Here is a 72089-nt window from a genome sequence, read left to right on the forward strand (position 1 = left end):
CAAGTGTCCCACAGGGCACAACTCCGGAGCACGCGTGCAGAGTCCAGCGAAGCCACCTTCAAAGCGGCCGCAGCCCCCCATTCCAGCAATAGGAGGCGGAGGGGGAAGATGGGCAGGATGCTCTCGCCTCACCAGGGTGTCCTGCCCTCCATTCCGGCGCTGAGCCCGTCCTCCGCCCAGTCCACACTGGTAATGCTAGGGCCGGAGAAAAACCCTAGGACAAGCAGACCAAGTAGAACCCGATCTTCCACCAGAGGACGCCTGGGGGCGGGGCGAGATGTGGGGGCGGGGCCGAGGGACTGGAGCCCCGGAAGAGCCCCTTTCGCCTCTAGACTGGGCCTCTTGTCCTCTCTCTACACTTCCAGTCCCGTTTCGGATTACTACCAGTCGCAAGGCTCCTAGGCTGGCTTCCTGCGAAAACTCTAATAGCCTCCTGCCCCTCCGCAAGAATGCATTACCTAGTGCCACGGTCACGGTTGCCGTCATAGGCACCCTCAACCCCACCCCTGGCCTGCCCGCGGTCCCTCTCTCTCCCCATCCGCACCTGCCCGTAACCAGCAAACTCCCTGGGCCCGCAGGTGTGGACAACGGCGGGATTCCACGCCCCGCAGAGGCCCACCAGCTCTGGGGAGGGCAAGGGGAGACGTGATCCGGGGCCGCCCCCCAGGCTGATGTCCCAGGTGCGTCCGAACCCCTGAGTCAACGCTAGGCAGGACGCTAATGGCCTGGGAGGCCCGCGGTGCTAGCCGGGGCGCCTCCTTGGCTTCCCCGTCCAAGTCCGAGGGAAGGAGCGGGATTCTAACCCTTTGGGGTCCTGCTGCAACACTGCTTCTCCACCTCTCTGCAAAGCTCTTCCCTCATTCCGGATCCCTGAAACCTTTAGAAGCACAGCTGCTGATTCTGCTGTGTGATTCTGCCTGCTTTTAAGAAATATTATGGGGATGGGGTGGGGGGTCAGCTGAGTTTTCTTGAATAGTTATGGTAAACTTTGAGGCAAAAATTTAATCTCAGTCGATGTCCATGGAGGAGTGGCCTTGTATGGTTATGGACCTGTCGTTCAGTAGTGTTTAGATTGTCCTTAAGAACCTCTTCCACTTCCACTTTCAATTTCCCTTGAAATTCACTTCCATAGAATTTAAGTTACTATTTATTACTGATGTGATATATGAGGGTCCACAGATGGTTTCTTGGTGAGGAGGGTAACCCCTGATTTCTATGCAATGTTGAGTTGAACAACTTAGCAGTATAAAGTATGTTTCCTGCCTGCCCTGAGGGAGGGTCAGTGTGATAGTGACCAAGTCAGTTGACTATTGGAACCAACTGTGCCCTTCTTTTCTTTCCAGTCTGTGCCTTTCAAGAAATGGAGGTAATTCATGGCAGGCCCTACTGTTGCAGAGAGCTTGAAGGAGCTGACCTATTGTCAAACACCTTTTACTCTAATGAATTGCACACTCCATTACAAACAGCTACTCGCCCAACTGCCTCCGAGGACAGGTAAAACAAAAACTTTGTAAATAATTACAAAGGGCTTTAATATATTAGTTTATTTTTATATGTGAGAAAAAAAAAAACACTCAGAGGGCTCTTCTGTTTATCACACCTTAGGGATGGCATAACATGACAATTAACTAAACTGTAGTGTCCACATCTGTTAGGAACTTGATCAAAAGTTGGTGTGCAGGGCACCTGGGTGGCTCAGTCGGTTAAGCGTCCGACTTCGGCTCAGGTCACGATCTCACAGTCCGTGAGTTCGAGCCCCGCGTCGGGCTCTGGGCTGATGGCTCGGAGCCTGGAGCCTGCTTCTGATTCTGTGTCTCCCTCTCTCTCTGCCCCTCCCCCGTTCATGCTCTGTCTCTCTCTGTCTCAAAAATAATAAAATAAACATTAAAAAAAAAATTTTAAAGTTGGTGTGCATCTTTACAAGGCAGACATCAATTTCATTCACAACATTCTAAAATTCCAGAATGATCACTTCCTTCATTTGAAAATTAATCTGTTTTGATCAAACTTTTTATTTTACCAGGAGTAGTATAAGAGGTTCCCTATCATCCCCTGACACCATCTGTTCAAAAACACTCCCAGAATCCGTTGTTCAAGGTTGCCATTTAAATCTTTGCTTCACCAAATTTCCTGTAACACACTAATTACAAATTATTATTTAAATTGCATCTAACGTATGTTGATTGATTGCTGTTTATGGACATTGTACCAAATGCTTTGTATACAGCGATTCTTTTAATCCTCACAACAACCCTATGAGATAAGTACTATTATTTTCACCATTTTACATATGAAGCAACAGGTGCAAACAAGTAATTTTCTAAGATCTCAGTGCCAGCTCTCTGTATTGTATTTATTTGAATCATTTTGAGGAAAAAGAAAAAAATCTCAAAACACTTCGATGGTTAAAAAAAAAAAAAGCGCCTGTATGGTTATTTTGTTCAGTTTGGTTTGGTTTTATTTATAATTTCACTTGATCAAATCTCTCGTTTAAGAATTCCTTCTTTAAGAAATCATACAGAAAGCCACCCAGCCTCAGTTTACACTTCCAAAATGGGACATCACTACCACACAGGCAGTCCATCCCAATTTTGAATGCTATTGGTTATCAGATAATTTCTTTCTACTGAGGACATTTTTCCTCCTCATAATTTCTACCTGCTGACCCTGGTTCCTCTCTCCATGCAAAATAAGAATAATCTACCTATCATCTCCATGACAGCAGCCCTTCAAGAGTTCGAAGATCTTTTTGGCTCTGTAAGAGTTCTCTTTGCCAGGCTAAATACTGCTGCTCTGCAGACTTAACTCTTCCTTCTTGAATCTGGGCTTTCACCATCTTGATCAGACTTCCATGGATCTAGTCCAGTTTGTAAACATGCTCTTTATATGAAAAAAGGAGCTTTTCTTTTCCTAATTATAAAACTAACACATTCCTCATAAATAATTTAGAAATCCTGGAAATCCACAAAGAAAACAAGTTTTCCATTTTTCTAACAAAAGGAAAAGCTATGAAATTAAAACAAAAGGAAGAAAACCTCTGTACTTCCTTTATCCAGAATAACCACCGTTAACACCATGATATGTGTCTTCTCCATTTTTTTAACTTAAAGATCATATTTAACATATTTTGTAAACTGACATTTTCACTAAATGAAAAGGAATATTTTCGTATTTGTGGGAAAGAGGACTCAGCTCACTTCTACTAAGTCAGTCCTTGCTACACATGCTCTTCTGTTCCCTGATTCCCCAAAATGGCTGTCGGTCCTAAATTCCTACTCAGCTCCAAGAGTCATCAGAATCGGACGGGCTTCCCTTGAGTCAGAGGAAACTCTTAGCAGATTGTTCATGATCTGAGGATAGACAACTGTCCCTGGCTCAAAAACAGCAACATAAAATTTTATATTTGGTCAAAAGGAATCTGAGTAGGAATTTAAGGCTGTCATATCTGACTGAATTCACTAACAGCATGTATATAAGGCTTGTCACTGAAATTTTTATCTCTTCTACCTAAATGGTCCTATGGTTGGTTAGTAATTGGCCCCAAAACCTTTTCAATAGCATGAAATTTAAGAGAAGCATCTTCGAGGGGTGCCTGGATGGCTCAGCTAGTTAAGTATCCATCCGACTCTTAGTTTTTGCTCAGGTCCTAATGTCAGTGAGTCTGAGTTCTGAATTGCGATGACAGTGAAGAGTCTGCTTGGGATTCTCTTTCTCTCTTTCTCTGCCCCTCCCCTGCTCTCTCTCTCTTTCTCTCTCTCTCAAAATAAATAAACTTAAAAAAAAAAAAAAAAGGAGAGAAGCATCTCTGAGAAAATATTGCTTTTTATTAACTGCCTATAAAATTAAATACAATATATGTTCAGATACCTGCAAACTACAATAAGGTACTCCTTGAAGCAGTAGGTAGGTACAACCATGTTCCTGACTCCTAATAACTAAAATTTGCTTTCCCTTTTATTCCATATGAATTCTTTCCTATCATAGTCCCCAAATGGGAAAGCCAGGATGATCATGCATTCTCAGAACCCCCTTTTTTAACCCCCTCTTAAAAAGCAGCTGGTGGAAACCAATTTGACAATAAATTTCATAAAAAAAAAAAAAAAAAAGCAGCTGGGCAGCATACAGAAGTTCCCTTTTTCTTCTGAACTGCTCTGAAAAGTGTCATCATGGTAACATTGGAACTCTGTCAATGCTGTCATTGGAACTCTGTCAATGCTGAGGCTTACTTCTTCAGAGGAAGTTCAGGGTCTATGGCTCCCAACTCAAACCTCAAGGTATCTCAAAGCAAAACACAACAAAAAGCTCCTGGCCTTTAGGGTTTACCCTTCATAATGATAAGGATGAACATGAGTCCTATCATATGTTAGCTCTCAGCAGTTTAGTTTTCTAAACTTGGATGTACTTAAAGGGATGCCTTTTTAAAATATCATAGTGTATTCTGAACTCTGCAATTTTAACAGCAACACAAAATGACTTCCTCACATCAGTGTACTTTTTCTTTTCAGAATAGTCAGCCTAGCTCCAGTGTTATCCAGCACTGGTATGCAGACAGAACACATCAGAACTACCTGAGCAGCTTTCTAAAAATAGAGAGTCCTGGGCTCTGATGTGAGTCTAGGAAATCTGCATTTTTAGAAGTTTTTCAGCTTACTTGGAGAACCAGTGGGCTAGCAGAAAGCACTGAAAACAGTAAGAAAACCAGGACTATGGTTGTAACTTCCCCACTGACCAAAAGCGAGTTACTCTTCATACTTCAGTTACTTTCTTCACTGGTGTATTTTAGAACAAGCATAGTAGTCACTATTATATATACTCTGACTTGATCTCCTTTAAAAATATTAATAAACAGATGGTATTCTTTTGTATTTCTTCCACTGAAAATTTAAGAATGGCTGATACTGCTATTTAGAATCATGACAGAGGTCTGTCTCCTTTTTCCATTCAGTTGGCATCTCCTTATCTCTAGCAAGTTCTCTAGCTCATTAAGCAAACAAACATCAATTAGAGAAGTGCCTTGAGAATTGCTTAAGATTTCATCATTGGTTCTCATTTTGTTTCTGAATTCATTCCACTGCTTTTAGATTCTTTAACTTTTTTGTTATTGTTACTACTAGTTCTCTGCCAACTAAAAATGAGAAAATGTTTGTTCTGAGCTTCCTTTAATCATTCCTTCCAATAATTACTGGCTAAATTCAGCTCCCCCAAGTAGAATGTAATACTCAAAACTCCACAGTGACTCCAAAGCAAGATGCTAGTTCATCCTTAGGAAACACATCTTTCTCAAAAACAAGTAAACATTTAATTTTATGTGGTCACAGATTGCAGTACTAATCATTTATTATTATTTTCTTTGTTATGGAGACATGTATTATTTAAGTTTTCACATTACTTAATCCTAAAACTTCAATATTTATGTTCCTAGTTCCTTCTATACAATGCTGTCAATATTAAAGCTAAGGGGGGAAATGTGAGACCCTAAAATAAAGGAGAAACAGGACTTATTTTTGCATTTGCCTTCTATTTTAAATGGATTCCTACAACTTACTGGCTTTAGATGGATACCAACCCAAATGATTGATTAACATTTTCTACTGGCTCATCTTCCTAGGACAATGTAATATATGGAGGTCAGATATTGAGAAATTGACTCATCTAATTTAAATATAACTTTTAAAACTTAGATATTAAAGCTTAGGTTGTCATTAATCAAATGTATTTAAATATTTTTCACTTGTCATGTCCTCCAAACCGTGTCTACTGATCATAGCCATAAAGCTGGTGAAAGCCTCAGAGGTCTGAGAGCTGAATACAGCCATCCCTTCGACAGCACCCTAAATCAATGGTCACCTAGATTCTCCTTGACTAGCAAGTGCAGAGATGGGCAAACTTACTCTGTAAAGGGCCAGACAGGAAATACAGGTGGCCATTGAACAGCACAGATTTGAACTGCATGGATTCACTTATTTGCAGATGTTTTTCCAACAAATACAGTATGGTAATATAAATGTATTTTCTTTTCCTTATGATTTTCTTAACACTTTCTCTAGTTCACTTTATTGTAAGAATACAAGACATAATACATATAACATACAAAATATATGTGTCCACATGTGTGTACACTATTACAAAATAGTGTAATCAACTGTTTATGTTATCTGTAAGGTTTTTTGGTCAACAGTAGACTTAATAGTTAGGTTTGGGGGAGTCAAAAGTCATACGCTGATTTTCTTTTTTTTTTTTTTTTTTTAAATTTTTTTTCAACGTTTTTTATTTATTTTTGGGACAGAGAGAGACAGAGCATGAACGGGGGAGGGGCAGAGAGAGAGGGAGACACAGAATCGGAAACAGGCTCCAGGCTCCGAGCCATCAGCCCAGAGCCTGACGCGGGGCTCGAACTCACAGACCGCGAGATCGTGACCTGGCTGAAGTCGGACGCTTAACCGACTGCGCCACCCAGGCGCCCCATACGCTGATTTTCAACTGCATGAGGGGTCAGCACCCCTAATTCCCATGTTATTCAAGGGTCAACTGTACTTTAGGCTTTAAAGTCTCTGTCGAACTACTCAACTCTGCTATGGCCAAAAAAACAGCCATAGACAATAGACAATATATAATGAATGGTTGTGGCTGCATTCCAACAGAATTCTACTGACAAAAACAGGCAGCAGGTTGGATTTGGCCTATAAGCCATGGTTTGCCAACACCTATCTAGTGACTTTATGAGATAAAGCATTCCATTTATAAAAGACAGTGTTAGTTCTTCATTCCATTCAGCAGATATTTACAGGGGATTACATTAAGCCAAGTGCTATACAGGTACAAAGAAGTTCCACAGTCCATACCCCTCTCTCTGAGCCCCTCTCCCGTGTTTCTAATTGGATCCCGCTGCTCAGACAATACAGTCCAAAGGGCTTACAGGGCCCAGAGGCTCTGGTTCTTGTTTTCCTCTTTTGCTTTATCTCTTACCATAGCTCTTCTCTACTGTGCTTCAAATTCCTGAATTCTGTATTATCTCTACTGATTTGGCCCAAAATTCCACTCCCATTTGCTCAGCCCTTAAGATCTGGATAAGTTCCACTCAAATCTTTATACCTTCTGAAAGTCCAAAGCCTTCCTCAAAACTTTACAAATTCCCAGGGTGGGGTGGAGGTGATCATTACTGACTTTCTGACTTTGGTTTTTCCTTTGGTTCCACTTAATACTGCTTCTGTTCAACAACACTTTGACCCAGACGTGAAACACATTCTTCAGTTTCCTCCAAAGACCTCATCCACACAGAGCATTTGTGAGCCTGGTAAACTTCCCTGATCAGTTATAGGTCAAGAGGAAGAATCACATCACACCATACAACACATAACTTAAAGTCCCTTATTAGCTGTAACCTCTGTATTCTTAAAAGTCCCTGAACTCAGTTGTCACTAGGGTTCCTCACTGACTTTTCACCCAAGTGCAGTGTCCAGTCTCCTAATATCTTGATGGCTTCTCCCTTCATCTCCCTGTACTCCACTTACCTCTCATCTTCCTCTCACAAGAGCAAAACATCAAATCCCTCCCACAGCAGAGCAGCTTAGTCAGTCTTAGGTGGCTTGGTATCATACTGACACCCATACTCATAGAGTCCCTACCTCTGTATCAAGTGGCCTAACAAAATATTTTATCAAACAAAACAGATCCTTTCCTAAGAAGGGTTCTAGAGCCAAGGCTGTCAGAAATTTTCAATTCCATAATCTTTTTAAACTCTTAGCCTTTTGACATGTTATTCCCCCACCTAAATGTCTGACTCATTCTTTAGAACTCATTCCCCCAACAGTCTTTCCTCCAAAAAGGAATCTTGTTGGTCCTGCAAGGTACCTGGGGGTATGCTACCTATCCTGGACCACTGAAATCCAAGGTCAGGTGGTGGGCAGATGAAAATTTGGACAGAAGATAATAAGAGAGGTGGCTTACTTCTAATTTAGCTCTAATATGAGATAGTAATCTTTTGGAGCTTATTGTAGAGATGCTCTCCTTTAGATTTCTCACCTGACTGATTTCTGTACTGCTCACCCTACAGCATCCTTAAAACAAAAATGAAATTGGAAACAATTGGCACTGCCTTAAGGGCAAAAGTGGCTCCTGTGCTTTTTTACCTCTCTGTAGCCCTATTTTCCCTTTTTTTTCTTTTTAATTTTTTATTTAAATTCCAGATAGTTAACATATAGTGAGTATTGGTTTCAGGAGTAGAATTCAGTGATTCACCACTTACACACAACATCCAGTGCTCATCACAAGTGCCCTCCTTAGTACCCATCACCTCACCTGTCTAGCCCATCCCTCACCCACCTCCCTCCATCAACCCTCAGTTTGTTCGCTATCTTTAAGAGTCTCTCATGGTTTGTTTCCCTCTCTCTTTTCCCCCCTCCCATATGTTCATGTTTCTTAAATTCTACATGAGTGAAATCATATAGTATTTGTCTCTGACTGACTTATTTCACTTAGCATAATATACTCTAGCTCCATCCATATCATTGCAAATGGTAAGATTTCATTCTTTTTGATGGCTGGGTAATATTCCATCATGTGTGTATGTATGTATATGTATGTATATTTATATATGTATATATATATGTGTGTGTGTCTATATATGTGTGTACACACACACACACACACACACACACACACACACACATACCACATGTTCTTTATCCATTCATCAGTCAATGGACATTTGGGCTCTCTCCATAGTTTAGCTATTGTTGATAGTGCTACTATAAACATCAGGGTACACGTACCCCTTCAAATCTGTATTTTTGTATCCTCTGGGTAAATACATAGTAGTACAATTGCTGGATCATAGGGTAGTTCTGTTTTTGAGGGGCAGGGGCCTCCATACTGTTCTCCAGAATGGCTGCACCAGTTTGTATTCCCACCAACAGTGCAAAAGGGTTCCTCTTTTTCCACATCCTCGCCAACATTTGTTGTTTCCTGAGTTGTTAATTTTAGCTATTCTGACAGGTGTGAGGTGGTATCTCACTGTGGTTTTGATTTGTATTTCCTTGATGATGAGTAATGTTGAGCATCTTTTCATGTGTCTGTTAGCCATCTGGATGTCTTCTTTGGAAAAGTGTCTACTCATGTCTTCTGCCCATTTCTTAACTGAATTATATGTTTTTGGTGTTGCATTTCATAAATTCTTTATAGATTTTGTATACTAACCCTTTATTAGCTATGTCATTTGCAAATATCTTCTCTTGCTCTGCGGGCTGCCTTTTAGTTTTGTTGATTTCCTATTTTCCCTCTTATGGATCTCTGGTATTTCCTATCTTGTTAACAACTAGTCACTTTCAAAAAAGTATTTTTCTTCTTTTCTTTTCAGCATTTTGTTTTGTTTTAGTCTGTCTCCTCCAGGTAAATCAATAAGGTCAGACAGAAATAGATTTTAACTTCTCTAAGAAAATTTAACCCAAACGTGTAATTGATTCCCTTTTTAAGATCTTCATGTCATTGTCTGCTCTCCAGGAAAACCACCTAGACAATAAATATCTGTAGCCCATCATATATTTGCATTATATATTTGCAAGACACTACGCTTTATCTTGGGGATCTTGTGGTGAGTATGGCAGAGTCCTTGTCTACAGTGACTTGTCCTTTTTGCTGTGCTATGGAAACTGTGATGAATCAGTGTTCTTTGTTCTCTACAACATTATACTGTTCATCTCTTGGCAACAGATTACCAGCTTATTATAAAAGGATAAAGCTTTGAAACAGCTAGGTGAAATACATGCATAGGACAAGCTATGTGGAAAGGTACCCAGAACTTCCACGCTCTGTGAGTGCACTACTCTCCCCACATTGCCATGTATTCATCAACCCAGAAGCTCCCTTCTCAGTACTTTTGGTTGTTTTCAGTGGGAATATATTCCAAAAAATCTAGACAGCCATAACTGGAGACTTAAGTCATTAAATCCTTACTAATTAGGAAGCAGATTTTTTGTCACGTACTCTTAGGTGTTTGTGAGGCCTTCTTCTAGGCAGAAGCTTCCATTCTTGTGTCAATGGCTACAGTCCAGGAAACAAATCCATCTCTCTGGCTTCACTCATGCATGCACTCATTCAAAAGACATCCACTGGATATGTTCTATAAAGCATGGTTACAAGAGTGAACTGGTTAGAGTCCTTGCCCTCCACTTCCTTGTTAAGAACGAGCAGGAAGAGCCATGTGAATTACCAGTTTTTAAGGTCAGAAAACCCTACCAGCCAACTTATGAAATTTCCACATCTCCAGCCCACTGAATGGCACAGTTATAAGGGACGAGAAAACTTTAGCATGCATAACAATCATCTAGAGGGCTTATTAAAACAGATTACAGGGGCCCACCTCCAGAAATTGTGATTCCTAGGTCTGAAGCAGAGCCTGAGAATTTGTATTTCTAGCAAGCTTTTAGGGAGATGCTGATGTTTGGTCCATGGTCCACACTTTGAGAACCACTATGAAAGGAGCTCTAGATAAAGCTTAGGAGCAAATGCTTCTGCTCCTTTGCAGGACTCTCCATTTTTAAAAATCAAAAGATAATCCATAGCCAAAACCATTCAATGGGGAAACAATATTCTTTTCAACAAATGGTGCTGGGACAACTGGATAGCCACATGCAAAAAAAAAAAAAAAAAAAAATGAAGCTGTATCCTTATCTCACACCATGTATAAAAATTAACAACAAATCAACATGGATCAAAGACCTAAAGATAAGAGTTAAAACATAAAAACTATTAAAAGAAAATAGGGGTAAATCTTCATGATCCTGGATTTGGCAGCATATTCTTAGATATGACACAAAAGCACAAGAAATAAAAGAAAAATTGATAAGCTGGACTTTATGAATATTAAAAACTTTCGTGCCCCAAAGAACACTATCAAGAAAATAAAAAGACAACATATAGAATAGGAGAAAATACTTGTAAGTCATATATCTGAGAAGGGACTTTATCTACGAGTTTTATACCTCAGTAATAAAAAGAAAGCTCAGGGCCCCTGGGTGGCTCAGTCGGTTAAGCATCCAACTTCGGCTCAGGTCATGATCTTGAGGTTTGTGAGTTCGAGCCCCCATTGGGCTCTGTGCTGACCGCTCGGAGCCTGGAGCTGCTTCAGATTCTGTGTCCCCCTCTCTCTCTGCCCCTCCCCTGCTTGTGCTCTGTGTGTGTCTCTCTCAAAAATAAATAAACGTTAAAAAAAATTAAAAAAAAGAAAAAGAAAGCCCAATTTGAAAATGGCAAAGGACATGAATAATACACATTTCTCCAAAGAACATACATGAAATGGCCAATAAGCACATGAAAAGATGCTCAACATCATTAGTCATTAGGAAAATGCAAATCCAAACCATAAAGAGATACTACTTCACATGCCCTAGGAGGGCTATACAAGAACCTAGAGATGGACAGAAAGTAGATTAGTAGTTGCTTGGGGCTAGGGTGGGGATGGGCAAGTGTGGAAATAAACAATGGCTAAAGGGCACAAGGTTTCTTTTTGAGGTGATGAAAATGCTCTAAAATTACCGTATGATGGTTGTACATATTTGTGAATATACTAAAAACCATTTAATTGTATACTTTAAATGGATGAATTGTATGGTATGTATATTATATCTCAATAAAGATATTTAAAAGAAAGAAGTACATGGAGTACAACTACAAATCACCATCATCATCATCATCATCATCATCATCATCTGTAGGCCCTCAAAAATTTAACCTCATTCCTTCAGCAATTCAAGGATGCCCAAGTAACCAGTGTCTATCATAACGTACCCAACACTGTGAATTCTGTGTTTTAACAATGTAATCTAAAAATAATTTTAAAGCTATAGGAATTTTAGTTGTTTGTCTTAGTGTGTTCGGGCTGCTATAACAAAGTCCTCCCGACTGGGTGGCTTCTTAGAAGCAACATTGATTTCTCACAGTTCTGGTGGCTTGAAGTCCAGGATCACTGCGCCAGCATGGTTGCATTCTGGTAAAAGCCTTCTTCCTGGTTTGTAGCTGGCACCTTTTTGGTGTATCTTCACATGGAGGAAGGGGCTGGCAAGCTCTCTGAGGTCTCTCAAGAGCATGAGTCCCATTCATGAGGGCTCCGCTCTTGACCTAGTCACTGAGTAAAGAGCCCACTTTATACCGTCACACTGGGCATTGGGATTTCAACAGATGAATTTGGGGGACACAAACATTCCGACCATAGCATTCCATAGTATTCCATGCTGAAGTGATTTCAAAAGTATCTCTTTTTTCACAGATATCAGGAATTAAGGGAGTCATTCCAACAATGTAGACTTCCATGGGGTGCTGACAGAGAATATGGTGGGGTAATACCCATTTCACTCCCTGAGGAGCACAGGCCAAAATGTGAACCTCCTCATGTCATGGGCAAAGGACATCAGCATTATGGATTTGGTGGAGAAACCTGGCCAAGGTAAATAAACTTCCTGCTCTTTACATAGAGATCCTTATTTTGCATTTTTCTTTGCTCTTTGTTTCCATTGTGAGTCTTGTTAACTTAAATCTACCTCCAAATTTATTTCTTTTACTATTTATGAAAAGACACAGATGGAAAAACTAATTATATCATTTCTAATTGTGAAATCTGTTAAAAAAAAAAATCTGTTTATGGATGTCTTTGCTATCCTGAGAGATGTTCAATTATTGTGATCAGAAATTTTGATTAATTCCCTTGCTAATCACATTTTATCTAAACTATATGAGAATATTCCAGAGAGATATTAAATTTAAAATGTTTTTGCTTGAGCAAATAGCTGGCCTCATTTGTATACATGTTGTTGATTTTTGGAACTTTTGATTTCTAATTTGTTCATCAATCTGTAGTCATTAGAATCTACTGGGCATTGTTTTCAAGTAATAAAATATTTCAATAATCACTTGTAACTCTTAAAGTCACTCTTTCAGCGACTTTATTCAAAACATATTAAAACTGAAGAGAAAGCAAAAAAAAAATCTGAGCAGCAAATTAAATGTCACATTAACTATTTACTAAAAATATGAAATTTTAAAAAACTATGAAATTTACTCAAAGCACAATCTATCAAACCTTCCCACAGAGCCTACCTACTCCTGCTTTATCCAACAATCCTGCTTACCTGGCTTACTAACAATCTAGCTAACTAGTTTTTTGTTCTAAAGCAGTTTCAAAAAATACATTAGGAAAGACAAGCTGCAGGCAGAAAGAGAAACAATAATGACATGTGGCAGCTAACGACCTTACTGAATAAAAAGCAGACAAATGAAAAGGCCTGTCAGTCCAATGGGAAAGCTGCAAATACTGACATATTACAGATAGCAAGGACCTCAAGGTCATGAATTCATCCAACAGATTTCTTCAAGTCCCCACTCTCATGGAACTTACGTTCTAATATAATATAGAGAGATTTATAATATCGTTGTACAGTAGCCACATTGTTATCTTGGTTTTACAATACATGGAGACCCAGAAGATTCAGTACCTTTCCCTGGATCACACAACTGTGAAGTTGTGGGACAGGGACCGGAGTCCAGATTTACTTGACCCCAAAGACCAAGTTCTTTTCATCTGTCCATTCTGTTCATCATTCACTCCAGCTATTCATTTATTCAGCAGTTTTGAGTATGGCAAGCATTGTTCCAGACTAGGGTTGTATGTATCTCTTTATGGACTCTACGTCTATTGTCCTCAAAATTTACATATTAAAAAAACACACAACAGTCTAAAAGGATCAGAACTGTACTCACAGAATTCAAGAGTGTAAAAGAAGAGCCAAAGACAGGTTTCTTAAGGGAAATCCAGTTTGAAATGAGAGGTTTGTGTCTGGTGCCTCACTGAATGCAGCCCTAGGCCACTGGGAGATAAAGTACTTGTTCCAATTAGAATGCCCATCATCCCTGGCTCAGAAATGCAGGTTGCTGTACTGTATTCTCTTCACAACTATGTTATATGTTATCACTTTGGCGTATTTATCTCTTAAAAATATATTTAGGACAAAGTCCTATTTTCTGATACAATGCACATTACTTGGCAAACAACTACAGAATAGGTTTTACTTGTTTCCTAGTAGGTAATAACTTCTGTCACAATATTTTCTTTTCTCCCCAAAAAGGGCCTTTTGTTTAATAACAGAATATTTTCCAACTCTCTGAGGGGTCAAGCCTCATCCCGGTCCATATAAAATCTTGCTCTAACAATCACACCCTACCACCTTCCCTAATGGGGATTTTCAGTGGGGTGCTGTGGTGCCACACATTCACCCCATCCTCATGGGGAACAGGATCACCCCTTTGCCTCACCAACCCTCCACTCATATGACTTTATAAATTGAAAGTACCTGCTTCTTTTTTTTTTAAGTTTATTTATTTATTTTGAGAGAGAGAAAGAGAAAGGGAGGGAAAGGGAAGGGGCAGACAAAGAGGGAGACAGAGCCCCAAGCAGGCTCTGCACTGTCAGCACAGAGTCTGACATGGGGCTCAATCTCACTTTGTGAAATCATGACCAGAGCCAAAATCCAGAGTTGGACATACAACCCACTGAGCCACCCAGGCGCCAAGTACATACTGCTTAGGAAAATGTCCAGTGAGAGGTCCTATGGTATGTCGTCTGAGGTTAAGAAGTTAAAAGAACATGGCTTACTAATGGAAATATAATCATATGCATTTATATATGCATGTTCCAATGCAATGTCCCTGTCAACATCAGTATTCCTTCCGGCATTTCATGACATAACCTATATCTAATTAAAACACTTTTAAAGGAACTTAAACAGTATCTACTTAACCAAGGTCGGAAATTCAAAGTGAAATTGTCATCACCTAACTCAGCATCCACTCGCTTAGAAGAATGAAGTTACAAAGTAATAACAATTTATAGCTTTGTTTTCACTTCCATAAACACTTCTTCTTATAAGTTTGATAAAGTAGCAAAGTTTTTACTTTGTTTAAGAAAAAGGAAATGAATTTTCCTCTAACAACCTGGCAAATGTTAAAAACCTGTTCGATAGATATACAGTGCTCTGTGAACTAACGAATACTTTGAAACTCTTGCTAACCAGCACCCTTTAATGATGACACAAGTAGTAGTGGTGGTGATAATGCCTGGAGGTTAATGCTTATGAAACAAAATCACAGAATATCCCTCTCCTGTTACCTAACAGAGAAATAAACAGGAAATTCACCAGCAGCCCCCAAATAAGAAAAGAAGAACAACTTTATGCCATTAATTTTAATGTTATGTCAAGAAAAGAAAATTCCATGTCATTTATTACAGTTTGTAACTAAATGTTTCTCAAGAGGGCATCTGGAGCAGGACAGTTCTTTGTCCCGTATACTGCAAGATATATATCATCTCTGGCCCTCAACCTGTAAATACCAGTCTCATTCATTGTGACAACCAAAATAAAACCAGCCACACATATTTCCAGACCCCTGGAAGTGCTGCAGGTCCAGAGAGAAGACACACTATTGGTTGAGAGGCATTATACCTAACTCCATCCCTATATTCCAAATGCATACTGAGACGAGTCAACAAAATCCTGATAATTCTCCAATTTGAAGAGAAGATTAAAAGACTGAGCAATCCTAATAGGTAATCCTATTAGAACTGAAGAAAAGCCTCAAGAGCAGAAGCCTCTATTTTAAAAACAACATGATCTCAGGGCACCTGGGTGGCTCAGTTGGTTGAGCGTCCAACTTCGGCTCAGGTCATGATCTCACAGTTCATGAGTTTGAGCCCCGTGATGGGCTCTGTGCTGACAGCTCAGAGCCTGGAGCCTGCTTCAGATTCTGTGTCTCCCTCTCTCTCTGCCCCTTCCCCGCTCATACTCTGTCTCTGTCTCTCAAAAATAAATCAACGTTAAAAAAAAAATTTTTTTTAAATAAAAACAACAAGATCTCAAGAGAGATGAAGTTGTGCAGAATATGTGGTCTTCCAGAACACTGTGTTGACCTGAGGGAATGAGTAGAAGCCATGGGTATGGTTCCTTCCCTAAATGAAAGGAATGAGCCTTACAGAGGACATTTAATAGGACCTTAGACAGCAGTACCAAGAGACTCGGATTCCATCTGACACAATCTCAGCACTTAACTCTCTGTCCCCTCCATCCCATCAGGCTAAAGAAATATGGAGAGAATAATATTCAGTCATCAAGCTTGTAGCACAGACAGAAAGGCAAACTTATTTCAGATGACAGGATCAAGAATTCACCCACACTAGATCAGAGCAAATAGCTGCATTTAAACAGAGCTGCTCAATTAAATATATGTAATATGAGAAGAAATGATGAGGCACCAGGAATATAAAATTATATCTATATCTGTATCTATATCTATATCTATATAGCACATTAAGAAACTAGTCTGAGAAAAAACATAGCCCAGGAAACAAAAGTAGATTCTCTCTTTTTTTTTTAAACTACATTCTTTATAAAGGGACTAAATAAGTATGTGAATCTCATAAAAGACAGGATGATTAGAAAATAGAATATTATAAAAGGGAAGACCACAAGGCTTAGGGAAAAAATAAGAAAAACACACAAAAGCACTCACAAATCTAGTAAAAAAAAAAGAAGCAGCAAGAAACAGAATGGATGTGACTGAAAATTGATATAATGGCATAAAGACAATAAATCACAGAGAAAGCAGAGAGAAAAGATAAGGATATTAAAGCAATAAAGGAAAAAGTTATGGCTATTAAGAACAAGCATAATTATCATAAGGAAAACTGATGTCCCAAATGCAGAGGATCTAACAAGTAAAACAAATTATAAGTAAATCTAACAGAAAAAGGTACTCAGAGATACACAAGAAAATTCCCTTGAAATTAAGAACTGAATCTGAAAATCAAAAGCATATACCATATAATGGCAAAAATAGAGTGGAAGTACTGACATTGAGATACAACCTGGTTATTTTAGCGAGAGAGAGAGAGACGGAGAAAGAAAGGGAGAGAGAGAAAATGTGAGTGGGGGAAAAGAGCACAGAGAGAGAGAGAGAGAATCAGAGAGAGAGAGAATCCTAAGCAGGCTCCACGCTCAGCATGGAGCCCAATGTGGAGCTCCATCCACAACCCTGGGATCATGAGTTGGGCCAAAATCAAGAGTCGGACGCTCAACCACCTGAGTCACCAGGCGCCCCAATATTATTTTATTCATAAAGAAAGAGTTCTCTCAACATTCAAGCAGGAAAAGCAAGGCACCTACAAGAAGGAGAGGAGGCTGCCTCAAGCATCTACAGCAGCATTCAACTCCAGAAGACCTATCATCAAAGGTTTGAGTAAAAGTAAACATAACCCAAAGATACTGCATAACAATTGTCAATCAAGCATAAAGACTGCGATACAGGCAGAATTTAGAGTAATAGCACCCAATGAGCCCTTCTTAAAAAAAAAAATCTGAAAATGAAATTTAACAAACCAAAAAATAAGTCAAAATAAAGAACTCAAGAACAGAGATACTGTGATAAAAGGGTTGATGATGAACATTGAATCCATTCAAGCATGAGATGTCTGGACACTAAATGGTGAGCCCTGAATCCATTCACATGGTTGGGAAAATTATCATCATACAATTAGGTAAATGTTATAAACCTTGGCAAACTACAGATTAACTAAACAACCAAAATGGAGAGATCAGAGAGAGAAAGCAGAAGCGAGTGAAATGGTCTCACGCCTGAGAGTCAAAATTACCTAAGAAATAATAATGACTCCCAACATCCTAAATGTTTCAAAAACGTTTTCTTACTTTTACATGAATCTTTTAGAAATTTATGTCTATGTAGTGAAGAAATATACTTATGGTTCAGGAATTCCTACAGTTTTACACTGCCATCTATTAAGTGCTAATTAATTTTTTTAATTTTAATTTTCTTTTAGAAATTGAATGAACATTCATCCTATTCTTGAAACTATGATTCTGACTACAGCTGTCCATTCCCCCATTCTTATTTCCTTACATCTACTTTTTAAAGAGAGACAGATATCTAGAATCATGTTTTACATGGTAGTATTTATATGTACTTTTTTGTAATTACTTAAACCTTTAAAATGAGAATGATTCCATTTCCATAAAAACAGAAAACAATCTCTTTTTTAAACAACAGCATTAATCAAGTACTTGTACTTGATTAGCCACACATTGTGCTAACTGCTTTATAGACATTATCTCATTTAAATTAAATTACATTTGACTTTTTCACAGTAAAACCACTTTTGTTCTTTTTTAAATTAAATGTTAATTTCACAAGTTATCCATTTGTATGTGTTAGGAGTTTTAGTTGCAAAAACAGAATCTGTTCTGACTAGTTTAAGAAGAGGATCTACCAGAGGATATTAGGTTAACTCACAAAACTGTGGGAGGGCTAGAGAAATAGGCTAATTGCTAAGCTTCCAGGAATAATATCCAGACTCATTCTCGAGACTCGCCTCCTCAGGGAAGAGCTTCTGCTAAAACTGGGCGGCTCTGCTGCTACCTTATTAGCAATATGGATGCCCCTCTTGAAGCCTGTGTTTTTAGGCTACTCACATTCAAATCAAAGTCTGGTTGCAGATATGGATGACTGGCTCGCTGGTTGCTCAAGGGGCTGGAAAGTGGATTCTTCCTGGGCAAGTGGGATATTCAAAATGTGAAAACTAACAGAATACTGAGAGGGTACTGTAAAGATGTCAGCCACCTGTGCCAGTTGACTGTCACACTAAATAACAGCAGCAAAAACAGTATCATGCTTTCCTATTCAACATGTGGTCCATGCACCAGCAGCATTGAGTACCATCTAGAAAATGATAAATGCAAAATCTTGGACCCCACCCCAGACTGACTGAGACAGAATCTGCATTTTAATAAAATCCCTCAGGTAATTCTAACATGCAGTGAAGTTTGAGAACGGCTGCCAATGCAAGACGTTTTCATGAAAATGCACTCACCTCCAAGGGGGAAACCCAGAGTCTCATCAGTGCCTGCATCCAGCTCCAAGTCCAAGATCTCTGGGTGACGTTCTCCTCTAGTTCAGTCATAATCTTGCCCTGACAGTTCACAGCTACACACTTAATGAAGTAAACCGTCACCAACACCCTATATAGAATAATAAGGAAATAAGGGAAAAGGGTGAATGAAAAAATAAAATTAGTTAATATATAAATATATTATATATAAATATATTATAAACTTTGTAGTAATTATATATTATGATATATAAAACATATAGAAAAATATATTGTGTGTGTATATATATAGAATATATATAGAATATATATACTATATATATACAATATATATAGAATATATATAGAATATAGAATATATTCTATAGAATATATATAGAATATATAGAATATATATATAGAATATATATAGAGAGAATAACATAATTATATACATAGCCAAGTTCACTTGCCCTCAGCAAGCACCTGGGCTGGTACAAGTTCATTACAAGTGGGGTACCCCTCAATGTTGTTCCTGAGAGATCTAAGCAATTAGTGGTTTTACCTGTGTGAGGCTGCTCCAGTATTCCATTAAATTTATGCCACTAGAGGCAATACTAAGAGGTGTCCAAAAGATTCTTTAGGTTCTAAAAATACTTTTCCCCATGACTGCACAGCAACAGTCCTCTTGCCCCTGACATTCAGAATCAATCATCCCAATCTACTTCTTGCCTGTTTTCTCCGATCATAAGGAGCCTCCAATTACCACATCATCAATTCAACTTCCAATTCAGTGGGACCATTGTGTCTTCTCATGGTAGCATTTCTCCCTTGACCTCAAACCCAGCAAAACTCAAGGGAGTTGGGAAGGAAGTAACATTTTTCTCAAGTGTAACAGTAAGTATAATAGTGAGAGGTTCCACTCCGACCCTTTGCTTTTTAGACCATCCGTTCTGGCTATAAGAGACACCACTTCTTGGCCACTGGTTCAGAGCATGTGCCACACTCTTTAGGACAAGCTGCAGCCACAAATGAATCTTCAATAAGCTATTCTACATTCTGTAAATAGGAGACCAGTAAATCCTTTAAATGCAATCATTGCCTTATTTCTTTTGTGGTAAATTGAATTCCTTAATCAAAAGTAGTATTTTTTAAGATAGCATGCAGTGAATAAGGCATTCAGGAAGTCCACTGGTGATGTAACTGGCAGAAGTATATAGAGAAAGAAAGGGAAATCTGTCTTTAGAAGTGTCTACTCCTGTGGGGATAAATCATCTCTTTCACGATGTAATCAACCTCCCATCAGGTGGCTGACTAGTACACCCAGGGAGAGTTTTCTCTATGAAATACTTAGGGTTAGGGGCACCTGGGTAGATCAGTCAATTAAGTGTCTGACTCTTGATCTTGGCTCAGATCATGACCTCACCGTTCATGAGTTCAAGCCCTGCACTGGGCTCTGTGCTGGTAGCACAGAGCCTGCTTGGGATTTTCTCTCTCCCTCTCTCTCTGCCCCACCCCTACTTGTACTCTCTCACTTGCTCTCTCTCAAAACAAATAAATAAACATTTGAAATACTTGGGATTAGTAACTTCCACTGACAAACTCAAATGTTGCCAGGTCAGTTTGATGAGAAGTTCACGTTGTTTAATCTACCTATAACTTCTGTCCTGCCTCCATGGTAATTTAATTTATGAAGCCACCGAGCAAGCACTGTGATGACTGGAGAAAGCCTGACACTCACAGAGTTGGTCACTTTGTTTGCCTAATTACGAAGCACATCCTCAACTGTAAGACTCTCTTGGTTAGGACTCTCGTGGGGTACAAATAACCCTCACTACTCTAGGGCCATTCTCAAAGACTGAGAAAGCAAGCTTTTTAGAACTTTGGGTAGATGAGATAAAAGACGGGTGTTTAAAAGATACCTGGAGCCACAAGCGACAGTTGAGCACTACGATGTATATTAAAACACTATAAGCACCAAGAGCAAAGGCTAATGTAAACCATGAACTTTAGGTGATAATGATGTGTTGATGCAGGTTATCAATGGTAACAAATGTACCACTCTGGTGAGAAATAGTAAAATGGGGAGGCTAAGCCATGTGTGGGGATAAAGGGTATGTGGGAAATCTCTCTACCTTCTCTCAACCTTGCTGTGAACCTAAAACTGCTCTAAAAATACAAGTCTTTCTTAAAAAAAAAATTTAAAAAAAAAAGTCAAAGACAAGGTCCAGTCTCCTTTGACCACTGTCCCACCAATTCCAGTTTCCTTCCTAGAAGGAACCATTGCTGTCACTTTGATGTACCTTCTTTCACACCTTCTGCACATTTATATAATTATACATGTACCCCTTGAAAATATATGTATTATACAGTTTAAGTGTGGAATCGCTGGATGTATAGTATTAGGCAACTCGGTTCTTTTTTCGCTCTCTGCAATCTAAAGACTGTAAACACAGATTGATCTAATTCATTTTAATTTCTCATTGTGTCTACAATACAGACGCATCAGAGATTATTTAGCCATTTTCATATTGTTTCCCTTTTTTTGACATTAACTATATGTAACGAATATCCTTCTTGTACAGTTGTACAGGCCTCCGTGAGCTCATGCACAAATGTTTCTCTAGGGAAAATCCTAAGTGAAAGTTATGAGTCACAATATATGAATATTTTTAATTTTTTTAACGTTTATTTTTTTATTTTTTTATTTTTGAGACAGAGAGAGACAGAGCATGAACGGGGGAGGGGCAGAGAGAGAGGGAGACACAGAATCGGAAGCAGGCTCCAGGCTCTGAGCCATCAGCCCAGAGCCCGACACGGGGCTCGAACTCACGGACTACGAGATCCTGACCTGAGCTGAAGTCAGACGCTTAACCGACTGAGCCATCCAGGCGCCCTGAATATTTTTAATTTTAGAGATATGGCCCAAATGCTTTATATTTTCACGGTAGTGTGTAAAAGTATCTATTTACCCACACTCCTGGCCAACTGTGTCATATTATCAAACTACATAATTTTTGCCCATCTAGTAAGTATAAAGATTATCTGGTTATCAAAATTCATTTCTCTGGTTGAGTACTTATGTTCATGTTTTCTTATGTATGGTCATTTACATTCCCTTTTCTGTTCTTACTCTTTGCCCATTTGAACTGTCTTTTAGCTATAGGTTCTTACTAATTATATTCTAGATAGTAATCCTTTCTATATCTTTATTGCAAAAATTTCTTCCAACCTTTGTTTTATTTGAGGTTTTTTTTTTTTTTTTTTTTTTTTTTTTAAAGTAAGCTTCATGCCCAGCATTGAGCCCAATGTCGGGCTTGAACTCACAACCCTGAGAGCAAGACCTGAGCTGAAATCAAGAGTCGGACCCTTAACCAACTGAGCCACCCAGGCACCCCTATTTCAGTTTTATTCCATCCCGTATTCAAAGGTTTTCTTCTGATGTCATAAAATTTCCTTTTGGATTTTGAATTTAAAAGAAAAATCTCATTTAAAATGTTTTCCCCACCACAAAGAAAAAAATACATTCTTACATATTTTAATATTTGTATGTTTTCCCCCAAATATTTAGATTTTTAATCCATCTGAAATTATCTTTATGCATAATATGAAATGGAAATTTACTTTTTTCCAAATGGCTAGTGATTTTTCCTGCATTGTTTACTGAAAAGTAAATCCTTTGCCACTGACTTACAATGTCACCTTTTCATATACTGAATTTCCATAAATACATGGTTGTTAGTCTGTTCATCTTTTTACTATCTGATAATCACTGTATTAATTTAAAAAGATGTTCTATTTAATCTTTCTTTTCAGAAAACTTCCTATTGAACAATTCTATTATTTGACACAGAACAAAAAAAGTGACATCTATGGAAATGATTCTTTGTAAGTTTGGGGTTTCTTTTCCTCATAATGGACCAAATAGCTTTTTTAAGTGAAAATGTGTTATATGAGAAATAAAAAAGCTCCCAAATGGGAACTTTTAGAAAAACAAAAGTGTTCTTTTATTTTTCCATCAGAGATCATTAATAATAGAAACAAAAACCAAAGAAATAAAAATTTAAAAAATAAACCAAAACCCACTTATAGTTTGTAGCAATTAAACAAAGAAAAAAATACGAAATATGGAATAGTAATTTTCGAAAGAATTCAAACAAGTCATCTGGGTCCATTTCTCTGCCTTTGACCTAGTTAATCTAATAAGAATCTGTTAAATTTCTTAAAAGTTTCATAGGAAATGCCCCAGCGCCCTCAGCAAAATTTTTCGTCAGGATATTATGAGGGGAGAGGATTATCATGACAATTTACAAATAATTTGTAATAAAGTTACTCCCTAAGTCTCCTTTTTGGATAAGGAATATTTTTAATTTACCCTTTGCTTAGAGGAATTACTTTCCAGCATATTAAATTATCTTTCCTCTCTGCAATAGTCTGTTATATATATTTAAAAAGCATACTTCTTAATTTTCAGATAAAAATAAAATACTGACAACACTGAAGCAACAAGGAAAATATCACTTCTTTACCTTTATTAGAATTGTGAGGAATTTGTGTAGATAAGAAGTTAACATAGAGTTCAGCCACAAGAGGGAGCCAAAAAGACGTGAAATTTGTGGTGGCTACTAGGTCCTATTCATTTATCCCTTTGAGATCACTACACTTTGAAAAGTAAATGTAGAGTGCAGCAGTAAAATAATGGACTGGTTTAGGTCAAGGGCCTGGGTCTCTGAGCATTTTTAATTTTCATTTTATCCTTTCAAACTTGAACATTTTAAAAAGTTTTCTTTTTTAAAAATTTTTTCAATTTTGAATCCAACTGATTTTAGATATACACTTGTCAATATCATAGCTAAATTTGTCACATGAGAAAAATTTTAGATGCTGATTTAACATTTCATATATTATAGCCAATCTAGTAACTCGGAATTCCTTGGATTATTAATATTCATTGCCCCCGCCTTCCCCAAATCAACCATAAATATAACTGGAAGACATGTTTTTTGGTTTTGTTTTTTAGTCCCAAGCCTGCAAACTTGGAGTCCAAATAAAGAAAGACATAAACCTGTTAAGATTCATCTGAATTATGTGTTGATAATACACTGTGGAATCAAAACATAATATAGCTTACGTACCACTTTCTAAAGAAACATACAAAACTTAACCGGCACACTCCATTTTGTTGACCTCTGCTATCAACAGATAACATTCTATTCACTTTTTTATGCCTGAAATATTTCAGAAATATCTGCATAGGCTGAAAGTAACTGTTGAATCCAATAGAAGTAGGTGACAGGCCTGTAGTGTGGACTTTGTTCCTGGGCTTCAGTATGATTTCTTGGCAGGCAGGGCTCAGGGTAAAATAGTAAAGACATAACTTTCAAATGAACTGATTCAGAAAAGACATGCCTCCAGAAACGTGTTCAGGTTTGTTCCAGCCTTTCTGTCAACGGGGCAACATTTATGATCGTGATAGATCAGCAATCCTGGGCAAAGGGACAAAGCACACACAGTACTTCTATATCTTGTCCCACCAGGCCACACTGAGGTCACTTTAGGTCATGTAATTGCACCACATGCATGGTGGCAGGCTGCCTGCAGCACTTTGGCTACTGCCTGATTATGAGGGTGAATGTCAAAATCAGAGCCGCATTATCATTGGAAGCAGTCAGTCCTGCACCTGCACTGCAAATAGGAAATGCAAAATGGGTGGTGAGTGGGACTGAAGTTAGACTGATCAACAGAACTGAGATATGAGGATATCATCCCTCTGACTGGTCAATATTCAGTGTTCCAGAAAGTCAACCGAGAATGTTATCTTAAAGACACTGTAGTTTGAAAATGGGATACATCTTTATTTTTAAGCAAATTTCTAATAGGAATGTAAGCTTTGAAAAGTCCTTAATATAAATTAGGATTTGTTTCCTGTTTTTACTCTAGGATGCCCAAACCACCTAATGCAACAGTACAGTAAGTATATACTTAACATTTTCCTTCCATGTTATAGTCAAGTAAAAAATATTGGCAATCCATGTCTCAGTGTGAGTACAAATGTGACTTTTCATGAAAGACTTTAACAAGTGGGAGAAGAGGATGGTATTATATACTCTGCTAATCCTTTCTTAATAAACTTTTTAATTTAGTACAGTTTAAATTTGCAGAATTATTTGAAAAACAGTACAGAGTTCCTATATACCTCATACCCAGTTTCCCTTATTAGCAATATCTTACATTAGTAGGGTGTATTTGTTACAAATTCATGAGCCAAAATTGATGTATTGTTATTAACGAAACTCCATGCTTTATTCAGATTTTTAACAAAAATAGCCTTTGTACTATATACATAAAATATTGAATGAAATCTCATACACAGATTCAAGACAGAGTCCATAGCTTTTGAGTTTTAGAGTAAAATGTGTTTTGCTAAATCATTACCAGATATAACTTAATATTATTAACTAGGAAATCGTTTCTAGAATCTGAGGGGGAAGAAAATTCTGCCTCAATCCCAAATGATCAGAATTAAGTGGGCCTCTCCCTGCCTTTGTAACTTCCACCTTTTATCCCTTCTTCACATCGCAAAACCCTGGCCACAGACAAAACCAGAAAGACCCAATAACTATGTATACACGTTTTGCAAATTTACTTCCTATTAGGGGGACCAATCCCCAGGAAAAAAAAAATGTCTTATGAAATTCTTTTGGTTCTGTTTTTGTAATTTAACGTGATCTTGGCCTTTGGAATTTGTATTCTAAATTAAGAAGTCAATCTCTACTTTCTGGTCGTGTCTTTGTGATGAACAAGATACAAGATACAATGAAAACCAAATGCCTTTGTCGGGCAGTCCTAGCCAACATCGGATTAGTACTAAATGGGGCCACCCTGCCCTGGCCTCTGGGTGCATGCTAGCATTTAGCCTGTTGAATGATTCTCTGATAAAGAGGAGAGATAAAGCAGTTAGCATAAAGCCAGGAACATAACTGCTTTATTGTTGTAGTTATTGTTGTGGTTAACATCTCAAGGCAATGTCCTCTGAGTATAATTCCTGCTCCTGTAGTAGTTACAATGTCTCAGGACCTCCCACATTAACCACTGAGATATTTTCTAGGGACAGTGGACAGACATGACCATTTTATGAAATATTCATACCACATTTCCTTAAACTACATCATCAAGTCTAGGGGAAATGGCATTGAAAGTTCAAAAATTAATCCCACTGATTTGCCATTCCCACCAATTCTTACATCTTATCTCAATCTGACACATACTGGGAAAAATCCAAGAAAATCAAAATTAATCTTATTCCCAGGTAGGTTAATTAGCATAGACTGAGACAATCATTATACTGTATTTACTCAGCCATTCTTTCTAGTATGATTTGTGACTAAATGTCTCTGTTGGACAATATTTGAACCCTGGACTTTCTCATTTCATTCTTTACTGTCCCCAGGGTCTCTATCTTTCTTACCTAGGTCCCCTTCTTTCTGACTACTACACCTGAAAGTGAACGAAGCAAACCCTCAAGGCTCTGAATGTACAAGAACTTCTCTTATAACATGGGCTTTTTACTAGACCTCAGTAAACTCCGTCCTTTCCTGACTTAAGTAGACTGGACATTCTCCCCATGAGGAAAAATGTGTTCATTCCTATTTTATTCACAGTTTGCTCAAACTATAAATGATCGTTTATTTTCAAGCAAATTTATAAGGGGAAGTTAATTTGAGGGAGATGGTTAACTATAATATCCACTGAATTAGACAATGGAAATGTTTATTTAGAATAAGTGGAAATCACTGTGTTGTATATAAAAGGAAGTATACCCAATATTGCTTCACTGAAAGCAGTTACTAGGCTAGTGTTTTTTATGACTCTGAGGTACATCAGTGAGTTGGAATTCAGGAATGAATGTCTTGATTCTGTGTTCTAATATCATCACGGAGTTGATGACCTCGTGCCTTGTACCAAGCCATGTAGCCATTGATGTGGTGCTTTTTAAGCAAAATAAATACATCAGAAAAGTTTAGTGATTCACAATAAAATGATGCCATACCCAATGCAAAAATGTGTTCAACTGAGGGAGTTTGTGACAAGGGCAAGAAAACCAAATCTTTCCACAAAAACAGAACGAGCTGGCCTTCATAAATGACTTTTGCTTGAAGTCTAGACTTTTTCTCTTACAAATCAGCCTTAACTTCTTGCGGTATCTATGAGAGATCAGAAACTTGTTAATAATCTTGGACTGCTAGGTATTTCTGAGAGCCCGTCATGATGCCAAGGCTGCTGAATTCAGTACGGATTTGCATTAGCGGGCCGAGTAAGCAGTAAGGGGCCGGGATCTGGGCCTGGGCCACCGCTGATTGCCAGCTATCAGCTCTCACAAATCTCTGCTAGTTCTTTTAAGAACTCTGCTAGTTCTTCAAATCATAGTAAAATTGTATCCCTGTGGTCTTTTTAACTTGTTGGTTTTTATTTTTCCCATCAGTTTATCAGCTATTTTTGGCTTTTTGATTTCTAAACAGTACTGTGTACATAAACAGGCAGTATATTTTGTTGATTGACTGCTTAAAAGAAACAGATGGCCTAGGTTGAAAGTTCAAGGCAAGATGGTTGGATATCACTTTGCATACTGAAGCTGAATGCCCAGAAATGATTCCATAAAATAAAGCACTGGGATCCTGTTAAAACAAGAGGCAGGAATTGAAAACAACTAGAAAAACTACAGATTTCATGTATCTTCTGCATTAGTTGTGAAAATTATTCACAGATAAAGAATTCAGTTATGATTTATTTTAAAAAGTAATTTTTATTTCTCTAGCAAAATTAGGAAAATATGTTTCGTGGCACATATTCCACCAGAAAGCTAACTCCAGGAGTATAGGGGCCTTGGCTCACTGTTGTATCCTCAGAAATAGAATAGTACCAGTCACAAAGAAGGATCCCAATAAATATTTGATGATTAATTTTTTTCAATTGCATTTCTTTCTATTCTGTTTTGTTTGCTCAACTAAATTTCAGAGAAACCTGCTCCCCATATCCGATTGAACACCCCTACCACACACACATCTCACGTGGTGCCATGTTCCCGACCTTTACATCACCTAAGGATCCTTACACTGGCATTAAAGCCCGAAGCCAACGGCCGTTTCCTCCCACTGTGCCAACGAAGGCTTACGATACGACGATTTTGAAAACAAGAGGTAAAATGTGGTTTGGTATCAGAACAGTATTAATTCTTCTCATATTTGAATTTTATTCAATTAATAAAATCAAAGAAAGGAGGGCAAAGGACTCAAGACACAAAAGTGTGACCCATCAGATTAGGAAAGTTGTTCCTAACTGGCTGTGCTTTAGAATCACCGGGAACCCTACCACAAACCAAGTAAATCAGATTTTCCGCAGGTGCTCTTAACTTTTCTTCTTTATACAGCCTTCCATGCTAGAAGCAGAAACCAAACATTGTAGAATTAGTTGTTTTTATTCTACCTGTTTTTTTCTATTTTTATTTCCTTCCTGCTTTCTCTTATGGCTTAGCTTTTAAAAATTTTATCCTAGCTCAGGTAATTAGCACAAGGGACAATATTTGGTTCAGAGCATCAGGGTCTAGACATAGGTATAGCAGTTGTGATGAAACTGAGACAATGTCATTAAAACAAGACTCAGAAAGTAACAGGAACAATTTGTTTAGGTCCTCTTAACACCTTGGGGCATCTTCTTGCAGAAGCAAACCTTGGGGTCTTTCCAGATGTGTTGTATTAGGATGGTAAGCCCATTCACTAGTCATCAAGTCTCTCCCACACTAGATATCTTAAAACAGAGAAGAAGCCTATGGAGAAAGACTGAAAATACTACAGAAGAGGTAACCGAAGGTGACAGAAAAGGTGCATGTTAGGCAGAGAGAAACATTTGTCGAATGAATTTAGGCTGTGATGTAGGTAAGACCCAAGAAATGTCCTATAATGCAGTGCCACTGTACATAAATATTTGGACCCAAATGTTTGCCATCATTAGTATCAACCTCCGTACCTTACTAGGAGACAGCAGTAATATTGTGAAAGACAGTATAGTGGAGTGTTTAAACATGGACTATGCAGTCAGATGGCACGGGTAGAATTCTAGCTCTGCCACTCTGCCACTTACTCCCCATGGACCATAGAAAAGTTTCTTAACTTCTTTGCCTCCACTTCTCAATCTATAAAATGGGACTATGAGCACCTACTTCATAGATACCAGAGATAAGTGTTAGCAGTTACTACTTTATTACTCTCTACCCATATAATGATTCCAGTATGTGTGCCACATACTGAATTTCTTCATTACCTCTTAGTCCAATCATGGATAAAAGGTAGTGAAATCTGTATCAAATATATAGATATATAGACATCTACATACATATAAATACACTCAACTCTAAATGATACACATACATACATATATACATGTAAATACATGGGAGGTTGGGGTGGGAAGAGCTGTGCAAAAGAACTACAAGATAGGATGCCAAGCAACTGAAATTTGTATGATCTTATTAGGCAAAGTGTTAAAGTTAATTTATTTTTTCAATCCCTCAATTAGATAATTTCTAAAATTACATGAAGTGCATAGAGTTAACAAGAAATCAGAGAAATGTGTGCAGAATTTATAAAAACACTTTTCAGTGCAGTTGTAGGTCACAGACTAAAGCAAGTTACCACCACCATTACCCACTCTTCCAAGCATCCACCTGTTCTGACCAGTTAGTCACTCTTAGAGGACCTTAAAAAGATGAGTATATTGGGGCGCCTGGGCGGCTCAGTCGGTTAAGCCTCCAACGTCAACTCAGGTCATGATCTTGCAGTTGGTGAGTTCAAGTCCTGTGTTGGGCTCTGTGCTGACAGCTCAGAGCCTGGAAGCCTGTTTCAGATTCTGTGTCTCCCTCTCTCTCTGCCCCTCCCCGCCTCATGCTCTGTCTCTCTCACTCTCAAAAATGAATAAATGTTAAAAAAAAAAAATTTTATCTAGGACCAAAAATGCAAAATTTGTTCTGATATTTAAATATTTTATAGAAATCCACAAGAAAACACTAACATGTTTATCAAACAATAAGCAAAAGACAAGGGATGACAATTTAATTACAAAAGACCAAAAGAAATGTTTTTAAAAAAGAAGCAAGTTCAGGGGTGCCTGGGTGGCTCAGCTGGTTAAGCGTCCGACTTCGGTTCAGATCATGACCTCATAGTTTGTGACTTTGAACCCCGTGTCGGGCTCTGTGCTGACAGCTCAGAGCCTGGAGCCTGTTTCAGATTCTGTGTCTCCCTCTCTGCCCTTCTCCCACTCGCAATGTCTCTCCCTCTCTCCCAAAACTAAACATTATTTTTTTTTTTTTTAAAGATGAGTATATTGTAATAACCCTTCTAAAAGACCGTTCCAGGGGTGACTGGGTGGCTCAGTTGGTTAAGCATCTGACGTCGGCTCAGGTCATAATCTCACGGCTTGTGGGTTCAAGCCCCGCATCGGACTCTATGCTGACAGCTCAGAGCCTGGAGCCTGCTTCTTATTCTGTATCTCCTTCTCTCTCTGTGCACCCCGCCCCCCATGCTCTCGTGCGCGCGCGTGCTCTCTCTCTCTCAAAAATAAATAAACATTAAAAAAAATTTTTTTAAAGACCTTTCCAAAAACTACTATACTACCACATTAGGTTTTCTACACTTATTTGAACTCTTCTTTAATAGAAAGACATAGAAGAGTGCCTTAGTACCAGATTGCCTGAGTTTGAATTATTCCGCTTACTAGCTGTGTGATCTTAGGCAAATTGCTTATTTTTGTTGTGCCTCAGTTTCCTCATCTGTTAAAGTGGAAGTAATTGTACCTTACAAATAGCAATGTGAGTGTATACATAAAACAGTACACAGTTTTATGTACACAGTAAATGTTCAATATATGCCAGCCTTTGTTCTTATTACATATGAGGATAGATGTTCAGAGCATTCTTTTTTTTTTTTAAGTTTATTTACTTTGAGACAGAGAGAGAAAGAAAGAGACAGAGACAGAGACAGAAACAGAGAGTGAGCTGGGGAGGGGCACAGCAAGAGAGACAGAATCCCAAGCAGGCTCCACACTGCCAGAGTGGAACTCACAAACCTGACCCAAAATCTATAGTCAGACACTTTACCGACTGAGCCACCCAGGCGCCCCAGAGCATTCTTTAATGTGGAACTTCTTACAGGACCAGAGGAGACCATGCTATATCTGATAAAGCTTATCAGACTACCACTAATACCTAAGAAGCTACATTTTTTAAAATGTTCTCTTTCAGTACCTTTTTGGTAAGCAAATACTAATTCTATTTCTTGATATTTAGGCAGGGAAAGCCCAAAACAAGTAGTACAGAAATGTATTTACTAAGCCTTCAGAGACCAAAAGAGGACCCAGGAAAATTTAAACTTAAAAGTTATAACTTACCTAAGAATCCCTTTCGTTAACAAGAAAGGTACATTTCCATTGCCCCCTCATATTGCTGGCAACACTCGGGTTAGAGACTCATTCTTGCTCTGTGTGGCCCACATGCTGCTCATCAAGGGGAGCAAGAATTAAGCAATGCTCTAATACACTAGCTAAAATATGCACCCTCATTCCTCTCTACCTCCTATCATCTTGTTTCTGTTTATTGCACCCCAAAATCCCATTCATAGAAAACTGTTATTGCATATTCAGAATAACAGCACTCTTCCTGAAAATTTCAGGTAACCCTTACAGATATGAACTGCTTGATTTTCCAATGGATTCAAAGAAGAAAGCCTTGAATTGGCCAGGTCAGGGTGTATATTATGATGTAAGTATCTTTTAAATATGTGTTTAAAACAAAGTAAAAATGTTTTTACTCTATACATTTATGAAAACCCAAAAGATGGGCTGTTTTATTTTCTATCTGCTTAAAAAACTTGAGATTTTGACCATGATTCACATTTTTTTGTGTGCGTTTCCTTAGCTGATTTCACATACTTTGGGCAGTAAAGTAACATTTCCACAATTACTAAAAAAAAAAAAAAAAAAAAAATGCTCCCCACTGAAAGAAGGTGGAAGGCTGCATTTCACTCACTGTGTATCCCCCAACCCTATTCTTATAATTCACAGCGTATTAAGTAACTCCAAATATACATAAGATAAATGAAAAATTCTCAGAAAGGTTTACAATTATTATCCCAACCATTATATTTGTGTAGAATCAAAGATAAAAACAGCAGCCACTGTGTATTGAGAAACTGCTACACAATGACCATTCTGGATACAGTATATCACTTAGCCTTTATAATAACTTAAAACGGTTAGTATCATCATCCCCATTTTATAGATGAGGAAACTGGGTCTCAGAGAGTTTGTGGCTATCTCATAATCATTGAACTCAAGCTTGTCGGACTCCACTCTCTGCTCTTAAGCTCTGTACCACGACTCCACGTAGGCAGGGAGAGAAAATTTTTAATCATGAAGGAAAAGATCCGGACATTTGAAAACTATAATAGCCAACATTCATTGACCAATTAGTTTGTGTGAGGCAGTACCAAGTGTTTTCCATATATTATCTTCTTGCATTTAACAATCTATGAGGTAGGCAAGAAATAACTATGCAAGGCTAGAAACATTTGAATTTTAGTTGGGATAACCACTGTGGCAGGCCAGAGTGTGGTCACTGCGGTGTCACACAGTCATCTACGAAATACACAATTTCCTATTTGTTTTTTGTAAAGTTATACATCAGGAAAGATCCTTACAGAATCATCTATCATACTGGACCTCTTTAATTCTTTCAAGCAAAATCTATATCAGAGTATATGAAGAAATATGAGAAGTCATTCGAGAGACCATTCTGTCAATACACGTTCTTATGGCCAAAGTCTCGAGTTCAGTGGTTTAGTTTCTTCTTTTAATCTCCCTCACTTCCTCCTGCTCGTGAAAATGCTGCTGTCCTCATATCTCAGCCCTCTGCAACAATCTTGACTAGCTCTCCTTTACCTAAGGGTAAATTCCAAGGGTTAACTGAGCTCCGAAGACCCTTCGGAGTCTGGCCTTCCTTCCTTCCTGCAGCCTGGCTCAGCTCGCTGGTCCTTGAACAGGTGGATGGCCATCTCCCACTCTTGGAATGCTCTCCTTTCATGGCCTCTCTGCCTATGCAAAACTTGTTCATTCTTCAAGGCTCAGCTCAACTCTGGTTGTTTCTGCTGCAGAGCAGAAAGTGAACCAAATAAGGAGACCTGCATTCTAGTTATTCCTATACCTGCCATTTGTTCTCTTGGTAATATTAGCAATATTATTTCTGTTCTTTGAGTTTACATTAATAAAATATACCTGTATAATTTCACTAAAATCTGTCCAGCAGACTTCACAGGATATGAGGATTATATGAAGGCTATAAAAAGCACTTTGAAAAATGGAAAGTGCTATAATTTATAAGCATTATTACTCCAACAGAAGTGATTTCCCCTCTTCTGAGTTTCTACAATTATTATAACCAATAACTTTTTACATGTATTTTATATCTTATCAACTCAATTACAAGCTCTCTGAAAGTGGAATATTTTATAATATCTATATTCCCCACAGCACTTTGTACGTAAATATTTTTGACTGATTTATCTGACTCTTCATCCAATGATTAATCCAACTTTCTTAATCTCTTCTAATCTTAATTTTCAATCTTTCAGTTATTCTTCTGGTTTATCCCTAATCCTAATCAAGTTTTGTACTCCGCTGGACAGAAAAATAAAATAAAAATAAATTTGATACTGGGCTTGAAGGCAGTTATCTCATGACTCATCCATTTTTCCCCCTTTAGGATAATACCTATTCTTGTCCTCCTTGCGCTTCACCACTTCACTGGGGAGAGTGGCCAAGGGGTCTTCAACTTTATCTGCAATGTTCTATCTCTGTTAAAGGAGAATATTTTGTATAGTATTTACCTTTCCTGTTGTTAGAGCAGTGGTTCTCAACCTTGGCTGCACATTAGAATCACCTGGGGTGTTTTCAGAAATCCCAGTTCCCAGGCTGTACCCCACCCACATTATAATTGATTACATAATTATAATCAGCATTCTCTGAGGGTGGGAGGAGGCAGAGGGACACTAAGAACTTAAGTAATTCCAGGGGTGCCTCGGTGGCTCTGTCGGTTAAGCACCTGACTCTTGGTTTCGGCTCAGGCCATGATCTCCTGGCTTTGTGGGTTCGAGTCCCGCATCGGGCTCTGTGCCGCCAGCACAGAGCCTGCTTAGGATTCTCTGTCTCCCTCTCTCTACCCCTTCCTCACTTGTGTTGTCTCTCTCTCAAAATAAATAAATAAACTTAAAAAAAATAACTTAACTAATTCCAGAAATATATCTCCTGGTTATAAAAAAGAAAACTTCCAGAAACCATATTTTAGTACTTTCTATCTAAGCTGATAAGACAACATGTGTAACATTTCGTAAAGAGTACAAATTTTGGGGTGCCTGGCTGGCTCAACTGGTTGGGTGTCAGCTCAGGCTTGACTTGGTTTCAGCTCAGGCCATGATCTCATGGTTTGTAAGTTCAAGCCCCAATTCAGGCTCCATGCTGTTAGCATTCTAACAGCTTGGGATTCTCTCTTTCCCTTTCTCTCTCTGCCCCTCCTCTGCTCTGTCTGTCTCTCTCTCAAAAATAAATAAACTTGGGGCGCCTGGGTGGCTCAGTCAGTTGAGCATCCGACTTCGGCTCAGGTCATGATCTCACGGTCTGTGAGTTCGAGCCCCATATCAAGCTCTGGGCTGATGGCTCAGAGCCTGGAGCCTGCTTCCGATTCTGTGTCTCCCTCTCTCTCTGCCCCTTCCCTGCTCATGCTCTGTCTCTCTCTGTCTCAAAAATAAATAAAAACATTAAAAAAAAAAATTAAAAATAAATAAATAAATAAATAAATAAACTTAAAACAAAAAATTTTTTTAAAAGTATAAATTTTAAAGTGGCTCAGCTCCTGGTTCTAAAAATGTGTCAACTGTAGGGGTGCCTGGGTGGCTCAGTCAGTTAAGCACCCGACTTTGGCTCAGATCATGATCTCACGGTTTCTGAGCTCGAGCCTTGCTTCTGGCTCTGTGCTGACAGCTCAGAGCCTGGAGCCTACTTCAGATCCTGTGTCTCCCTCTCTCTCTGCCCCTCCCCTGTTCACGTTCTGTCTCTCTCTCCCTCTCAAAAATAAATAAATAAATAAATAAATAAATAAATAATAAACATTTAAAAATAAAATAAAATTTTTAAAAAAGAAAAAGAAAAAATGAAATAATTTATCAATTGTATAACCCTTGATAATATATTTAATTCTTCAATACCCCAGTCACCTCATAGATAGAACAGGAATAATCATAAACTCTACCTCATAGGGTTGTCTTGAGAATGAAATGCATGTAAAAACACTCAGCACCATATTAGCAGAGAGTAAGCTTATAATAAGTGTAACCTTCTGTCAATGTCATTATTCCAATGATTACAAAACTTTGTTGACCTAGAACATTAAGAAATGGGTGGTCTTGGAAAGGGGAATATTCTAAATAAGAGTTTAACCTTTTAAAAATTAAGTTCTGGGCCTTAATTTTAACACTATTTTAAATGTCATTTTGCTTTCATCCTTTTACATTCCATATATATGAAGCCTGTGCCCTCAAGAGTCACAGAAATCTAGGTGCCTCTTTCCCACCCACTCCCCAGAGACACCCTACCTTTTTATCTCTTTGGCCTGACCCAGTTTTCCTTTCCTCAAGAGATTTTGTCTCTTCCTCAAATGGCCAAAGATTTTCTGTTCTATTTCTCAAGAGCCAAAGCATCTGGTCTTAGCTTTTGCAATATGAAAATATTCTTTGGGATAATATCTACCTTGTAATCATCTTTTGAGTAAGATAAAATATAATAACCACAGAGGTCAAGTGACATAAACTTCCCTAACTTTGGACTATCTGAAATATTTTAAGGAACAATTTTAAAAGCCTAACCGAGGGGCGCCTGGGTGGCGCAGTCGGTTAAGCGTCCGACTTCAGCCAGGTCACGATCTCGCGGTCCGTGAGTTCGAGCCCCGCGTCAGGCTCTGGGCTGATGGCTCGGAGCCTGGAGCCTGCTTCCGATTCTGTGTCTCCCTCTCTCTCTGCCCCTCCCCCGTTCATGCTCTGTCTCTCTCTGTCCCAAAAATAAATAAAAAAAATGTTAAAAAAAAAAAAAAAAGCCTAACCGAGCCTACTATCTATTATTCCTTATCTGTAAATATTTGGAAAGACCTTTGGCTTCTCTTGCAAAGAGGATCCACTTATATCATCCTTACAGAGGAATGTGGTTTCCTTCTTGAACCACCAGCCCTCTTTCTAATCTAAAGTGCCCATCCCCCTCCTAGAGATATATTTCTCATTCCTAGGACAGTTCCATCTCTATATTGAAAACTGGCCAACTCTTCACTTCAAATATCCCTGACTCTTTACACTCTTACAAAACACCACAGGTTACAATACAATTTCCCATTCCCTATTTTCTTCCTCTGTGCCCTTGCCTGCATTTTAGTAGATCACTGCTGTTACTTAAACTAGATTAAGACACAAGATTAATCCAGCCCCTCAGAACAATATTTGAAAAAAGTCCTTATTTCTAAGCTCGCTTTGCAAATCATTGTAAAGATAAAGAGAACAGAAAGGGTTTTCTTTAGCCCTGAATAAGCAAACCACATATTAGTTAAAGGTTTATAGAGGTGGTTATTGAATACTTGAGACAGTTTTCTAACAAGTGCCTTTTATCATGACTATTCTATATGTGGAAAATGGGGAGCACTCCAACCTCACAGAGTTGCTATAATCAGCATCACCCTTAGGTCCAGGAATTTTAGAAGGCCCCGTGCCTTTAGGGCCCAGCTCTGGCCTTCCTCTGGCTACACCCCTCCCTATGGGACAGGATGTTTATGGGAACAAGACAATCTGTCCATCTAGAGCCCATGCTCCCCAGGCTCCCACCCCAGACTGATGTTACACTGCAGAATTCCCTAAAAAAATGGCTTTGAATGCAGTACTAGGGCCTTCATGAGGTCTCTTCCCCAGGTCCATCCTCCCAGGGGTTGACAGTGCTCCAAGCCAATATCTACCACAGGGCCAAAGCAGTTGCCAAGTGATGGCTGTTTGGTGGAAGTAGAGGTAATAGGTATAATGGAGCTTGAACTTGAGGGCCAGGGTACCCTTATATATAAGGCACTTCACCATTTGGGATGGAATTGGGGGTAGGAAGAAAGCAGCAAGTGATGTTGAGGCCAGGGGCCAGCAGCTAGCTCTTTTTGAACCAGTGTCCCCACTGCAGTCTAATAAGTCTAAATTTGAACTTGGTCTTCCAAGTTGTCATGAAGGTATTTTGTCAAGGTAGGAAAATGGAACATATTTATTTAACAGCTTATTTGCTTATTTATAAATTAAACTATTTAGGAGCACCTGGGTGGCTCAGTCAGTTAAGTGGCCAACCCTTAATCTTTGCTCAGGTTATGATCTTGAGGTTCATGGGACTGAGCCTTGCATTGGGCTCCATGCTGGCAGCATGGAACCTGCTTGGGATTCTCTCTCTCCATCTCTCTCTACCCTCCCTCCTACATGCCCACATGTACATGCTCTCTCTCTCTCTCTCTCAAAATAAATAAACTTAAAAATAAAATAAAATAAAATAAAATAAAATAAAATAGTAAAGTAAAATGAAATAAAGTAAAATAAAAGAAAAGAAAATGAAATAAAATAAAATAAAATAATTTACACTAATGGAATGTAGGGTCTCAATATAGCCCCAGGACCTGCAAACGTTAAGGACAGGCTTTGTTCAGGACAAGTGCATAGTGTTCATGAAAGTTAATTCCATACTTTCCACCACCATCCATACCTCTGCTCTTGCTGTTCCTTTGGCCTCCCTATCTCTGCATGTCCTTCAAGGCCTATTTTCTGTGGTATGACATAACATGGGCTCTTGTCTCCTCCATTCTTCTCTGCTCCCCACTTTACTTTCCTGTTCAGTTAGAATCAATCTCTCCCTCCTCAGAACTTACCAATAATTCTTTCTTGACCTCTTTTATAACAGTTACTTTTCATCTTAGAGTCATTTATGTTCATTCCTTCTCTCCTCTTGTAGCCAATACATCCCTGGATGACTTGTTTCTGGTCCATCCTTGTTCCCTGCCACTACCTTGCATATATAGGTGCTCAGTAAATATTTACTGAGTACGCTCAATCGTAGAAAAAGGTGAATTTCTAAATACCCAAAGAGACTTCAATGAACCTCATTCATTCATTCACTTTTACGTACACCTCCTTTTGAAAATACAAAATAAACTCCATTGTAAAGTTATATTGATAGAAGGAAAAATTTTATTTGAATTTAAATGACTTAAACTTCATCAGAAATCCATAAAATATATCAAGTGGTGCCATTTCTGACAAGGAAAGAGAAGTGGGAGACACACAATTTTGGCTGAATTTAGCCAAAGGAGTACCTCAGAACACTTATCTCTAATAAAATTTTACTGGAGTTAGAGTATTCTCAGGGACATTTCTCCAAGGTATGTTATCAGATAGAGTCCCTGCTAAAGCAAAAAACTCATCATTCATGTGATAAAATACTGTCTTTAACTCTAAATATGGTTAAGTTGCAGAATATTAGTGATTAATGAAGAAAAAAATCATATCTGACTTCAGCCTAGAATTTCCTTTATGCTCCTTCTTGCTAAGATAGTGAATCAGTCCTATTCTACTAGATGGCATTAATAACAATAAACTTTGATGTTCATATTCTAGTTTCCTAAATGTGTTGGAAAGAACAAGCCAGTGTTCTACCCAAAACCTCCTAAAACCTGCGCTCCTAACACTTCTTTAAATTCGTGGGACCCGATTAACTCTCTAAAAGAAGCCAATATACAAAGAAATCTTGAGAGGTCCCACTGGATCACTTCATATGCTCATGATTTTACAGGTATGGGTTTACTTTAATACAAGTAAAAAGAAGAAAATTAGAATATTTGACAAATGCTGTTACCAGCTTGCATCTTCTAATATTTTCCCCTGTTTCTTAACCTGAATACTAATAGAAATTAGGGTGGGTAGTAAGCTTCTCTTAGCGGGGAACTGGGAGGTAAAACTGTTTTCAATTTATTCATTCTAATTATATTACAAAGGGAAATGGGTAAGTTTTTCTATAAAATGTCATTTAAGAGCCATCCTTCATTTACTCTAACAAAGTAATAAGATGTGATGTTTCCATTAAGGTCTGGGGCCCATGAACCCCCTTGAACTGGATGATTACCATGAAAAGGAGAGAGCAGAGTTAACTGGACAGATAGGATTTGACCCAGAGCCTGTAAGTAATTGCAGTCAACTCGCAGTTACATAGGGGGAAAGTATCCAAGTGTTAGGCCCCTTCTTGCTTTACCCACTTTTTATTTGCTTCATGAGTACTGGTGACCAAGCTAACAAAAGGAAAATTTAACTCATTATAGAAGTTAGTTTTGAATTGATCTGAACTGCTTTAAATACCTTTGCCCACTATTTCAAAGAACAAGCGAGGTTTCTTTTCCTATTCCCAGTGCTGGTGTTTTGAGGGTTTGGTTTTGTTGTTTTTTTTTTTTAAGTTTATTTATTTTGAGAGAGCGAAAGAGCATGAGAGTGCATGAACAGGGAAGGGACAGAGAGAGAGAAGGAGAGAGAGAGAATCCCAAGCAGGCCTGCAGTGTCAGTGCAACCAATGCAGGCCTCAAACTCATGAACTGTAAGATCATAACCTGAGCCGAAATCAAGAGTTGAGAGGCTTAACCAACTGAGCCATCCAGGCGCCCACTGAAATTCTGTTTAAAAAACAGATTTTCTACTATGCTACTGTTGCTAAAATTTACAAAGGAATAGGTTTACAAATGCTTACCCTTTAATGAGATTCTTAATAATTCTATGAATGTTTATATACTTGTATATCTTGTACATTACCACTGCTTTTGAGGAGATAAAGCCTGATATTCACAATTGAGAGTTGGCTAAATTGCAATTGAAAGCCAATAAATTCTCTGCAAATATCAATACAAATTTCTTAATTGATTATGTGAAATGCCCTGAAAGAAATGATCAAGCCCGTTAGTGACAGAAATTATAGTCTGTTGGATTACTTATATATACATGAAATAAAATAATTTAACAATAGACATATATGCTATTTTATCTGGGGCCTAGATTTTATCCTCTAAAGCTACACGGTTTTTAAAACAAAATTAGTATTTCCAAAGATATAAACTGTAGAATTTAGACTGAACTGAACACATTTATTTTACATTAGCTTTAGTATTTCCCAAGGTGATAAAAAAATCATAACACCTGAAATAGTTATACAGACTGTGCTTTATCATTCACTGAAGGGTTTTTTTTACTTTTCACTTGCAACAAATATTCTCTAAGGCTAGAAAGCACTATACATGTACTCCAACATTGTCAAGTGTGTTCATCAACTATCCAGATTTCCACAGATTTGACCCTGTAGAGTCCAGCCCTTCAGGAAGCAGCTTTATCATTTTTACAAAGAAATACATGTACAGTTATATAAAGAATGTTTGCCAAGTATATTATATGCAAAATTATTGTGCAAGTAAACCATCAACTAAATTTTTATTAATAATAAGATAAAATACGCCTAAAATAAAGTTTAAAAGTTTTAGGGGTGCCTGGGTGGCTCACTCAGTCGGTTGTTTCCAGCTTAGTTTCAGCTCGGGTCACGATCTCACAGTTCATGGGTTCGATCTTCGCATCAGGTTCCAAACTAACAGCACAGAGCCTGTTTGAGATTCCCTCTCCCTGTCTCACTCCCTGTCTCTCTCTCCCCCCATCCACTCTCTGCCCCTCCCCCACTTGTGCATGCATGCATGTTCTCTCTCTCTCAAAATAAATAACTTTAAAAAAATAAATGAAAGTAAGTTTTAGTGCCTCTTTCTGGTTTCTAAGACATGAATAACAGACTCTGGGAAGGCATGTTTTAGTGGTAATAAGAGTATGAAGTATTTTGTTACAGTAGAATGAAATAAAGATACTAAAAACTGCTTCTTGCATAAAGGGGTCCTGTCCAAGGAGGATATGATATACCCCACACTTTTTTGTTTATGACAAATTTAACAAAGTATTTTATTTTATTATTATTTTTTTTTAATCACTTTTTTTTTTTTAATTTTTTTTTTCAACGTTTTTTATTTATTTTTGGGACAGAGAGAGACAGAGCATGAATGGGGGAGGGGCAGAGAGAGAGGGAGACACAGAATCTGAAACAGGCTCCAGGCTCCGAGCCATCAGCCCAGAGCCTGACGCGGGGCTCGAACTCACGGACCGCAAGATCGTGACCTGGCTGAAGTCGGACGCTTAACCGACTGCGCCACCCAGGCGCCCCAACAAAGTATTTTAAAGAGCTGGGGTTTCTTCTAGTATCTACTGAAACCTAACTAGCTAAAGGTTATAACAGATTTGTTAATAATAGATGGAAATTCCTCCAACTCTGATAAATTAGGATCTAAGAAGACACTCCTAACTCCGTTTTGTTTTCTACGTCCAAACTCCAGTTACTGTTTTCTCGCCATTCTCATTTTTATTGCCTCTGCTATCAATTCCATTATCACCATCCATCCATTCTGTTAGTTTTTCTTCAACATACTATCTTAAAAATCTTGACAGTTATGGAACGTTGAAATAATTTTACAACTAACATCCATGCACCCGCCACCTAGATTCTACCATCGGCGTTTTGCTATACTTACTTTATCACATAATCTATCCATCTTTCCATCTCTTCAGCCACCCATCAATACACTTTATTATGTTTTATGCATTTGAGAGAAATTGCAGACACTAGGATACTTCATCCTTAAACAATCAGCATGCATATCATTAAACAGAGTTCAATCTGTTGCAGCTTTTCTTTTAAGGCAAAATACACATTCAATGAAATTGCACATATTTTAAGTGCATGTTCACTGAGTTCTGACAAACGCGTACACCTTTGTAACCCAAACACCTATCAATACATTAAATATTACCATCATTCCAGAAAGTTTCCTCATGCCCCTTTCTAATCAACTCCTCCCTCTTATTCCTATACCCCCACTTATATATATCTATTAGTAAACTTGTAAATACACTACTTTTGCAGTTACCAGACATGATTCATAATATCTGTAAAATATCTCAAAAAGCACAGATAGAACAAGCCCCCCGCAGACTGCTGTTTAAGACAGCACATCACTGGTCTCAGCATCACTCAAGATGTTTGTTACAAAAGCAGATTCCCGGAGCACCTGGGTGGCTCAGTCAGTGAAGCATCCATCCGACTCTTGGTTTCGGCTCAGGTCATGATCTCACGGTTCATGAGTTCAAGCCCCACATCCTGCAGTGTGAAGCCTGCTTAGGATACTCTCTCTCTCCTTTTCTCTCTGCCCCTCACCCTGCTTGTGCTCTCTTGTTCTCTCTCTCTCAATAAATTAATAAACTTAAAAAAAAAAAAAAAAAGCAGATTCCTGAGCTCCACTGCAGAATCACAGTCTCTGAATCACAGTCTCTAGTGGATCAAGCTTAGGAATCTCATTTTCCCCAGCTCCAAAGCTGATTCTGATTCAACCGAGGTTTAAGAACCCTTGCATTGGAAAGCTTTCACTGAGATTTAAATAACCACACATAACCTTCAACATCATCTGTTGGGGATGGCAGAAATTCTGCTCAAGTGATTCTTTTATATCTTTGAACATTTGAAAGCAAAGAGTTCCTACACAGAGGAATTTTTCCATAGCCAAGTGAAAACATCCCCTTTCCCTATCAGCAAAAACCAGTAGAAGAGAAAAACATGTGTTTATTAGGACCCAAATGTCAATGTCTGTAAATAAATAAATAAATAAGCAAGCAAACATTGCAATGTGCACTCCTACACCCATTCTACATTTACTCAGTGAAAACGGGTACAAATTTGACCTGCCGTTTGTGGTGATACCGTTACAATGCCAGATTTATTAACTGATTTTCTCCTTTTTATCCCACCACTACAGCAAGAAAAATTCCATCCTGTCTTAAAACCTCCAAGACCCCTAGCAGGACGAATTGCTCGACTGATGCAGAACCGACGGCCTCTGGAGGCTGTTGTCCAGCAGAGACCACATTCCTGTCCAGATTGTACCCCTAGAGTTTTGTGTAATTTTCATACCTTTGTACCCAGTTCTACAGAAATGATGGCACTTAGTGATAACACACTGGCAGGTGTCACCCATAAAAAACAGGAAATTGAAGACAAGATCAAGGAAGAACAAAGTTTGCTATCTACCTATGCATCCCCACCTTGTTACCCAACAAGAGATCTGACTAACGTTTGTGACATAAAAATATCTCCAAAAATCACAGATACTAAGAAGATAAAAGATTTGTACTGGAGACAGCTGGCATTAAAACCCCAACCTATACCTTGCTATAGCCCAAACCATTACATTCAGTATGAGCATCTAAAACCTGCCATACGTGACCCGTGTACTATGTGTCAAAACTCTGTTAGCTTTAGTAAGCCTACTATTTTAGAAAGTAAACCAGACTTGGAAGCTTTTGATTTCGAACATATTTTAAGTAAGCCAGAAGAAAGGCTGACCTTGAACACAGAAAACAATGAGGAGACAAGACCCATTCTGGGTTGGATTCCTAGAGCTGGAGTGGCCAAGCCTCAGACTGACCTGCTAGGGCTTAAGAACTCTTTTTCAAAAACTGGTGCACAAAAACGTTTCCATAAATCAATTCTAGAAGACCATAAAGACCTCAGGGATAAGGAGCATTCAGGGATGAAACACCAATTCTATGGCTATAATTCCTATTATTTCTATAATTGAGATTTTCATCCTTTCCTTCAAAACCCAGCCTCTTGCAAGAAAAGTAAAAATTTAACAGAATTTCTTCCATGTTGTTGGATTCTGTTTTCTAGAAAAGCCATAATGACCTTGTTATGAAGTTTATGTTTTCAGGAATTTTAAGTTAGGATCTAGTCAGAGGAACCCATAAAAAGGGGATGTTCTTACTTCCTGAAAAGTTTAACAATTCGGCAATAAAATATTAGAACCAGAAAATTTTATAGTCTTTAATCTCATTTTCAAATTATACTCCAAGGTAATTTTCCAAAATCATGAAAAACAATGTGTATGACAAAGTTTACATCATTGTTTTCCAGAAATGAGTATTTCAAATTCATATGCCCAGTAATTGACAGATGTATATACAAACTATAGTACCTTAGTAAAATAAATATGTGAACATTGTCCCCTTTTGTAAATGTTTGTACAAACTAACATCAAATACAAAAGACAAAATTCAAATGCCCAGTGAATTGAGAGATGGGCAGCTCTATAAACTACATTACCTTAATAAATTAAATATATGGGCCCTTTTTTTTACGTAAACATGGACAAATTAAGTCAGTAGAAAAAACAAAACCCAAAATGCCTTGCATGCACACATTCAAAGTTGGATGTTTCTTTTCCATTAACCTTCTGATAGAGAAACATAACCAATTTTTTTACGCAGGAAAAAAATGATTTTTTTTTTTTTCAACATTTTTTTTTATTTATTTTTGGGACAGAGAGAGACAGAGCATGAACGGGGGAGGGGCAGAGAGAGAGGGAGACACAGAATCGGAAACAGGCTCCAGGCTCCGAGCCATCGGCCCAGAGCCTGACGCGGGGCTCGAACTCACGGACCGCGAGATCGTGACCTGGCTGAAGTCGGACGCTTAACCGACTGCGCCACCCAGGCGCCCCAGGAAAAAAATGATTTTATTGTGAACGTCTAGCAGTGGCTTTAATTAGTAACTGGTGAGTTAATTGTGGCAAGAAAGGAAGGCATCTTAGTCTACTTGGGCTGCTAAAACAAAACACCATAAACTAGGTGGCTTATAAACAACACTTATTACTCACAGTGCTAGAGGCTAGAAGTCTGAGGTTATATAGCACTGGTAGATTTGGTGAATGGGAAGGGTCTGTTTCTTCCCTGCAGCCATCTTCTCACTATAACCTCACATGGTGTAAGGGGCAGGGGATCTCTCCGGGGCCTCCTTTATGAGGGCACTAATGCCATTCATGAGGGCTGTCTTCATGAACTAATCACCTCCTAAAGGTCCCATCTTCTAATAAACCTTAGGCTTTCAACACATGAAATTTGGGGGGACATAAACATGGACACCCTAGCAGATGGCTTGATATCAATTATTCTAAAGCCAAATATCATTTTTGGAAGGTGTCTACCAAGAGGCTAGCTAACCGTCAAATGCAAGCCAACTCATTTAATGTGCCAACAGGCACATTTTAGACATTGTTTATCATGAAAGTTCATAAGGAATTTCTATGAGTGTTTCGTTGAGATGTCTTTTAATTTTTATATTTCATGATCATGTCATTTAATTACACCTCCTTTCAAACTATTCTGGACTAGGGGTGCCTGGGTGGGTCATTTGGTTAAATGTCTGACTCTTTTCTTTTTTTTTTTTTTTTTACTGTTTATTTGAGAGAAAGAGAGAGTGCGCATGCATGCAAGTGTGCACAAGCAGGGGAGGGGAAGAGGGAAAGGGAGAGAAAGAATCCCAAGCAGGCTCCATACTCAGCACTGAGCATGGAGCCCAACTCTGGGCTCAATCCCATGACTGTGAGATCATGACCTGAGCTGAAATCAAGAGTCAGACGCCCAACTGACTGAGCCACCCAGGCACCCCTGAACAATGTTCCTTTATATTCAACCACATATTTATCTATTTTGTTGCTCTTTATTTTTTCTCTTCATCTTTGATCTCTTAATCTGTAATCGTTCTCCTTTTGTATAAAGAACACCCTTTAGAATTTCCTTCCTTTATATTCAACCACATATTTATCTATTTTGTTGCTCTTTATTTTTTCTCTTCATCTTTGATCTCTTAATCTGTAATCGTTCTCCTTTTGTATAAAGAACACCCTTTAGAATTTCCTTCATTGTGGATATGCTGGTGACAAACTCAGTTTTTGTTTGAAATGTCTTTCTTTCCTAAGAGATATTTTTATTTTGCCAGATGAAGAATTTGATTTGACAGCTACTTTCTTCCAGTATATTGAAGATATCCATATACAGTTCCCTGACTTCCACTGTAGCTGTAGAGAACTCAGTGGTCAGTCTAAGAGTTCTTAGAATGTCAGTGTTTTTCTCATTTTGCTTTTACACTTTGTATTTTTTTTCTTTTTACTGTATTAGGAATCACTGGAATTCTTGAACTATGGATTGATATCTTTCACTCAAATATAGTTTCTACCCCATTTTCTCTTCTCTCCTTCTGGGACTCCACTTAAAAGTACATTATACAGGGGCACCTGGGTGGCTCAGTCAATTAAGCGTCTGACTTCAGCTCAGGTCATGGTTCATGGGTCCAAGCCCCATGTTTGGCTCTGTGCTGACAGCTCAAAGCCTGGAGCCTGCTTCAGATTCTGTGTCTCCCTCTTCCCTGCTCCTGTTCTATCTCACTATCAAAATAAATAAATATTAAAATTCTTTTTAAACAGTACATTATACGTTATCTTGGTATCTTCTTCATTTTGATTATTTTTCAGTTCTAAAGTTTCTATTTGACAGTTTGTTCAAATCTGCCATTTTATTTTATATATATACTTTCCAGTTCCCTTCTAAAATATTCAAGCCTGGCTTTTATGTTTAGAACACAAATATTTTACAGTCTAATAATTTTAAAATCTGGAATCCCTATGACCTTGTTCTTGCTTCTGCTAGTTCTCACTCATATCATGGAGTTAAAAATTATCTTTCTTTCTTTGCTGAACACTTTAAAAACTTTATTTGTAAGGGTGCCTGGGTGGCTCAGCCAGTTAAGCTTCTGACTCTTGGTTTCAGCTCAGGTCATGATCTCACAGTTCGTACATTCAAGCCCCACATCAGCCTCTGGAGAGCCTGCTTGGGATTCTCTCTCTGCCCTCTCCTCTCTCCCTCCCCTCCCTCTCTCTCAAAAATAAACATACATTAAAAATAAATAATTTGAGATTTAGGGTGACATTATAATCTTCCTGAATTTTCATTTGGTTCTGCCAGGTGCCTGAAGGCAACAGAATTCCTTATTCCAAGTTCAAAATTTGAGGTATCCTTGGCCAACCACTAAAGTCGGGCTGCAGACCTTGTAGGATCAGTGTTTCTTCCAGTTCACCTTCATTTCCAGGCTGCAGGCCTTTGAAATGCTGACCTACAGCTAGGGTTGTTTACCAGGTACCAGGTTCGACAACCTCTGCAAGCCCTGAATTGATACTGTAGATATCAATTTTTTTTTTTGAGAGAGAGAGAGAGAGAGTGAATGCAGGATCAGGGGAGGGGCAGAGGGAAAGGGAAATAGAGAACCTTAAGCAGGCTCTATGCCCAGTACATAGCCCTACACAGGGCTCCATCTCACAACTGTGAGATCATGACCTAAGCCAAAACCAAGAGTTGGACACTTAACCAACGGAGCCACCTAGATGCCCCAAGACACATACATTTTCTATATACAGATACAGATAGCGATATATCTAATGACTAATAGTGTGTCCAATGATCCCTGCAGCCTAGTATTTACACCCTTTTGAAGGCTCCTTTTACATTGTACCACAATCAATGACCAATAAAAGAAGTATGTCACTTCTAAGATTTACAAAAGGTTATAAAGGACTGGCATCTACCTTAGCTTCTCTATCTCAGTTTCTGGGAAGCAAGGTTCCATGGGGTAAGCGGTCCCATCCATAGGCCTCTAACCAAGAGCCAACAAGGAACTGAGGTCTGACAACCATATGAAATGAATTGGAATTGAATTCTCCAGGCCTATTTGAGCCCTCAGATAACTGTATCTCTGTTCAACAGTGTGACTACAAATTCAAACTCTGAGCCATAGCCAAAACCCAAATAAGCTGCTTCCAGAGAAGCTGTAAGATAATAAATGTTTCGCTTATCATATTGTATGTAGTTTATTTCAAATACTATTATTTTTATTTCTACAAATCAGCTTTGGCTCTTTTTAAAATCGGCCTGGTTGTTTTGGATAGTCTCTTATTCATTGCAAATGCTTTTGTTCCCTGCTTTTGTCTAAATATTTTAAATGTCATTTCATATTACACATTGTAAAGGTAAATAAAAATTATTTTCTGTTTTTAAAAGAAAATAAGACCATTTCTCTTCTTTCCCCCTTCTAGGAGTGTTTCCTATGAAAATCTAAAGAGCCAGAGTGCTCATTCTAGCCTTTAAGAGTATAAAAGAGTCTCTCAGAGGTCTGGGTTTTATGCTTTTTGGTAGGTAAACATGAAGGAGGGTAGAGTGTCACCTTGAAGCTTAATGTAAGTGTAACTTTGTTTCTCAGGAAAATAAGTTTTATTATTCTTTTGGATGAGGACAACTAATTAAACAAATGGCTACCCCAATTCCTGAGTGAACTTAAGGTAAAAGAATGTGAAAAAAAACCCTCAACCAAGAAGGATCTGATCACAAACTGTGATAAGTTCTCCTATGGAAAAAGGATCACCATTAATACAAATAATAAGCAATAATTGTGCTGCCCAAAGGGAAATAGGCTACTATTGATCCTAAAGCCTCATATTCTATGCTAGCTAAAAACAGCATGGTATAAAAGGATTATAATTAATTTAGCTTAATTGTGTGAGATTTCATTCTGATTTGGTAGTTTCTTGTGGACTACATACGTACAACCACTTTATTGTGCTTACTCAACAGTGAACGAGTTTTCTTTCCTCATACGGTGATGTGAGGAGATATCTTTCTCAGTAAGATTTTTACTTCCCCAGTGACATCTAATAGTTCCAACACCTATGGTCATCTGTGGTGTAACTTTGCTCTTTGTTGTTTTTTCATAATGATCTCATGCTTGGCACTTCTTAAGAGTACGGAATCCTGAGGGCCTGGGTTAAAATATTCCTCTGCAGATTTATGTTTTCTTCTGTGAGACACCAGAACATACTGCTCATCCACGACTACTGTATTAATTTTTCAGCGAGAGTTTCTCAGACCATGCAGATAGGGTAAAATCAAACCTGCATGAGGGCTGACCCATGGTTATGAATGCACAGAGGATACCTCTTCTTCTCACTCAGTACCTAAGGCCAAGCCGGACAAGACTAACCTGGTTCTTCCCTTTTCCAGGGAGATTGTATTTTATCCTTTAGGTTCAAGTGTTTCAGCATTATGCAGGGGTCTCAGCCAACCTTACCTCTCCATCCCCCCTACTGTCACCTTTTATGAGCTTTACTCTCATTCTGCTGAGCTGCTCCTAAAGCCTAAAGCTCTTTTACTTCAGCAAAAGTCCCTAAGGTGGTCCTAAAGTGAGCTTAAGCTTATCACATTCCTTTTCAGTGCTTGTTCCCCACCTCAGCCCTGCCTCCAACCAGGAGATTTCCCTTTCTTTCTTGCGACCTCGTACATGTTTTGATTTGGGGGAGGGTGGTATCTTATTAGATCTTTTTCATCAGGAGGGATTTTAAAAGTATGCCATCCATTCTACTGCTGGAAGGAAAAAGCTACGGCATTTGCTTTGTAATAGTTATGCTCCTTACCAGCCACTATCCCACGGGATAAGAGGGAGATAGACTGAACAGATATAACATATGAATATAACAGAGAACAAGTGCAAAATATTGTCGTTCCCAACTAATTCTCTCAGGTATCCTGAGTAAACTGTAAATACTATGAGTCTCTTCCAAACCTAAATACATAAATATTATAACACATAATTTACGGTATCTGCTTTACTACAGCAATGTGCCAAGTGTTTACTTTTGTTCTTTCTTTTTCCTCTTCCCATTACATTCAAAAACAAGGCTCTTTATCTACAATGTCCTTAATTAAAAGTACTAAGAACTTTGCTTTCCATTCTCCCCTTCATAGGAATAGATTTTAAATGACATCAATTCATTTAGCCAACTGATTTAATGCTACATCTAGATGATCTGCGGTAACTGCACAATATTCTCCATGAGTCAACTCTTCTACAAACAAAGACTAATAACTTCTGATGCCATGAACAAAACAGATTTTGATAGGATTATACCTATTTAAGGACCACACATTCCTTGGAGGAATATGGGTGACGCTATCAGTGCGTGGCTTCAAAAGAACAGGTGTTCTAAATTTGCAAGGTGTTATTAAGTTTGGTCTTTTAAAAACTTGGTTAGCCATGGGGTGCCTGGCTGGCTCAACTGGTAGAGCATGCAGCTCTTGATTTCAAGGTTGTGAGTTCAAGCCCCATGTTGGGTGTAGACATTACTTAATAATAAAATCTTAAAAAAAAAAAAAAAGATTATTTAAAATAAGTAAATAAATACTTGGTTAGCCAAATGACCCTACTTCAGGAGTAAACCTAAATAATCACTATGTTGGTCCCATCCAAAAGCCACAACTGATCTTGAGTAAGTGTGATTTCTGCTGGTTCACAGCACACTTCTGGAGCAGTAGTGTGTGCAATTAGAGAGAGGGGGAACTGGCAGTCAGGATACAGAAAATAAAAAAAAATCCAGTTCTACAGGGAGACGCGTGCTCTGGAGCAGAAATCACAGTATCAGTGGTTTGGAAGGAGTGTAAGGTAATCTAGTATCTATTGCTTAAATTGGGAGCAGGAAGAAGATTGCTGGAATGTAAGCTCCACCAGAGAGTCCTCAACGATTTACTCCAGGTACATAATATGCACTCAACAAACACATGACTGAATGAATATGGCAGTGCTAGAATATGAAAGTTGGAAAAAATCATTCAGAACTCGGGGGCTAAATTAGAGGGCCACGGGAGTCCAGAAGAAATTTCCCAGTGATATAATTGAGCATGACAGGAAGGGGAGCTAGTTCGAAAGGAAAAGTATGATAACTGGAAACTGGGTTATCAAACCTGCATTTCTAATGTGACTCCAGCCCCGTATCTTATTTGAACATGACATTCAACCCTAGGTTAAATGAGATGCAAATCCGCCGTAGATTTCCAAGAATTCTCTAACCATGTAAAAATTGTTACTTCCTAATGTTGCCTGAACATCCTCCTTATTCTGCACATGGACGCGAGGGAGAGACGGGTGTTGGCAGAGAGCAAACAGGCAGGTGAGGGGCCAAAGCTACAATCTAGTTTTTGCCGCAGCTGCTGCTGCACCTGCCCCATTCCTCAGTCTTGGGGCATCCATCAAGGGGATATCTGAAAGATGACTCAAAGTATCGGAATGGAGGCGAAACAAGAACACGTCAGGAGCTCGGGTCCAACTCTCATAACTCCGGTTCCAGGGTATTCTTTGTGGGTGCGGCTGGCGCCAGCCGTGAAACCACGACAGACGCTGGGTAAAGGTCGCCAGCTGAAAAGATGGTAGCCAGGAGACCTCTACGTACAACAGATTTGGGGCGTTCCCCTCTGGGCAGGCAAAACGCCCCCTCAAGGCGCATTACGTCAACGAGCACAAGAGCGGTTACCTTAGCAGAATAACGCCCTCAGTCCACCACGCGACTCCGCTCCACCCTCCCCGGGGCACCCGCAGGCACACACAGGCCGAACGGTGACGTCAGCCCTTCCTGGCACCGCCTCGATGTCGTACTTCCAGTGGCCTGTCGTAATTGCCGGCAAGAGAGGCCTCGAGCAGAAGGGCACGCTCGCGGTACACCTTACCCTGCTAGCCGGCATACGCGCAGGTCGTTGGCGCGGGCCCCGGAGACCGAAGCCAATGAGGCGCGGTGACATCACTGCGTATCAGGCGGCGCAGCCGCACTCGTGCCGCGAGAAGGCAGAGCGAGTTCGGTTGCACCAACACCGGTACTTAGGCGCGGACCGGCGTGTCCTTGGACTGAGAGCTGGACGTCCGGCTTGAGAGCGGGCACCTTCTCTTCGCGCGCAACCAAAGAGCGGTGAGCGCAAAGCGGGGAGGCCGAAGCGGGCGGGAAGCGCAGCCGTAGGAGCACGCAATTGCGTTGGTAGGTATGCGGGCGGGGCCGAGGTCAGTGCCCGGGTTCTGCGAGTGGGGCCCACGCGGGGTCAGTAGGCCCAGAAGTGAAGACCCCGGACTTTGGCCAGCCAGACCCCGGTGGGCTACGGCTTGCAATGGGGTGGAATCCCAACTAAGTGAGGGAATGGGTCAGTCAGGACTCTGAAAGCCCAAGGCGACTTGGTTGCGGATCCGACGGAGACCCCAGCTCTCGTAGTCGGGGCTGAGGGTTGTAGACGCGACCGACGGGACTTCCCGGGATGAGGGCGGGACGGTGCGCAGCGCCTCACGTTCTTCATGGAGAGGAAAAAACTGCTCCTCCAAAAAGGGGTCATTTTTCTTCTTGGTTACCTGTCGCTTCTCCCCTTAACCTGCCTAAGCATCTCGGGAAGTTAAGTTTCATCAGTCTCCTTGAAACCTGCCTGATTGGGTGACCTCGTGGTCTCTTCCAGAGATCCCAGAGCGGGGTTCCTTGCGAGACCTCAGCCCCCTGCTGCCCTCCCACTCACAACAGCAAGACAGTTTATAGTGACCTGAGCAGGCCGAATCAACCATGATTTCTATTTTTTTTTAAATATATTTTGATCTCTCCTGAGACGTGGCTTCAAACTGTAGTATGAATAAATAACTAGGCTTTCTTAAAAGTTGAAATTTCGGTAGTTTGGGTTTAATGTAATCATGGTTTTCAACGTATTCAGATTTGTGACTTTTTGTGACCTTGACCTCAACTTTTGAAATGGTTTTGAACTAGGTTCCCTCTTTGCTTACTTGGGTTTTAATTCTGTCACTTAGACACACATAGATGTGTTTTTAAGGAAGTTCTCCTTCCCTGTTTTTGGTACTAAAGAGTCTGTTGCAAGTGTACCAATAAGTAAAATGGGATTTACCCTGGTGCTCAATATCATATCATAGGTTCAGATTCGCAGTGGATGAGTAAGTGTCCAGAGTGATCACTGATTTCCATGGGACTTTTACTTGAAGGAAGTAAGTAATTGAGTGTTTCGTTTTTAGATTTAAAAATGGGTGATGTTGAGAAGGGCAAGAAGATTTTTGTTCAGAAGTGTGCCCAGTGCCATACTGTGGAAAAGGGAGGCAAGCACAAGACTGGGCCAAATCTCCACGGTTTATTTGGGCGAAAGACAGGCCAAGCCCCTGGGTTTTCTTACACGGATGCCAACAAGAACAAAGGTAAGGCGGGACAGTTGTAAAATTACAGAAGCACAAATTGCATGAATATAACCAACGGTAAGACCTTCATCAGGAGTGTAAAATACTTAATATACATTCCTCCTTGTTTAGGCATCACCTGGGGAGAGGAGACACTGATGGAGTATTTGGAGAATCCCAAGAAGTACATCCCTGGAACAAAAATGATCTTCGCTGGCATTAAGAAGGCAGGGGAAAGAGCAGACTTGATAGCTTATCTCAAAAAAGCTACTAAGGAGTAATAGTTGGCTGTTGCCTTATTTATTACAAAACAAAAATGTCTCATGACTTTTTTTATGTGTACCATATTTAAATTGATCACATACACCAGAATTCAGATCATGAATGGCTGATAGAATATTTCTTTTGGACAGTCCTGATTTAAATAAGATTGGCTTGTGGTTAAATGAATATGATTGGCTTTTTGACCTTTGATAGTAATTCTGGTTCAGCAAGTGCTGTCACTGTTTTCCCCTTTGAATATGATTGGAATTGATTAGATTGTTGGGCTTTTCACAGAGATGGTAAATGCCATCTCTAAACTTACAGGAGATTGGTTTTATATTTAGATTTATATAACTGGTTATATTAATATATTTAAATACTGAGGAAATCCCTTCACTGTATCAGAACAGCAAGACTCAGCTGTGTTTCAAAAGTTGTGTTAGCCTGTTAAAGGCAAGGGCTGAAGATAAGCTGGCAATGTCCACTTTATCTTTTTAGTCTTAACTATGCCAATTTAGTTAAAATTCCCTGCATTTAAAATGTTGCCTTTTGCTTAATGAAAGGCATTTTAGTGTGGTTTATGTATAATATTAAATAAACAATAGTAACACTTCTCACATTTTATAGATGATCTGCAAGGTCAGATGCTTTTAAAATTCAGTGTGATAAGTTATAGCAGCAGATTTGGCCTGTGAATTCTTTACTAAGTTGTAATTCAGGATTGTCTTCTAAATAGCTATTCAAAAATACAACTGTGGAATTACCATATATGTATGATTGGTAATGGTGCTTTTGCTAACTCGTTAGAAGGGTTAAAGTAGAGGAGATATATCATCAGCACAAATTTGTAAATTATGTGATAAGGCTTAAGATAATTAAAAACAGAATCACAGATCATGATTTTTCTAATGTGCTTGATTTAATGACTGATGCCAGAATTTAAGTACAACAGCCCTAAGTGCTGATGGAGCAGTGTTACTAATAGTATTAGATTGTGTACTTATTCCTCTAGGACAGTCTGAACTAGAACAACACTTCAGTGATTCATCCTTAGAGTTTCTTTGGCCAGAATGAACCCTCAGACTTTCATACGTGGATAAAACAACATGCTTCTGGTCACAGTTTTGTGGTGTGTGACTATAATTTTTGTACAAGTTATTTCATACATGGTCCATGCCCTAACAATTAGAGAGACCCTGGCCATTTTATGGAGGTGGTGAAATTCTCAGTGAAAGAAACTGACAAGCTGTCTCTGAGACAATAAGGAAACTGGGAAGAGGCCTTGTCTGTCAATGGTTTCAAAGATGATGGGGATGATTAGATAGCTTGTTAAGGCCTGGCAAAGCAATTTGTCATTTAACCTTATTTTCAATCATTGGAAAAATGTAAGTAAGCAAAGAAGTCAAACAATTTGGGAAAGCAAAAGAAGGCCTACTGTAATCAGAGGTAACACCTTTGTAACAACTTGATAACTGCAGAAGTTAGTGGTATTCAGAAACAGTCTAGCCATTTAGCTTATAAGAATTCTAGATCAATATGGGAAGACATGGAGTCCAGGGGGCTGATTTACTTCTGTGCCTCCTACATCAACAGAAGCCTATGTTGACAGAGATACTTGAGTACCTGCTGTCTTCTAGGACAGTTATACTCAGTAAGTGCATCTGGTGATTCATACATAATGTAAATGATCCTAAAACTAATTCAAAAGAAATTCCCAGTTATGAGGTATACATGCTCTTTTAGAAATCAATAGGATAAAAACACTTTATTTTGAGAGACAGAGGGAGAGAGAATCTCAAGTAGGCTCCATGCTATCAGCACAGAACCCAACACAAGGCTCCATCCCAGGAACCATGAAATCATGATAAAGCCAATATCAAGTCATGCTCAACCAACTGAGCCACCAGGTACCCTGAGAGCCAGATGCTTTTAAGTTTTTCTTCCCAGTTCCATCTACACCATGGATTTCATCTAGAACAGCACTGTCCTATAGAATTTTCTGTGATGATGGATTGTACTTGTGCTATCCAATATAGTGCCAGTAATAAGCCCTTGAAAAATGGCTAGGTGTATATAGCTATAAATGGCTACCTTATATGACTGTTGTTGAGCATTGACACCTGTGAAAGCTCTGGACTGGTGAGCACCAGAATACTTTACATTCACGTCAAATTCCTTGAAAGTCACAGTGAAAAGTTGACCTCTTCCAAGGTTAGCAGTGACCTAATTGTCATGTCTAGTTCTTTTCTGTTCTCAATAGTTATGATGATCTCTAGGACTTTTGACACACTTGACTTCTCTTTTACTCTGCCTTGGTTTAGGTTTCACACTCAACATGGAATAAAATACAGGCATCATAGAATCTTTATGCACATGTAGCTTTAATAGGTTGGTAACTCATATACATTGTTTTGCATGACATTTTACCCAAATCCTAGCCCTATGATTCAGATTGCTTTATAAAGTCCATTCACTTTTCAGTTTAGCTTCAGTACCTCGTAAGGTGTATCATCTAGTAGCCTCTTTACAGCACTCACACTTCCTTTTCTTACTAAAGACCACATTCTCCAGGCCTCTAAACCTCTGCAGCCCTCACAGGTGGAGCCTGCTTGTTCTTTCACACTGTCCACAGCAGAGATCATTGTGGTCTTGGCACCTTCCAGACTCCTCTTACTCTCACAGACAGAACTACCTGTGTGAGATTGAGGACATCTTTGTGGACCCTTTCCTGTTTTCTGTACTTCAGGACCTTCACTATATTTGCTAAGAATTTACATGCTCCATTCTCACTCTTTTGAAGAAATAAAATTATACTGGTAAGAGCTACATAAAAGTGAATGAATGAAAAAAAAGTGAATGAATGATCTGTCTTTAATGCCACTATAACCTCAAAACTTTTTACTGGATTTTAACTCTTCTCTGCTGCTCTCCCATAGCTGCAACTTAGACTTGTCGTTGCTCCAGAACTTCTCCACTTCTCAATTTTGAAATCCCATTATACAACCTCATACTACATAGCTCTCTTCTTCATGTCTATTTCCTTTTACTCATCAAAATCCCAGTCCCTACTCGTTCCCTTGTGGTTTCCTTCCATAGCCAACTTTTCAGCATATCTTTTCAGTCGATGCATTGCCTACATCCAATACCATTGTCACCGGTTGCTTTCTGTAGCATCTCCTCTGCACACACCCAGCCTGGAAGCAGCCCAGCCATCTGCTTTCTCCACTTCCACATCTGATCTGAGCATTCTTGAAGAAAATCACATACATCTGCCAACTGGCACCACTGTAAACATACCTCTGATTCAATGGAACTAGCAGAAACTCTGTGCAACTGTTTTTTTATGTAACCATTCTTTCCCAGTCTTCTTCATGGTTAATTTACAAAATCATGCTCCTCAAGCTTCTCTCACCTCTCTTCTGTTCTCACAGTAAATGGCCTTGCCTCCCATTTCAGATATGAATTCTTTACCCCTGGCTACAAGGAAGGGTTTTGTTCCCCACCCCCCACCTTCAGCCATGTTCTTAATTCAGATATGTTTCAGAATGTTCAGTTACATCAAGAGGAGCTCCAGATGTTACACTTCCTCCAGCATTGTCCGTGTAACACCCATTCCCAACCCTCTTGTCTTCTGCTTCTCTCTCCCATAGAAGTTTGAAGAGCTAACTGCTTGCTTTCAGTTCAGTGCAGGAACTTCACAGTGCAGTGAGCCACAATTCAACATAACAAATATCACTAAGTTCTGGAAATTACAGCTTTCCTTACTCAGTTTAATGAAAGTGTAACTGGGCATGGGCAATACATCTGGACCGAGAAATTTAAAAAAAAATCTTTACAATTTGGAAATATGCAGGTTTTCTAAGTCACCAGCCTGAGTTAAGGCATATGGTATTGTCAGATGAAATTTTTTATACTTTTTACTGGTGAGAGTTGGAAGAAGACAGCCCAGGGATCTGAGCCCTCTGCAGACCCTGCTTGATGGAATTCTGTACAGTAACATTTGTGCCTTAAGTTAACTCATCTGTAAACTGTCATTAATTACATTAGCCCTGAGGGTTATAAGAATTAAACAAGAGAATGTGCTTGGCATATTGCCTAGCACTCAAACACTCAAATGTTAGCTAATTTTGAACTGGGTGGGCAGTATAGTTTGTCAAATTAACAGCTGGGCAGATTGCATGGAAGGGAGGCCAAGATGAGGCTTCTAAAGAAGTGATATAATGGAAGAGAAGTGCCTGGAATTAGAGATTTGTATCCGTGACTCCCGCCCATACTAATAACTGACCAGGTGATACCTCATTCCCTTTTAGCGACCAGGACGAAGAATGCATGAAGTGCAATATCCAACTCCATTTAGCTTTTCCAGAGAGGTCAGAGACATGTGGTCAAAAGGTTAAATGGGCACCTAATTTTCATACACTCATCTTGTGTGTCTAGTTTTTCTAGTAACCTAACAAAGACATAGTTGTTAATACTCTATTTACTGGGATTATGCTGGCTCTAGTCAACTTCCGAAGATTTAAAAGTAATCTTAACAAGGAAGGAGACATTAAGATGGGACCGTGTGCATTAAAGGCAGTTTAGAGGGTAATGTTTAGTAGACTGACTCCAGCCCTCCATGGTTGCACCTCCCAGGATTTGTCTGGAGGCCTAATCCAGGTCATAGTAGGGTACCACCTGCAAGGCTCCTGTCCAAAGAACTAGTGCTTCTGTTTCCTGTCTTGGCACAGTGGTTGCTAACTTGTCTTGAGCGATATTCCATAGTTGTATTTTTTTTTTTTTCAACGTTTTTTTTTTTTTTTAATTTTTTTTTATTTTTTTTTTATTTTTTGGGACAGAGAGAGACAGAGCATGAATGGGGGAGGGTCAGAGAGAGAGGGAGACACAGAATCGGAAACAGGCTCCAGGCTCCGAGCCATCAGCCCAGAGCCCGACGCGGGGCTCGAACTCACGGACCGCGAGATAGTGACCTGGCTGAAGTCGGACACTTAACCGACTGCGCCACCCAGGCGCCCCCCATAGTTGTATTTTTAAAGAATGTTGATAATGGAAACCAGCGCCTTGTATAATTCTTGGATGGGGCATGTGTGATGTAACAACACTATTCTAACAAACACTTATGTGCCTAGAGATAGTATGGGAAAAGATCTGTGGGGACAGTTTCTAATTTGTGAGTCTCCTGAATCAGAGTAGGTTAAGATATTTAGTTTCTTGGTATGTACATAAGGGGGAAAGGGATTTTAAAGAATGAATGCTTGGTGGAAAAAACAGGAAGGGCTTGCCTGTTTTGCCCCTTCCCAACGTGGTATCTCTCAAGATAAAGTAAGGAAGGAGGAAGGAGGGCCTTTTTTATTGTAAATCAAGGTCAGGTAAAGACTCCAGTACTCTTTTATAGCATAATAAAACAAAATGAAGCTTGCATATGCCAGATATGTAGATAACCTGTCTGAAAATTCTGGTAGCTCTCTTTCTATTCTCCACCCTGAAGTTGATCAAGCTGTTCACAACCAAGGCCTCTATTAGAAGATCCAACAGAATTCAGGCAAGGTGTAAGATTTTCTAATAGACCTCAGCTGGAGAAGTCCCCTTTACCCATGCTGGTTTTCCAGCAGAATCTATTTTGAAAGTGGACAGCCAACCTATACCCTTGGCCTTCATGCAGGTACAATTTCTGAATCCAACAATTTTTTGACAGGGAACTGTCCTTCAAGACACAGCTCCAAACTCCCCACCCTTGGTTCCTGTGGTCTTCTACTGATCATTCCTTCTCAGTTTCATTTATAGAGTCTTTTGGGGTTTTTGCTTTTTGTTTTTGTTTTTGTTCATTCTCAGACTACTCTTTATGTATTTGATACCCATTCTCTCCTACATTTTTAGGACCAGAACCTTGATTTTTTTTGTTTTTAGGGTGGTAATGTACTTATAAAAGATTACACTCCAACTTCCCTAGGTGCGGTCAGTGGGTCAAATGGAAGTCAGTTGGGTGGGTCTTAACAGGAAATCTTTTTTTAGAAAGATCTGACTCAGCTAGGAGGACTGCCCTTTTACCCCTTCTCTTCCTGCGTAGAAACTAGATGGGATGGTAAAACTCCGGCAGCCATTTTGGACTACATTGCATCATCGAAGATGGAAGCCATACACCTTAGGATGGTGGAGCCATACACCTTAGGATGTAATCAAGTTAAGAATCTTGAGATGAAGAATTTATCCTGAATTATTTGGGTAGGCTTGATGAGTTAGAGAAGAAGGCAATATGACAATGGAAACAGAGATTGGAGTGATGTGGCCACAAACCAGGGAATGCTGGCAGCCTCTAGAAGCTGGAAGAAACAGAATGGATTCCCTTTTGGAATCTCCAGAAGGAAGCAGCCCTTTCAACACTTTGGTTTTAGCCTGCTGAGACTCATTTTGGAATTTTGACCTCCAGGACTGTAAGATAATAAAGTTTGAGATAATTTATTACAATGGCAATAGGAAACTGATACAGGCACCTCAAACCTCACATATCCCAAAATAAATTCATTAACTTTCCCCCCAAACCTGATCCTTTTCTATTTCCTATCATGATTGTTATACAATCCAAAATATGAAATATATGAAATCAGTCCTATATTCTCGATTTGTCACACTCTACCATCCTTCACTTATCACTTTGTATTTTCGTTTCTATACATTAATTGTCACTCAAATCAATTCCTAATTTGTCTGCATTATCTTCCATCTGTACTGTTAGAGTAGTACAATGGTTCTCAGCTGGGGGTGAATTTGCCACCTTGGGCAGGGGAGGAAGACATTTTTGTCTCCAAAAATGGAGACATCTTTGGTTGTTACCACTGTGTAGGGGTGCTGTTGGCTGGCATCTAGTGGGTGCAGGCCAACGATGCTACTGAACACCTACAATACACAGAACAGCCCCACAACAAAATTTCCTGGTCTAAAACGTAAAGCCAAGATTGAAAAAGCCTGCTGTAGTCTCAAAACTAGTCTCCCTGCTTCACATATTAAACCACTCCAGTCATGGTCATTATAATTTCCAATTCCCTAGGGAAATATACAGGTGTATCTTACTGCACTTTGGAAATACTACATTTTTTTTTTACAAATTGAAGGTTTGTGGGGCGCCTGGGTGGCTCAGTCAGTTGAGCCATAGACTTCAGCTCAGGTCATCATCTCAGGGTCCATGAGTTTGAGCCCCATGTTGAGCTCTGTGCTGACAGCTCAGAACCTGGAGCCTGCTTGGGATTCTGTGTCTCCCTCTCTCTCTGCCCCTCCCCCACTTGTGCTCTCTCTCCCTCCCTCCCTCTCTCTCTCTCAAAAATAAACATTAAAAAAAAGAATTGAAGGTTTGTGGCAACCCTGCATCAAGCGAGCCTATTGGCACAATCTTTGCAACAGCATTTGCTCACTTTGTGTCTCTGTATCACATTTTGGTATATCCCGCAATTTTGCAAATTCTTACTATATTATTACATTTGTTACAGTGATCTGTGATCAGTGATCTTTGATGTGTAATTGTTTTGGGGTCCCAGAAACCACACCCATATAAGAGAGAACTGATCCATGTGTGTATTCTGACTGCTCCACACGTTGTTCCCCTGCCTCTCTCCCTCTTCGGCCCCGTAGTCCTTGATACAACAATATTGAAATTAGGCCAATTAATAACCCTACAATGGACTCTTAAGTTTTCAAGTGAAAGGAAGCAGCTTATGTCTCTCACTTTAAATCAGAAGCTAGAAATGACTGAGCTTAGTGAGGAAGGCGAGTCTCAAGAACTGAGCTAGGCCGGAAGCTAGGTCTCTTACACCAAATAGCCAAGTTGTGAATGCAAAGGAAAAGACAAGGAGTTGCTTCTTAAGGATTAGCAAAGAAAGTAGTTACTTGAGATGGAATCTACTCCTGGTGAAGATACTGTGAAGATTGTTGAAATGACAACAAAGGGTTTAGAATGTTACATGAACTTAAGTTGATAAGCAGTGGGAGGTTTTGAGAGAATTGACTCCAATTTTGAAAGTTCTACAATTTTACAGTGGTAAAATGCCATCAAGCAGCATCGAATGCTCCAGAGAAATCATTCCTGAAAGGAAGAGTCTGTGCAACAAACCTCACTGTTGTCTTATTTTAAGAAATTGACATAGTGGGGCACCTGGGTTGCTCAGTTGGTTAAGCATCCGACTTTTGATTTTGGCTCAGGTCATGGTCTCACTGTTCCCGGATTCAAGCCCCACATCAGGCCCTGTGCTGACAGCGCAGCACCTGCTTTGGATTCTCTCCCTCTCTCTCTGCCCCTCCCCTGCTCATGCTCGCTCTCTCTTTCTCTCTCAAAATAAATAAATTTTTTTTAAAAAAGAAAAAGAAATTGCCACAGCCATCTGACCTTCAGCAACCACTACCCCATCAGACAGCAGCCATCAGCAGCAAAAGGATTATGACTCACTGAGAGCTCAGATGATGGGTAAGCGTTTTTTAGCAATAAAGTATTTTTTAAGATTTTTTTAAATTTTGTAATGTTTATTTTTGAGAGAGAGAGACAGTGCAAGCAGGGAAGGGGCATAGAGAAAGGGAGACAGAATCCAAAGCAGGCTCCAGGCGCTGAGCTGTCAGCACAGTGCACAATGCAGGGCTCGAACACACGGACTGCGAGATCATGACCTGAGCTGAAGTCAGACACTTAACCAACTGAGCCATCCAGGCACCCCAGCAATAAAGTATTTTTAATTAAAGAGTGCACATATTTTTTAGACCTACTGCTATTTCACACTTGATAGACTACAGTATAATGTAAACATAACTTTATATGTACTGGGAAACCAAAACACTCATTTGACTTGCTTTATTGTAAATTGCACTTTATTGGGATGTTCACTTTATATTTTCAAATTATGCCTTTTTGTTGTTGTTAATTGTGAGACTTACAGAGTCCTTGACCAATAGTGTCAATATCTGGGTCACTTATAGATCTATTGTCCTTTTTCTCCTCTCAGTTTTCAATCCTTTTGACCTTTCTCTTGGCATGCCAAGTAATTTTTAATTGAATACTAACATGGAGTATTAAAAATTATAGTGGCTCTGGATAATATCTTCCCCCAGAAGAAGTTCACCTTTTCTTTGCAAGGAGGCTGATTATCTCAAGCCATTTAGAAACTGAGCTGATTCGAGGCTAGGTTGAAACTCTGGAAAGGCTTTATCTACATCTGGTTCAACCCTGCTGTTAAAGTGTAGCCTTTTAGGGTTCCAGGAGATCACATCTCAGCCTTTTGGCTAAGACTGAGAGTAGAGTTGGTTCCAGCAGAGCCTGGGGAGTTGACTGGGCTCATCCCAAGGTGAGTCTTGAACTGACACAAACTCCATCATGCTCTTTGTTGTCTGCTTGGCTTCTTACCTTTGGTCAGCTTGAAAACTTGGAAGATGTCTTAAGGGCAGGATGTTGGGTACACATTTTGCCCCTTCTTGCTGAGATATTCACCCTTCTGTTCTCTACTTTTTATTTCTTCATCCCTGCAGAGTTTCTTTTCCTTTTAGTAGAGACCCTCTGCCCAAGCCCTTCCCCTGGATTCTTTGGCTTTTGACCCAAAATGAGTAAGTGCCCAGAAGGAAAATACAGCTACACCCTGTGGTTTTACCTCTGTCTCAAATTTTCCTTTCTCCCAGATTTTATCTTTCCAAGACCTGATTGCTTCTGCATTATCTTTAAACAGTAACTGCAATCTACTTAATTGCAGCTCTACCTGTGAGAGAGAGGTGACTCCCAGGCTTCCTCAGCTGCTTCCCCAGGCTCTATTCTGTGACCTGCCCCTGTAAAGAACTTGCCTGGCATCCAAGCCCTGCTTTAATGACAGAGGCTGACATTCTTTTTCTTTCCCAACAATCTAACGGTATCTCTCCCTGGTTTAGTTCCCTACCCCAAGCCCCAGGTGCTTGGCTCTGGGGTAGGGAGCCTTGGCTGCATCCCAGGCCAGAGTGAATAACACTAGGGCTTTCGTTGTTTTTTTCTGAAAAGCAGGATTGCCTGTTTTCTAAATCCTCCTCTCTCCTTGTTGATAATTCTGGAGTAAGTGCATTGCCAGCTCCAAATCAGGCATGAAAGAAGGCTCACTTTGACATTCATAGATATGTTGCCTTCTGTTCTTCAAATTATTCCTGAAATAAAAACTTTAATAATAGCCCTCTTGTAGGTTGTATTCTCTTCTATTAAGTTATAAATGAGTCAATATGTGACTATTTTGGTAAGCAAGGTCAGAGATATTTATTAAAAATAATAACTAGCTATTTTATAGTTCTGATATTTTGTTCTCAGGTTGCATGGGTGTGGGTGTTTTCTATGCCTAGCACAACAATCCTATGCAGGGTGGGGGATTAGTGAGTACTCTTTATCAGGAAATGAAGCTGAGAGATGTTACATTGCTCATCAGTAAATGGTAGAACTAAGATTCAAAGTCAAGTCTCTCTGAGTCCAAAGCCCTTACTCTTTCCAATACATTCTGCTCCTGCCCCCTAATTCTCACTGTCTGATGCCACATGCAATTTGTAACCTCAACCCAGTCTAGTAATCATGATCACCCCCCCAGTGAGACTGTGGGTGACTCAGAACAGTCCATCACCTTGACTGAACAGTTAAAATGCAATGACACACAGAACACTTTTAGATACTGATAACAAAATTGAATATTATGCCTAAGTACTAGTCAGTGGCTGAGAACACACAAAGAAGATAGAAAGCTTTTAAATACCTTGTTATATCTGAAAAAAAAAAAAAAATCCAGATTCTTGGCACAACCATTGGTGACTTGCCCCTCCCCATGCCGTTTGTGTGCTGAGTATCCCCTGCACACCGTCCCTTTCCTGCCAGAGTCTCAGCCTCTGGAGCAGAGGGTCTCTGTTCTACTTATCTTTTCTTCCCTAGCACTTAATATACTACTCGACAGGGGCACCTTGGTGGCTCAGTCAGTTAAGCGTCTGACTTCGGCTCAGGTCATGATCTCACTGTTTGTGGGTTGGCGCCCCGGGTCCGGCTCTATCTGGCTCTGTGCTGACAGTTCAGAGCCCAGACCCCGCTTCGTATTCTGTGTCTCCCTCTCCTCTGCCCCTCCCTCACTCTCTCACTCTCTCTCTCTCACATTGAATAAACAACAAAAAATATATATATATACACACCACTTGACAGTAGGAAACGAATGTTTCATGAATTAATATGCATGATCTTCCCAACTACAATTTAAGTTCTGTGACGGCAGAAACCGTCTCCTCTAATTTTCATCCCCATGCTGCTGTTAATTACTCTTATTTGATTGCATGAACCAGAGGCCTCACGCTATTTCAGGTAATGGGGGGTTATTGGAAACAAACTCACTGTGACAAGGGAGGCCGCGATCATACAGGCTTCTAAGAACAGCACCGTTCACAGTCTAAGGCAGCTCTGGGGGCCAGATTAACATGTTTGCTCCTCCAGCAGAAGTTGTTGTATTTTTAACCCAGCATGCTGCCATTAATATGACTCCTGTTTTCGACTGCTTCTCTTTTATGTCTTGTCTACACCTGTTATCAACCAGCTGACTCCCATTCAACTACCTGAGGGAGAAAATCCAATTACTTTATTAATTATCCCTGATAAGAAGAGCTTTTTATTCAACGTTTTTTTGTTTTGTTTTTTTTTATTTTTGGGACAGAGAGAGACAGAGCATGAACGGGGGAGGGGCAGAGAGAGAGGGAGACACAGAAACGGAAACAGGCTCCAGGTTCCAAGCCATCAGCCCAGAGCCTGACGCGGGGCTCGAACTCACGGACCGCGAGACCGTGACCTGGCTGAAGTCGGACGCTTAACCGACTGCGCCACCCAGGCGCCCCAGAAGAGCTTTTTAAACCCAGCCACTTAATAGGTTTCCAGGTGCCCACTTCTATCCTAATTGGTGGTCTTTTCTTAATCCAAAAACAGCCTAGCAAGGACCCCCTTTAGTTAGCTTGAGATTCTCGAGGTGGACGGGGCTAATGGGCCTGTCAGGCCCTGTGACTGGCTTGTCCGTTAAGGGCCTTACACAGGTTTCAAAATAAATGCTTTTTTAAGTTATCTGAAGGGAGAACCAGAAGAATTCCATGACTGTGTATAATTTAATCCTGTTTAGTGTATCCTGGATATTTTGGGGGGCCTTAACATTGAGCTACGGTATGAATGTCCATTGATTTGTAGCTGTCATTGCCATTTTGAGATTCTGGAAGAGTTGTGAATCTTTCCCATTCTTCACAGTTAGTTCCATGCCTTTGACTAAAAAGCCAGCTCATTTCTGAGGTTAAGTGCTTTTCCCATTGGAGCCTAGAGCTATGGCACTTAATTTTTAAATAATCACTTATCTCTTTGGTTCCATCTATCCATCTATACAACATAGTTTGATGCCCAATATAAGAAAATATTTCTTGGAAGCATGAAAAAAATATATAAATTTAGATGACTTAATAAGTTACAGGATCAGATATGATCTGGGAGCTCTGGAGGCTATAAAATGGGGGAAAGGAAAGTGTTGGAGAGAGAATAGGATGAACGAGAAAATAAAGGAGCTAAAGAATTTTACGTCCTCAGTTTTTCCTACAGCTGGCTCTGTGCACATATGCTTCTCAGGGCGACAGATCCTTTTCACAACCGATAGGGATGTCTGGGTGACTATCCAGCGTCCGTTCAGCGTCTGACTCTTGATCTCAGTCAAGTAGTGATCTCAGGGTTGTGAGTTCAAGCCCCGCATTAAAAAAAAAAAAATTAAAAACAAACAAACAAAAAAACTGATAGCCAAATTCACACATTCCCCGTGAACTTAAGAGATGCGGTTCAAAATATGATTGGCAAATCCTGGAGAGCCTCTGTGCTTGGCTTCGTAGTGAACACAAGAGGGCGCTGAACTCCACAATGATGCACAGGCCACTAAGGTCCCTATCATGGCATACATACAACTAGTAATTTTCAAGTGATATTTCTTAGAGGTTATACCAAATGTTAAACAGAGACTTACAGCTATGTCGACTTCTAGTTTAGTAGGTACCCATCTCAGTTAATTTTGTGATTTTTATATGCCTGAAAGATTTGTCTGCCACCAAATTGAAGACACCAGTACTTCTAAGGAAATCAAAAGAAGGTTGGTCAGGCATGGGGTATAGAAAGGATGCAGAAGCATTGGCAGAGATCCCCTAAGCTTTTTCAGTGAAGAGGGATGCTTAGCAAAGACTTCAAGTGTTGTGATTCCGTGATAAGACCCACATTACTCACACCATTGTAGCTGGACACCATTAACTCTTCAAACCATCCAATCCCTGTGCTCTAGTTCCCTGCTCACAAAGCAATCTCTGATGGTTATTTGGATTCTCATGGGGGGAGGGAGGAGGGTCTTTGTCCATAAACAGACACTCAAGGACAAAATAAACTTTAAAAATTCTTATTTCTTCTGGCATAACAAAACAAAAGTGAAAATACTATAATTAGTTGGCGGTAGTTCTATTTCTAATTTTAGGAGGGTCGTAGGACAAGGAAGATTTTAAAATAGCACCCTGAGGTTGAATCTGAGTGTCAGAGAGAACCATTAGCAGAAATAGAAAAGAGATGGCAGGCAATGATAGTAAAGGTTTTGCCACGAATTTGAGGTGCCAGCTGTTCGTATAGGTGACTGCTATCAACAACAAGCAGTTGGAAATGAGGTCCTGTATTGGTACCAGGAGAGATGAGGTAGAGAAATACAGTTTTAGGACCCACCGGCTTGGGGGAGGGGGGGCGGTGTAGGCAGAGATTACTGTATGGATGAGATTACTAAGCACCAGTGTGGAGAAAGAAGAAATGAGGCCTGAGGACAGCCTTAGGGATTTAGGAAGTAAGACCCAAAAAGAGCTTGGAACAAGATTCTGTGGTGATATCATAGGGGAGGATAGATGTCTTTTGGAAAGAAATGAATAGTGTCAAGTTCTGCAGAGAAGACACGAATGGTAAGGACTGGATTTTCCTACTGAAAACCCCTGATTACAGTCAAGGGAACACGATAAATTTAAATGGAAGTCAAATTCCAAGAGCTTACCAGTAGGTGGGCCAGGAACATCTTGTCATACCAGAAAGCAAGAAAACTCAAGGATTTAGAAGCCAGTTTGAAAAGGATCACACTGGCCAAAGATGAATCAATATGAACATCAGTAAGGATGGTAACTGTACTAGTTCTCTATTGTCCCTATAACAAGTTACCACAACTTAGTGGCTTAAAACAACATAAAGTTGCAGTTCTGTAGGTTAAAAGGCCAACATGGTCTCACTGAGCTAAAACCAAGGTGTCAGCAGGTCTGCACTCCTTTCTGGAAGCTTTGGGGGAAAATCTATTTCTTGCCTTTTCCAGCATGACTTCCCAAGGAATGCAAGGGGACTGACTACAGGCAGTCCTTGACTCATGACCACCTTCCTCCATCTGCAAAACTAGCAACAGTCCTCACATCCCATGACCCTTAACCTCTTTCTGACTCCCTCTTCTGCTTTTAAGTACCCTTGTGAGTACATTGGGCCCACCCAAGTCATCCAGGATATCTCCCTATTTTGAGGTCAACTGGTTAGCGTCCTTGATTCTATTTGCTACTTTAACTTATCTTTGCCATGTAATGGAACATGTTCACAGGTTCCTGGGATAGGGACGTGGACATGGGACATGGCCTACCACGGTAACTACAACAGATTGAAAAACATCAAATATGTTTAAGTACATAAGCTCAAAGTAATATGCAGACAAAGCTCACTGTCAGGAAACTGACACTGGAAAGCTGGAGCCAGCTTCAGATCCTGTGTCCCCTTCCCTCTCTGCCCCTCCCCTGCTCTCTCTCAAAAATAAATAAACACTTAAAAAAAGAATTCAAATTAAATAAAATTTGAAATTAAAAAATAAATAAATAACATCAAAATAACATCAAATAAAACTAGGACTGGGAGTGGGAGGGGGAACAGAGCAAACAAGATTGTCCATAAGCCAATAACAGGAAAGAGAGAGAGAGCAAGCACATGAGCAGGGAGGGGCAGAGAGAGAGAATTTCAGGTACGGTCCACACAACCCCATGGCTCGAACCCATGAACCGTGAGATCATGACCTGCCTGAGCCAAAATCAAGAGTCAGACACTTAACCGACTGAGCCACCCAGACTCTCTAGTAATTGTTTTTAAGATTTTATTTTTAAGTAACCTCCACACTCAACGTGGGGCTTGAATTCTCAAACCCCGAGATCAAGAATCATATGTTCTACAGACTGAGCCAGCCAGGCGCCCCTACCTAGTAATTATTGTTACAGGAAAAATATTAAAAGAAAATACACCAACATTTTAACCATATTTGTTTTAGCGTGGAGGGATTCTGTTTTCTTCTCTTTTTTCTATATATTTTGCATTTCTTGGTAATGTGGTTTGATCATTGAAGATTGTGGTAAATATACATATGTACACTTCAGCTACTTTTTATTCTCTCTCCATCTTTTTACTAAACTATTTTTAATTTTTTTTCCAACATTTTTTATTTATTTTTGGGACAGAGAGAGACAGAGCATGAACGGGGGAGGGGCAGAGAGAGAGGGAGACACAAAATCTGAAACAGGCTCCAGGCTCCGAGCCATCAGCCCAGAGCCTGACGTGGGGCTCGAACTCACGGACCGTGAGATCGTGACCTGGCTGAAGTCGGACGCTTAACCGACTGCGCCACCCAGGCGCCCCTTTACTAAACTATTTTTAAAACGTGTATACATGTTGCCTCAACCTCTTTCTTTAATGGTCTTTCTTAAAAGCATAGACTATTGTCCAGTTTGGTCTGAGAAAGTGCTGCATTGCATTCTTTGCCCAGCTGGTGGCAGTATCAACACTTGATCCTTCCTGCCACCTGTATCCTCATAACCATAGCCCGGGTTAACATACGCTCCGATTTGTTACAATCTTAGAAATGTAGGCGGTAGTTATCTACTTTTTACAGACAGCATTCTATACTGCCAACATCAAAGACTCCAGCGCCAGATTACATCTGTGCCTGTGAATTTGCACCTTTCCTGGCTCTCTCCTCAGTTGTCTCCCCGGCCTCCCAGCCCTGTCACCCATGGAGTTGCCAGAGTCACCCTGGCGCCTGGAAAAGAGGGAAGCAGAAAGTATGGGCAAGGAAAGAGAGAAGCTGATTTTTCCTTTCTTTCTTCACCTAGGGTAGAGGAAAGTCTTTAATATTAAAATGAAATTTAGCATTATGGCTAATATATGAGATAAAATTTTTGGTTGTTTGTTTGGTTTTTGTTTTAATTAAGTAGGCCCCATGCCCAACGTGGGGCTTGAACTTATGACCCGTAGATCAAGAGTCACATGCTCTACCAACTGAGCCAGCCAGTCACCCCTATATGAGATAAAATTTTAATCAGGGACTTGGCATTGGACATGACTAGTTGATTTTTTATTACTTAAGAATAAGGCTGAATCCGAGCCAATCTACACCAGTAGGGCTGAACCAATCATCAAAATACGTAAGTAGTCCTATACCAGAAGGTAAATGTTCCAGCCTATTCTCCCTGATGTATGTGTGTGCGCGCACACACACACACACACACACACACACACACACACAGAAAACATGACCCTTCTGGGACTTTCCATCAGCTGCAAGATGCAGAAATTAAAGAAGTCTCACCTGGCCCAACAGAGGGGCCTCCAGAAGCCTGCTCCGGCACTTGGGCCAGCCTGAGTTTTGATAGATTTGGAGCCAAACCCAAACAACTGTTAAGGACTTTTACTATCGAAGGGTTTTTAAAAACTGAAGACTGAGCTGAGAAATCATGAGACCTACCACAGATTTTGTCCAGAGGCAGAAAGAGTGATTTAACAGGTAGTGGGAGAAAGAATAAAGTCGTTTTCTGATTGTGCTTGTTTTCAGCTAATGTACCTGTTACACAACTATTTGTATACTTAAGCAAGTCAACAAACACAATGACAAAATGAAGGAAATGAAAATTAGTGAGAGTTGCAGAATATAAGAGAAAACCACGCAAGTCAATTGCATTGCTACACAAAGAAATGCAAATTATAAAATTTTTAAAAATTCCACTCATAACAGAGGGGAAAAAACCTTAATAACTGAAGACAGGAGATTTTGTCAAGGAAGTACTTTTAAAATTTTGGTAGTGATAGAAAAATAAAAGCAAGAGCCATCATTGTGAATAAGTTTATGTCCTGTTTAAGGAAACACAATACAGTAAGATGATAGTACGCACTAGGCTCTGGTTCTCAAAGTGTGTTCCGCGGACCAGCCACTCCACCAAGAACTTGACTATGGTATCACTTTCACTCCTCCGTAGCTGGGTAGCATCTCCCATATTTTCTAATGAGGAACAGAGGTTAGAGGGGTAAAGTGTTCCCCTCTGGAGGTCCCAGAGTTGCTGAGTAGGAGCCCCAGAGTTAAAATACAGCTGTGCTTTACTCGAAAACATGTCTTCCCCACCAAGCTGCCTGCAAATTAATAGGATGCTGGTAAAAATTATTTAACATATGTACGGCCAAAGCAAGCACACACACAAAGAACAACAACGTTGTAAATAGTGCAGAGCTACATAATAACAACCTGATGATGAAGTACGGTGTGACTTGCTCCTCTGCTTCTGAATGCCAGGAAGTCCTAGAGACTCACATGTTCTATTAGCATAACCTTACATCACGGTGTTTTTGGAGCAGGTAAACGGGCTGATTTGCCTGCATTTGAGCAGTAATGCAGAATAAATAGCTACCCCGTGGCCAGTTGGATGGCTCTCACTGGAAAAAGGGAGAAAACCAGGATGCATCCCTGGATGTCCTGGAGCTGAGGAGGAAGACAAGCCTAATAAGTAACTCAGAGGAGGCTTCTGTGTGAGTTCACATGCTGGCTCCATGCAGACAAGCCCTTTCACGCATAGCTCCTGCCACGGCCCTAACACAGGTATCTCCTGCTGTTCGGAAGTGCACGCGACACCACTTTTACGAAAGAGCTACAGAAGTACAGGTTTTCGCTAACCGAAAGTAATCTCAAGAGGATTTTTGCTTTTAGGAAAAAAGGGTGAAAGTGAAAATAGTATTTGGCATTGGTTTTGCAGTGAGGCTTGTAGAGGCAGTGAGAGTGACCCCACCAAACTCCTTCCCTGGGAGCTACATTTTCATCAGCAAGCCGCCTGGCTTTGAACTGTGTCCATTGAGTATCTGTGCTTTATCTTGATTTATGCTGTGCATCTGTTAGCACGATGCATCCTAAGGTATTAGAGAAACCTAAGAGAGGTTCTGGTTTTGGTCTGGGGATGCTCAATAAAGTTTCCATATAGATTAGTGGTAATTGCTTCAATTTATGCCATTCCTGCTTTCGGAAGTTTTCGTAAGAACACTCCGATTTCAGATAACTGGGGAAAACTACTCTTATTGGGTCTTCTCTGCCCCTGTGAAGCACAGAGGTAATACAAGTTTCTCTGGTGGCTACACTTGGTGATAGTAAGCATTTAATCCCCTGGGGAAAATCCTGGAGACCAATGTGGCCAGTTCACTGACAACACTGAATACCTCACCCTTGAATTTTTCTCATTGATCAGGCATTAATCAGCATGATGTGGACCAGTGACATGTGGCTCTGGCAATTTCCAGAATAAAAGTTCATGCCTACCAATATATATATGTATTTTAAGGGGAATTTTCTCTTACAACATTATAACATTTATTTTTAAAAATTACCTTAAGTAGAACCCTATGAGTTTAGCAACTAACGTATGACATTCTGTATTTCAACTCTCTAAATTCCTGTGTCTT

The 72089-nt window shown here is 39.6% G+C and overlaps 2 protein-coding genes across 3 annotated transcripts; both read left to right on the top strand.

The window, feature by feature from the left end:
• The first annotated feature begins 382 nt into the window (after nucleotides 1-382).
• On the top strand, nucleotides 383-43829 carry SPMIP4 (sperm microtubule inner protein 4). 2 transcript variants are annotated; one of them, XM_058724793.1, is made up of 10 exons: nucleotides 383-680; nucleotides 1344-1494; nucleotides 12263-12439; nucleotides 22736-22807; nucleotides 24860-24889; nucleotides 27935-28116; nucleotides 31639-31727; nucleotides 38689-38863; nucleotides 39156-39247; nucleotides 42948-43829. In XM_058724793.1, exons 2-10 carry the CDS (start codon nucleotides 1361-1363, stop codon nucleotides 43767-43769), a joined length of 1773 nt encoding a protein of 590 aa, XP_058580776.1. In that variant the 5' UTR covers nucleotides 383-680; nucleotides 1344-1360; the 3' UTR covers nucleotides 43770-43829. The 2 variants fall into 2 exon arrangements, with proteins under 2 accessions (XP_058580776.1, XP_058580777.1); XM_058724794.1 differs by lacking the exons at nucleotides 383-680; nucleotides 1344-1494 and having other exon boundaries at nucleotides 12339-12439; nucleotides 22710-22807.
• Nucleotides 43830-51718: 7889 nt separating this feature from the next.
• Nucleotides 51719-54211, top strand: LOC131509259 (cytochrome c). The gene is made up of 3 exons (XM_058724795.1): nucleotides 51719-51869; nucleotides 52892-53068; nucleotides 53180-54211. The coding sequence occupies exons 2-3, from the start codon at nucleotides 52900-52902 to the stop codon at nucleotides 53326-53328; spliced, it is 318 nt and encodes a 105-aa protein (XP_058580778.1). The 5' UTR covers nucleotides 51719-51869; nucleotides 52892-52899; the 3' UTR covers nucleotides 53329-54211.
• Nucleotides 54212-72089: the final 17878 nt, after the last annotated feature.

Source organism: Neofelis nebulosa, chromosome 4 (genome assembly GCF_028018385.1).
Source record: "Neofelis nebulosa isolate mNeoNeb1 chromosome 4, mNeoNeb1.pri, whole genome shotgun sequence".
In the NCBI taxonomy this organism is placed as follows: domain Eukaryota; kingdom Metazoa; phylum Chordata; class Mammalia; order Carnivora; family Felidae; genus Neofelis; species Neofelis nebulosa.

Bases quoted from the DNA above. Each gene is read 5' to 3' on its own strand.
- SPMIP4 (XM_058724793.1), top strand. From the start codon at position 1,361: ATGGAGGTAATTCATGGCAGGCCCTACTGTTGCAGAGAGCTTGAAGGA. The intron at 31,728-38,688 runs GTAAGTATCTTT...TTCATATTCTAG, and splicing joins GTCAGGGTGTATATTATGAT to TTTCCTAAATGTGTTGGAAA. The intron at 38,864-39,155 runs GTATGGGTTTAC...GTTTCCATTAAG, and splicing joins ATATGCTCATGATTTTACAG to GTCTGGGGCCCATGAACCCC.
- LOC131509259 (XM_058724795.1), top strand. From the start codon at position 52,900: ATGGGTGATGTTGAGAAGGGCAAGAAGATTTTTGTTCAGAAGTGTGCC. The intron at 53,069-53,179 runs GTAAGGCGGGAC...CTCCTTGTTTAG, and splicing joins GGATGCCAACAAGAACAAAG to GCATCACCTGGGGAGAGGAG.